We start from the raw sequence: 71,629 nt of genomic DNA on the forward strand, positions 1-71,629 counted from the left end.
AAAAGCCATGCAAGGTCTCTCCTTCTATCCATGTAGGGTTCATTCTCAATAATAGTAATTACCCGAGTGCTTTTCCACCCTGTAAATGAATTGTCCACACAATTGGTATTAAAAAAATTATTTTTTTTAAATTAATAGAAAGATAATATTATTTTTAATTTCAAGTATTTACAAGAAAATTTTTAATTTTTTAATTTTTCTATATTTTTTTAATTTTTTTTAAAAAAAAATTCTAAACAAATTAATATAGATCGTTGGATTAAATTGTTTTGCAATCCTGTTGCCCAGGTTGTGCCTCCTGGGCATAACAAATCCGTGGAACTTTTTATGATTTTTTTTTTTTATATTTAACCCTAAAAGGAGGGATTAATATGGACAATTGGATAATATGGACAATTGGAAATCCAACGGCCCATAGCCTGCTTGTGTAATAGCGATTGGTTTTGAATCCAAATTTTTTTTACCGTTGTAAATCTAACGGTCCAAATCTTTTATCTTCGGAAATCCAACGCATAGAAATAGGCCACATTGCCCCTTTTTTTTCTGCTTTGAGTGCGTTGCAAGAAAGGCCCCCACGTTACTTTTTTGTGCCTCTATCATGCGTGCGTATGCTGCGCACCCCTATCGCAAAAAGAAATATATAAATTAAACATGACTAACGTCAGCATGACATCATGATGACATCAGATCCACTCGAGCGCTAAATTGATTGGGTGGCTAGTTTGGCAAAATTGGGCCCACCAATTGCCTTAATTTTAGAGATGGGATGATGCTTGCTTTTTAAATTTTGGGCAATATTGCCCAATTGCCTTGGCAATTGGGTACAGGGGTGGAACTGCTTTTAGGCAATTTGGGTTTTAGTAAAAATAAAAAAAATAAAAAGAAAAATTTTGAAAACTCACCTATACAAATGAGTTATAAATTGTTAAAATGAGGAAATAAAAAAATAGTAAAATAATAAAAATTTCCCTAATTTACCTTATCCCTTTTGAGTGAAAAACTTTTAGTAAGGCAAATCCTGATGGCAAATTGATACATCAACCATCGAAGTACAAATTTACCTTAAATAATTTGCCTAGTCTCTTGGAGATGTTCGGTAGAGAATACTTGTATTGGTAGGTTCCATCTCTAATAGAAAAACGGTATAATATAGTAAAAAGAAAAGCAAAAGCACAATGTTTATATACAAAAAAGAAATTTTGATACATAGAAAACGAAGCAATCTCATCTGCACGAACAGCTTAATATGATCACTAGATTCAATCCCTAGAAAATCGTCCCTTACAATTAACTAGGCCTTGCTCTTGACACAAACTATACGGTAAATGGAACGTTACTTGACATTCACAAAGTAAAAAATCGAAATTAAAAAAAAAAAAAAAAAAATGAGGAAAAGGATTTGGTTTAGTTGATTACTCATCGTAGAAGGTGTCAACAAACTTGCTCTTGATCCATTTAAAACTGTTGCGGAACGATGACTTGAACTTGCCTTCTGTGGCATACATGTTGTAAGATGCCACCCTCTTCCTTCTCTCCAGCTCTGGATTGCCAGATGTTGAAGACAAGTCATCAGCCTTGCCGTAGCTGACAGGACCATTGAAGCTATATGATTTCGACCGGTCCTCAAATCCAAGTTGGACCTCCTTGTAGTTGCTCGAGTAGCACCCGGAAAATGATTTGCTCTTCTCCATTAAAGAACGGACTTGCTCAGGGAGAGGGAGATCTTACAAGAGTACCTTTTCAAGTTGCAAATACATATGCAGCATGAGAAACTCAAAATATATAACATATGTGCCAAGTGCGGTATGTATGGGCTATGACATGCCTTACTTTGATAATTAAAGAATTGAATATTGTGCGCAGGACAAAATATGGTGGTGGACAATTAAGAATATTACAGGAGCTAATTTCTTACATAATATATTACGGAATATTCCATAATATTACAAGCATCGAGCATTATACATCCATGAAGAAAAACGAAATTTGGATGCCTTAACTTGTATATTGCTTCCGATAAGAAAAAAATTATAGATTCTGTGTTTGTACTGTGCATATAGCTATTCGAAAATCGAAGGTTGCAATTAATAATTCACAAAAAGAAAGCAACAATTACTCTTAGTGGAGAAGTTTGGCAATACCATAGTTGGAGTAGGTACTCTGCTCATGGAGTGAAATGGAATCATGAGAGAGGGCACACTGGTGGACCTCCTCCTACTATTCAATAGATTAAAGCCACTTGTGATGTGTCATTTGGGTATCAATTAATGGTGGGGACAAACAAGTGTGATTGTGGCCTGGTGGAGGTTTGAACCCACAAGACTTTTGGAAAGAAGCTCAATGGCACCATAATTTTCATAGAGGTGGAGAAGCCCACACGGGCCATTTTCATTTTAGAATATTCTCAATTGACTTAGGGTTAAAAAAACACTTTCGATCCTCAAAGGTCGCATGGTCAGTAACAACGAAGTAAATAGCCGCATTTCAATTTTGAGTTTGACATTGAATGGTTTTCTAGAGTTGGTACTAAATTAAACTGACTGGTAAATACAGTATGCAACTTGTAATTGATCCGAAAAGAACATTTTGCTAAAAGAAATGGCTCCGCTGCAGAATAAATTGTAAATAAAGAGGCAGCATATGCGTACCTTATTTTGCCCAGATAAATGATATTCAATGCCGGAAAAAATCAGCACCATCCTCGACATCATCAGTTTTGATGCACCCACTTTGTGCCATAAGTATTCTGTACACTCTCTTGGAACAAACCTCACCTAATCTTCTGTCATCACCAAGTAAACCTTCTGTTGTCAAGTCCTTGAGCAGAAATTCCTTTTCATGAACCTATACATAGAAGTAATTAGAACTGAAAATATTCATTGTTCGACGTAGGGAGTACACTGAGTCAACAAGCTGAAAGGCCACACTCAGGAAAAAATACAAGACAAAACAATGTTGAGTTCTGCCTTGATATTAGCTACGTGCGTACTGAATTGCTGATCGATGTAAGCATGCCTTGTGAAGTATGGGATATATCATATATGTAAACAAATATCAATCTTGTAATGATAACAATTAACTTTGCATACTTAACCTCCAAGTTGTTGTCTCTACAAACTCTATCAAAGCCATTTTTTTCCTTTTTTGTTTTAAGAGACAACAAAAAAAATGATTTTCACAATGACATAGAAATGACCATTCAATAATCGAAAGGGCTTTCCATATGTAAGCCTATGATAAAATTATATTGTACGTTGAAATCTCATGGTTGTATTACAGTTAATTCTCAAGCAATCACAATGAAAAAACGTATTGCTCCGTTGTCATATTTCAGAAACCGAAACCATACAAGGCTCTCAAGGAAACATAATAATCATTCATTTTATAAGAAATACATGCTTGGCTTAAGTGTAGCAATGGCCCCTGAACTTGTAGACGAGTTACATTTTAGTTCCTCAACTAGCTCCAGGAGTCCTACTCTGCCTAATGACATATAACTCCTTCCGTTAATCCTTTAGTTTTTCTTATAAAATATGGGGACAAATGAGTAATTTCACCTCACATTGTAAACCAATCAATACACTAGAGAAAAATCAGTAAACCAATCAATACACTCGAGAAAAATCAGTCAACCCTTAGCTCGAACTTTTCCCTTCCCCATCCCAATCAAGAATAATTATCCTAAAAGGAACGTTCCTGGAATGTTTTGACAAAAGATGTCCCCAGAGACATAAGTAGTCTAACTCTGTCACAAAATTTTCCCTCCATCCTCCTTGCCCAAATTTCTCTCACCTAGTTAAACCTAAAGTTAGCCCAAATCCTTTTAAATCTGTTTGGTAAATGAGAGGATGGTGACTTTTAGTTCCTTTACACAATGTTTCGATTAGGGACTTTACCCTCCATTTGGATGAAGGAAATAAACATGGAATCTCGACAAAACTCAAAAAATTTAACAGACATACCCATTTCCCTCTTTTGATTCATAATCAGATAGATTTAGAAGTTTTGTGTGGAAAGAAAAAAAGAAACTTGGAATTCGAAAGTAATAAATCTCAACTTTAAGATCCATATAAACAATTGTCATTTATAATTCCACAAGGTTAGAGAACCCATACATGCTCCCCACCATCGCTGCAGCCACCAACCCTGCAACTATCATTCGGTCTCGGTCCCCACCACCACCTCTACTACCACCAAACTTCTGTGACCATCATCCGCACTCCCGGGGACGCCGCCACCACCACAGTACTACCACCATTAGTCCATGACCATCACCTACACTCCCACCCCACTCGTTGGCACCACCACCTCTTGTTTTCCTACTACCACCATTACCTGCACTGCCACCACTAAACCCACCAGCACATTTTCCAACTCTCTTTTATTAATTGGCATATTTAATTTTTGTATTTAAGTAAGAAACTTTACAAATTCGAGGAAATTAAATGCCCTACAAGGGACACTACCAATGAACTACTCAAGCACTACAAGCTGTTGAGAAAATCGCGTTTAAGAATGGGAAAAATAGAACAAACTCCGGAAATTGAAAACAAATAACCAAGATAAATAACACCAAGAATTTACGTGGTTCGGCAAAATGTGCCTACGGGACAGCAACAACAATCTTTCATTATATCAATAATGAGTACAACCAATAATCTTGCCAAAGCTCTAGAACTAGGAATTGACGAAAAACTTGAAAGAACTAGAACAAGAAATACACTATCTCTTTTCTTTTCTCTCGCACATACTTTACAATATTCTCTCACTCTAATCCCTTGAGTGGTGTACAATTTATTGTTTTGCTCCCTTCTCAAAACTAGTACAATAGTCCCTTTATATAGACATAATAAAGGTCTTCTTCAATAAGGATTACTAATCCTAATTGGAATCTAGTTATGAATCCTTCTCCAATTGAGAAACTAACTCCAATTGGGAAAACAACTCCAATTGGGAAAACAATTAAATCCTCTAAGACTATAATTCCTTATAGACGTAGGACAACTTATCATGGGTTGGAAAAAACCCAACACAAGCTACTACCAAAACATTAGAAATGCACCACTAAGATACTAAACAAAGGACTTCCAAAACACCTATCAAAGAGTCACTCGAAAGTTCTCTCACATATATTACGTTTAGTCATTTTTATGTCGCTCTGTCTAATTTTGGTAGTGCATTCCTAACAAATTTAGCCTCAATTCTAAGAAACATTAAAGTACCTAACAAATCTAAGGTTTAGAAATTGGAAGTTTCATTATAATGTATTGCATTTGTTAATATCTCGGTTTCCAAACACAGACTAGTGAAATGTAACCCAAGATTACAGATGTTATCTTCCAAACAAGTCCTTAGGGCTCCTATACAACGGAAAGGATGAGCTATGTTCAAACTTTAACTTGTTACTACTGTATTGGTCTACAAATTTTTACAACTTTACTTCTCTGTTAATAGGAAATAAAATCTCATTAAGAGAGCAATAGTGCAAACAATGGACAAGATATCCACTGGAGCAAAGAACTAAATATTTCTAAAACAGCATCAAAATTTTAAAAACAACAGAGAACCAGCTAAGAAACCAAAAACTCAACAAACTCCAATCCAAGTTGAAAAAAAAAATGTTGTAAAGAAATAAGTATCCTTACACTCCAAATAGACCGAAGCACATACATCAAAACACTTAAAGAGAAAGAGGCATATTTCACTTACTGATATATTTGGGTCCATGTAAACACTCAAAAGAGATTTCATGGTAGGGTACTTCTTCCATATAGCAATAGCAAATCGCGGTTGTACCTTAGGGATAGCTACCAAAGCTTTTAACCTGGACGAATTAAAATAATTAGTAACAAAAATAAAATGCTCACAAATAAAATTGATACAAATATGAAAAACATACAAATCAAATTAATCTGTACAGAGAAGGTTTAGTTGATAACTAATAGAAGAAAAAGAGCACGTGAAACTATTTCAAACTGGTGTTTGAGAGCTTTATTTAAATAAGACTTATTCAAAGGCATAAATTCCAGAATCTGGTTTTAGTTTGGAAGTCCATGGTCCAATTCTGTGGGGCAATTGTTGGAGGGCTTGAAGGAAGGCAGATTGTCCCAACCAACTAGACAATTAGGTTGCAGGTACTTCTGTATTCTCTCCACTTTAATCGTACATGGTTCTTGTTGTCCTTTCTGTCCTAGAGTGCTGGGAACAATGAAAGGTCTATTTGACGGTGCTTTTAGAAGCACTAAATGCACTTCCACAAACCAAATGCATCTTTGGCAGCGTTTGATAGTACAGTTAATAAGTGCTTTCAACTACTTCTTGAGGAAGCAATTGAATTTTCAAAACAATAATAATAATTAACAAATCTCTTATGAGCATAAGTGTTTCGTGTAGAAGCACTCCAAAACAGGCCCTACGCAGTTCAGAGTTGAGACCCCTAAAAATAAGCTTCATCTTATCACTGGTTACTACTTTCATCATAGGAAGCCGCAGCTTATTATTTCTTTTCACAATCCATCCTTCTCTGAATCTGCTATCTTTTTATATTCTAATTCTAGTATAATGATCAGTTTATTAATATCATGTTACTCACCATGGGCTCTTTTTAATTGAAGTTCGGTCAATGCAGTCCTTAGGGACAAGGGATCCATTAGCATTTACATCCAGTCGCGTTAACTTCTTTCTGTAAATTCATACAAGATGCAGAATCAGAATATTGATCAGTTAAAATGTGAAAATGCAAAGGCAAAGCGAATTTGCCTATTTAACAAGGAAATGAAAAATGCATCAAGTGATAATACAATCATTTTCTACGTAATTAAGGGCTCGTTTGGATGGTAGTTTAAGAGAGGTAAAGCGCTTCTTAATGAGTAAAAGCACTACATTTTGAAATTGATATTGTGGAATTAATCCTCAACAATTAGTGCGAATTCATTGACAAAATCCACTTGCAAAAGTTCCAGAGAAATTAATATTTCAATGGAATTGAAGAAGGCCACATGAAAAATGGAAAACCATTAGAAGAAATTGAAGAAAGATTGCCTAGATTCACTATGGGTGGTGCAAGACTGGTTATTGGGGAGAAGAGGAAGATATATGGTTGTTTATTTGCTTTTTGATTAATTGTATATATTTTAAGTATATTTATTGGACAAAAAATTACATTGCAATTTGCAGCAGCACATTTGGAAGGGGAGGAAAAAATTGGATCTGTTGCTTTAGTTTTCTGCTGGAGGTTGGTGTTCAAAGTTCAAACAGAGACAAGTTATAAAACATTTGCACACTAAATCAGAAACCTTGATCTTTTCAAAAAAATCAGAAACCTCAAAGATTTACATCGACCTTTCTCATGTTTTTCAAATGAACAGTGCATATCATTATGATATGAGATGAAGTTGATGCACATCTGGTACGCAGGAGAAACAGGAGCTCCTTGGAAAATACTGTCCTTAACTTATCACCATACTTTAGTATCAAAAGCACTTTTGTGCAATGTAGAAGCACCTATTTAGTTGCTTGCCAAACAACACACTGCTTTTTTGTAGAAGCCTAAAAAAAAAGTGCTAGTGAGAAAAAGCGCTTTACAGCACATCCAAACAAGCCCTAAAAATAGAGCGAAAAACAAGTGATAAGTTGGAACATGAGTGAAGCTCTGTGATCCTTGGACAGAATTTTTTTTAGAGGAGATGAGTGTGTATAATTAATGTATAATGCATTTAGAAAATCTTGAGACCAGAAAACTTGTATTTGATGGGAAATAGATTTTAACAGCAAACTGCAACAAGGTTCTGAGTTCAGTAGAAAAGTAAAAGCATCAAATACCTAAATTGGCAAGATGACAGGCTGCATGTTAAACCAACAACATGTTCAGCAAGTTCAGCCTCGTCTGCGCACTGCCTGGAGTGTACTTTATAAAAATTAGTGGTCAATTTTGCCAGCACCTGTTAGAAAGGAAAAGAGGTCAAAATACTATGAATTTAAAGATTCACTGTCAGAAAGTATTAATGTCTTGTAAACCCAAGTCTTAGTATTCCAACCTCCTCAACAGGTGGGCGTCTCCAGCTATTATGAATTGTTGGGTTCTTGTACAGATCTTGTTCCCTAACATTGTAAGAAAGGAAAAAACTCAATGTGATGCAGCATTATGCACGAATCCAAGAAGTAAAAATTATTGTAAGGTGGAGAATAGCTATTGCAACTGCCATGCCATCACAAACAGTAAATTTTATAGATCACAATTAAAAAACAGTAAATTTTATAGATCAAAAATAAAAAAAGACATAAGATCTAACAAAATCTTACAAAATATTGTTGCATGCTTCTCACAAACAAATTTTAAGAATTTCTATGGATAACACAAATGAAGACATGTTAATAAAGCTAAACATTCTATACTTTGTTTAAAAGTACACCAATCTGAATGGAAACACAAAATAAATTAGAGTAACTTTTTTTAACATCACAAGTTGTTTTGTTGATGTGATATTTAACAGGTAATCATAATAAAATGATGATACTCAACAAGGATATAAGCTCTCTCCAGTTGAAAAGAAGAAAGCAAAGCATATCCTTTCTGATAATCTGTTCTTTACTTAACAATTGCTCCTATTTGAATAGAATGCCAATTACTTACTGAAAGGGATAAGAACACTTCAGACGCATAATCAACTATGTTGAGCTACCATCCAATTGATTAGTGAACTCAAGTTTACCACTTTTGTGTTTCTTCTCTTAGAAAAATAAAACAAAAACAGTCCATGTCTGTAACCTTTCATTTAATACGATGTAGAAATCAGCGTCCAAGTTATAATATGGTTTCTGTACTCCACTGAATTTTGCATGTTCTAATGAATTAATAACCAAATAGATAATGAGAAAGAAAAACAAATAAGTATGCTCACAGGGCAGGGCACTGGCCAAGGGAAAGCAACAGTATACAACATTAGTTAATCATCCATTGACTAATTATCTAAATCACATTCACCGTTCATTTTTATTTTCATTTTTCGATACATGAAAATTTCAGTGCAATATCTTTAGCTAGGTAAAATTCTAATACAAGATACAGTACATATTATTAGCAATCTCCCACCTTTTCTTAATGTATGCCATCAACCTGTTTGTAAGACAACACACTGTATAAGATGGATATCGACTTCGAACACTAAGAACATGATCCAAAAGAGATTCATTGATGACAACATTACAAAATTCTTCAGCTTCATACACGAGCAACATGTATTGAATTTCTGTTTCTTTGGGCGAAAGCTGCAATTAGATATTGAGGTTAATAGATGTATAATATTATGCTAATACATGGACGAAGTGGATGCATAAAAAAATAAATTCTAATTCCTTTATTTAGTGCAAAAAATAATATTTTATCATAAACTTTAACAAGAAGTGTAAAGGCATCCTCTGAATAATTAATCTGAGAGGCAGGAAGCTCATGAAATCCTTAAATGATCTTGACCTAGCCACACACATAACCCATGAAGATGCAACACAACAGTAGTCAATCCTTATATCATAGACCTTTGGTAGCGACTCATGAGTCTTCCAGCAATACACAATATAACACCCACAATTATCCTTTAATGATGTGGTTTCTATTTTTATACAATAATTGAATTGGCCTAATTTTATGATCCATTAAGCTACAAAGGCTAATAATGTTGAACCACACAGAAGTTATTCGAAGAAAAATTCCAGCTAGTTTTGCTATTATGAAACCCACTAGAGTCCGAGATGATATGATAACACTACGACTAATACGACAGCTTATTACCTGTGAAAGATGTTCTGGAACAGTCATGGTCCAGACAATTGATCTTTCAATTGGATTTGATGTTATACGATATGTTAACCCTTTTTCAGCAAACCTTGTAAGCAAATTTCCTACAAAAAAGTTTAAAAATGTATCAGCTACCAGATATAAAAGCACAGACAAAGTACTTCAGCAGAAACGAGGAATGACACCAGACCTCCAACTGACCCCAACTCCACCACTTTAGAATCAATCTCAGCCACGATGGATTTTAAGGCAAACTTCCCTTTTTCCCACTTCTGCTTTTCTTTTTGGATTTTTTTCATCTCTGCTGCCTCAGCTTTCAGAGCTTCTTTCTGCAACTTCTCTTTCTGTTTTTCATGGATATCCATCAGCTTATAGTTCTGTTAGAAAAAATCAAGTTCAAATCATAATAACTTACTAGCTTCTTGAGCTTCTTTTCCTCCATTAAGCGTGTCCGTTCCTCTTTTGCCAGCTTCTTTCTTTCTGTTGCTTCTTTTGTTGTATTTTCATTATCAGTAACAACTTTAGTTTTTCTTCTCGGTTTTGTAATGTTGCCCTTCTGATCCATTATATTTTCTTGCTCAGGATAATCAAGTACCTGATCTCGGCATGTCATTACATTGAGGATAAATACCTAATTGAAGGTGTGAAATAGCAGCAAAGAAGTGAAACACCTTCATATAAAATAAGAAATTCAAAAAAGTGAACCTTTTGTTAGGTTTTGGCTCGTCATTTAGTGTCCTCGGGGAAAAAAAAGGTGCACCGATTCTTCTCCTAAAAGGGCTAGGAAAGAATCTTAGTTTCCTTATTCAATTTAGATTAGAGATCCTAGAAGTCTATTTGGACTAGGAAAGGAAGTCTAATTTCCTATTCCACTTAGAATAGGAATTATAATCTGTAAAGGACATGTAAACTGCACCCTATGCCTATAAATAGGGTGCGGCAAGGCTTAAATTTCAAAGAGAAAAACTGTGACAGCCGAGACAAGTGTGAGAGATTAGTTCTAGGGTTTGCAAAAGTTCTGTAATCTCACAACTGGACGTAGGCAAAAGTTCTGCCGAACCGGTATAAGTCTTGTGTGTTTTCTAGTTTTCTCTATTTTGCTAAGTTTTAGTCTATTGCCATTGGTTTCATTAAAGAACAAAGTCTAGTGGGCGTTTTTCAACACCTTTATGGCTGGTCATGGAGATTCTACACACATAATAATTGGATTCAGAGAGCACATCCCACTCAAAAGAAGAGATTTGAAACACATCCAGTCTCTGATTAGAAGATAACTGGACTAATATCTTATAATGTGAATTGTCATCCATTGGAAACTGCATGATTAAACTTTCACCATTCCTATCTGAAATGTCTTCCTCGATCAGTTTTTTTATCCAAATCAGAAATTCATCAAGTTTCTGATTGAAAGATAAATAAGTACTCTAGTAATGTCTCATGTTTATTATTAGGTGTTACTTCATAGAACTTTTCGTCATCTTTCCTAACATGGGACTTTACTCACTTCACTTCCTACAAGCCTTGTACCATTTGGAACCATGTATTGTCTAAATTCTGGAAAATATAATGCCTCACACAGAGATTATACCCAAAAAACAAAAAAAACATGAGTAACAAGAGGCAAGTCTCCGACCAAACAAACATAATTATTAAACAAGAAAGGTGAGGCTGTCAATTGCACAAACAGAAATTATAACATCTGACCTTAATTAGGAACATAAGGCAAAGGTGTTGCTGACTCCACAACCGTTTAATAATCTTTAGGGAATAAAAGTTACCACAATGCATCAGGTCAAAATACCTGATCAATATCATCTTCCAAAGTTGGTTGTGAAGAATTCCCCTCAGACATATGTGCTAGATCATCTCCTGATAAGAATGTAAATAGGTGTCAATATTAGAAGGAAAGCATCTTCCAGAGAGTGGAATTATTTTGTTGAATATTTTCACACTCAAAACCAATAAATAAAGGCCATCCCTCGAGCCTGATCAAAGGAACTCCAGATACAACATTAACATACCAAGAGGACATGTGGACTCGACAAAACTAAACCTCCAATCTAAGTCCTCCACCACACCAAAACCACTAGTGACCAATTCATTCTCTTTCTCCTTTTGCTTTCCACGACCACTTTCAGGTTCATTATCAGATTCCAAACATATCAATCCATTAACACCTGAATGAAAACAAAAGACCAGTGAAGTCAACGTGTATCGGTATGAAAAGGAAAAGTCTAATATTGACAAGCAAATAAAGATTTCAACATTAATACTCAAACCTTCAGCAACCAAAGTGAGGAATCACAAAACAAGCGACATATTTCACAAAATCCACAAAACCCTTTCAACATTAATCCTCACGCAGTTCCTCCAAACTGCCAAAACCCTTTCTCTCTGACACGAAATCCCTAAAATCCAAGTCCACTTGGTCATAAGCTTTTCTGGCCAAAACACTTCTTTCTAACCATCTTTTGAAACAGTTTTATATTGCGCTAAAACTCGAGGATTCACCATCAAGCATTAGGACTTAATTCCAGCATTTTCAGAGAAACAGAACTCAAAACTAATTCCAATTGATCCGAACAGAACAGTAAAACGCACCAATTACTTGAAGCAAAACAGTAAAAAAACTAATTCAAAAATAAAATTATCACAAGAAGCAATGGATAAGGAATTATATTAAACAAAAAGCAAAGTAAGCATTTCCAATAGCAAGAAATCAACCAACCAGAGAAGTTGTGAACGGAGTCTGAAACCCTAGATTGGAAGTCAGAAGGGGCTTTCGTGCATTTCACAATTGCGAGATCAGACATGGGGGTCTCCGGGACGAAGATAGGCGTGGAGGTGGGGCGGGGCTTCTGTGGGGTTGGGTCGTCGTCGAGGACGAGAACCGTAGGGTTTGGGTTCGGGTTCGGGTTTGGGTTTGGATTTAGGTCTGGTTCAGTTCGGCGTTTCTTACAGTGGAACAGTTGGAATGGGGATGAATCTTCTTCGTCGGAGAGGACGATTGGCTCCGACATGGTGATCGGAAATGAACGAAGTGCGGAAACCCAGTCGGAGTCGACTCCCAACGAGACAGTGAGGTCGGGTTTTGGTTACGCCGCCTCTGCTTCAAATAAGCGCGGGATTGTCTTCCTGAAATCAACACAGTTCTTTTTTTTTTTTTTTTTTTTTTTTTTTTTTTGGAGCAAGTCTCAAAATTTGGCTTTCTATTCCACCCCCAAAACACTGCAACTCTTGGGTCAAAATGAGGTTATGTGTTTAAAATTTATAAATTGGACAAATTCCGACTAGAATTTGGGCTAAGATTACTGATGTGTGGCCCACATGTGAGAGTGGAAATCCAGCGTTGAAGCCCAAACGCCCAGAATTTACTAGCGCACGTGTCAGGCGCTGCAGCAGGCCAACCTCACCCACATGGGCTTGTCACCCACTTGTCTATTGTAATAATGATCCCAACGGCTCTTTTTTCTAATCCTACGGCCACAATTTAAATGGGTCATTGGTTATCCAATGGTCCACATCTAATTTATTTAATTTTTAGTTTTATATTTATAAATTTGTTTGAATCCAACAGATGAAATCTAATGTGATCAAATCTAATGGTATAAAAAAGATCTAACAGTCCAAAATTATATCCAATGGCTAAAATTATTTAAAATTTTATTTTACTCAAAATTCACCCAAAAACTCTATATTTACCTCTATATTTATTCAAACATCCACACAAATATCACTTTTCTCCTACAATTCTTGCTATTTTTCTTTCTACCATCTTCCAAAACCATTTCTTCCCATTTCCAAATTTTTCAAGATGGCAAAAGATCATATTAGAGGTTGTAATTGGTCATATGAGGAAGATGTTGCTTTGTGATTGGCATGGATTTGTATTAGCGAAGATGGTATCATTGGCACGAATCAAAATAAAAAGATTTTGTGGGCTAAAATCGTTGATAAGTTCAATGAAAACTCCAAAATCGCCCAAAGGGAAGTTGGTAGTGTTTACGATTAGTGGAAGGTTATCAATAAAGCATGCTCTTTATGGTAGGGAAGCTTTGAGAGAGTCGTGGTTGACATGGCTAGTGGAAGGAGCATCATAGAAGTGATGAGTGTCTTTGTTGATATTTTATTTTGTCATGTACATAATCTTATTTTGCAACTAATTGTATTTCTATATTCCGTGCATAGGGTGACAAAGAAATGGTGATTTACAAGATAAGAAATACACCCAAAAATCAAGCTTTTAAGTTACACCATGTTTGGGACGTCCTCAAGGATTGTCCAAGGTAGGGAGCCAATGGAGACCAACAATTGGGAAAATTATTTGGTAGTGAAGCCGGAAGCACAAATGTTATCAATGGATGTGTTCAGTGACCCCAACTTCTTCTTTTGCAAGACCCCCGGGAAGAGATTAGCAAAAGCAAGCAATGAGAAAAGGGAAGATGCAAGATCCGGTTAGTGCAACAATTTCTTCTGGATTTGCAAAATTGACCGAAAGCCATAGCTTTTGGGGGGAAGAACTGATCCGAATGTGCTTGGCATTTGAGAAGCAAGCAGAAATGGAGTAAGAAAGGTTCAATTTTGATATGATGAGGGAGTACCTCAACAAATACACTCCAAATAGGAAGAAGTTCTTCCATGATAAGCAAAAGGAAATTATGCGAAAGAATGCCACAAGGAGTATCTTTCAAGATGATGATTTATCTCAAGCTTATATTCAAAGTCAACCGCAAAATCCACCACCAAACCAAAGTGGTGAATATTATTATGGTCACTAGTTGTTGTATTAATTTTTTTGTAGTTTAATAATTATTTGTATTAATTTTATGTAGTTTATTAATTATCATTGTATTAATTTTACATAATTTATTCTATTAATTAGGTGTTATTAACTATTGCTTCTATTAATTATGGTTTATTCTTTCAAGATCCGATTTGTGCTATTAATTGTGCTAATTATTGTCTTTATTAATTATGCATTTTTATGGTTTATTCTAGATCTGGTTTTATGACTTATTAATATAACAATTTTTTTTTTTGTTTGCTTATTCTAGGTGTCTTCAATAATTGTTGGACACATTGCTATACACTAGATGCCTTCAATAATTCAAGGGTGCCTTCAATAATTATTAACAACGTACTAGACAAAAGACTTGATGCCACATTGATGTACACATGTACTCACTTAAAAATATTCCCAATGTACTAGCACCCATTGGCTAGCATCTGAAATACAGATGTGAACTTCTAATGAGATGATAGACTTTGTCGGCCTACGACATCTATCTTCCTTGCAAAATAGTGGTCATGATGGACAACTGTGTTCAAGGTGCTTTCAAAAAGCACTCTTCTCATCCGATACCTCCTTCGAAAATCATGAGGAGGATATCTCGGACGTTCGATGAAATAGTCTTTCATTATCCGATCATGATACTCTTCTCCATCACGATAACTACATTCAGCATGGTGCCCATATTGCATAAGTGAGTTTGCAAGTTCGGCTTCTTCATTTTTCATTTCTGCTTCCCTAGCTGCAACATTTGCTTGGTATTGTGTCATCTGCATTGACAACTTACGTCTTATTGTGTCACCCATTGACGAGAAATTGATGATTTTGAGGAAACAAAAACACTATGAAAGTTGGATAATTTTGAGGAAACAGAAACACTATGAAAGATGGATGATTGATGAATATGTTTTGTGATGGTTAGATATTCAACATATGCTTATTAGAGGATGGTTGAAGGTTGTGTTTCATGTGTTTCATATGTATTTGGTATGTGTTTTGTAACAACCCATCCCCAAAAATTATAGTCTTTATAATTTTTAAATGTGAATTTACGAAAATGTCCTTCAAGGCAATGTGTTGGCTTTTGTTGACTAAGGTGTCGTGTCACATAAGACTCATTTTCTTGACATATCCTCATAGTACTCGTCACTACAAACGCATAGACGCAAGCGAAATGTGATTTGGAGTTATAACGAAGAATATATTAACGTTTAAAGTCAGGGGCATTTTAATAAATTGGTTATTTTTCTAGAAAGCTCAAGATTTTTGGAGCTTAATCTGGAAAGCCACGTGTGTGGCCCAGATTTAAAGAAAGAAGAAATGGACGGTTAGGAGAAAAGATAAAGGAGAGAAAAGAGGGGGGAAATTGAACCAGTGAGGAAATGAAAGATGAGAGAGTGACCAATCAGAGAAAAAAGAAAGGAAGGAAATGAGAAAGGAGGAGGAGGAGGGGAACCAAACCAGATTCCCCTTAACCTGCGAACTCGGTTGCAACCCATAAGTTTCTCCGACGAAATTCATCATTTTTTCGATGGATTGAGCCGATCTACCACTGCCAATCATCATATAGACCTTTCTTCTACCATTTCTATATCAAATGTGAGGAGATTAGGTTTGAAATCGAGAAGAAATAAACCCATGGGTGTCATGAGATTCATGGCTGAGATCCACCAAATCTGAAACGTGTTCTTCCAATTACCACCACCATTAGACTCCCCCGGAGGTCTATAACAAAGCCCATGCATTGGCTAGGGCGTTGGAGTTGTTTTGGAGTCGAATCAAGAACACCCAAATTCGAGGGTTTCCGGTGATTCAAGGTTGTTTTTAAAGGTTTCCCGGCCGAATTGGACTTCAGCCCATGTATGAAAATTTATCCCTTCATTGAGATTTACTTGCCTATAAACTTTGGTAATTTTTAGAAACACTTGAATTTTCCAACGAGTCGGGGGCGGCCGACCACCACCTGTGGCGGCGCATGGCCAATGGGCCGCTGATGCTATTTTACACTAAATTGATATCTTGATCTCAGATTTGATATCCATATGATGTGATTTGATTATTGTGAATCTAGTTTGATTAAGGTGTGTTACTTGATAATTATATGAATCGATGATCCGATCGTTGGATCATCACCAAACCTTGATACATTATAGTACGTAATATTTAGAAACTTACAAATTGGGAATCCGATGTATGGATCTTCCCAAATAGGATATGTAAGTTATGTGTTCTATTGATAAGGATTCTGAGATATGGTTTGATAATTGTTCTAGGTATCGATCGGTCGTAACACCTCGATGTTTGTGCAAGAGAGTTGTAGCGCGGACTCCAGGTGAGTGGGCTTTTGGTTTTCTTTATATACATATATATGTTTTCCATTTTCCCAGAAATGGTTTTAAATGGATTTACGCTTTTAAATGCCATGTCAATTGCATTACATTTTAGTATATGCATTAGTATAGATATGCATATTATTGCATGATGATATGCATTTAGTGCATATTGATGATAGTAATTGCAGTGTGAGTGCAATTTAGGTTACCTGCAGACGCCCAGGGAAGCTTCAGGTGAGTGCGTATTGATGATAGTAATTGCAGTGTGTATGGTTATGTTTAGATGCATTTAGCTCATCTCCCGCACCACATGCTCACCTTTGATCCAAGGTATGTGCCAACTTGTCGTACATACCATATTAGGTGGTTCCGACTCATAGGTGACTTATGATACTTCGCACAACCTTCACGTGATTGTAGCACTTGAGTGTACTTTTTACACCCAACTTGTCGTACATACCACATTAGGTGGTTCCAACTCGTGTGCAAGACTAGGTTGATGAGCTATAGATTTAGTTGTACAAGTCACATTAGGTGACTCCAACTGGCATACTATTTTATATTGATTTCACACCTAGCTTTGATGTGAAATATCCTAACACTCAAATTAAAACCCTATGATTGTAGTATATGAAAGTAGGGATCGTTTTAGGCTGGGGATTAGAAGGGATGCTAATCAACACAATTAAGACTAAAAAAACACTAAAATAGACTCTACAGACTCTAAACTAACTTAAAACACTCAAAACAGCAACAAACACTTAAAAAGACTCAATTTTAGACCTAACAAGTGTTTTGGACGAAAATAAACCTTAACTTGACTCAAAAGACTCAAAGAAAACAGATTTTGGCTCAAATAACAAGACTAAATGAAAGGGGGATTGTTTTTAACGAATTTAAAACTTAAAACAAAAACTTTGTAGAAAATACTTTGTAAAAACGAATTTGGGTAAATTAAATGGGTGAAGGGCTAGTTAGAGGGTCATTCTCCACATATGATATATGCATACGAAACAATTTCCAGTTCTTATTCCTTTAGACTATGAATGACAACGCCCCAAGTTAGTTGCATCGCACAACTAACCATCAGATTTTCCTTATTTCATTGAATTAGATGGAATACGCATCTAAACCAAATTATCTTTCTCAAGTTCCCTATATGAAATGCATGATAGAGATACATGTCAAAAAGCATTATGTTCTATGAAAATCATAAGCATTGACAAGGCATTCATCACTATGAAATGCATGAGACTCATACCTAGGATTTACTTAACACGATTGTGACTAGCAACCTCCACTACTTGTGAATATAAGTGAATAACTATTACGTGAAACCCTCTTATACTCTAGCATCAAATTCTTGCATGCAAATTAAGTGTCGACCCCCAACCCACATACATAAACAAGTTTTAATAACTTAGATAAGCAAATCACATTCATGCCTTAAGAAACAATAACTGGACGTAATCAATTCATATAAAACATATAATCATAACTTCGAATTCACCTCTAACTAAAAAGCAGTTAGTTCCACATGTTCGCAAAACAAAGATAACTAAACTTAAACATTAAAAACAAAAATAGAATACACCTAGAAACACTCCAGGTGGCTCCTCCTTCCTTCCTTGCTGCCAATAATGGGGATTTATGTGAATTTAGGCTCTTGAGGTGTGGTGGATGGTGTGGTGTGAATTTGTGGTAGAGGGTGGTGGTTTTTTAGTGTTGTGGCATCAAGTATTTATAGGGTGAAGGGGAGGCACGAATTTGGGCTGAAAATGAGAGGAATTAGGACTCCAAATCACCAAAGAACAAGGATACTTTCGATTAGATTCCAAGGAGGACAAGGAATGGTCCTTGTGGCAGATTCTAGAACTTCTAGAAGGGTTACATATGGCATAAACTTAATGCACGAAAATAGGGCTTCTAGAACTTGATATTTAGGTGATTTAATGTGAAAATGAGTCCTCTTTGAAGTTGGAATTAAGGTAGGAAAAGATTAGGATGGGATAAGATAAGATAAGGTTGGATAAGGTTTGGATAAGATAAGGAAATTTGGATAAGGTTCCTTATTTCTTGCTCTTTCCTTATCTTATGTGCATTTGGACTTCTTTCTCCAGATTTTTAGCCTTTCCTAGCATCTCTTGACTTCAATTTCGTCCATCCACATTGCTCCATAGTTAAGCTATCCAATTCATGCCCAAAACTGCTCCAAATAGCCTCAAAATGCACTTTCTTGCTCCTTTTGCCATTAGGACCTAAAAACATACGAAAATAGCTTAAAAGACTAAAATAGATAGTAATTAAGTAACTAAATGCAAGGAAACAACATAACTAAGTAGCATAAATATGCTCCTATCAAGCTTACATCTTTTAGTGCTGAAATGTTATGACATGGCATATTTTAGTTTTTTACTGGCCTTGTGCATTAGTTTTCATATATATGTAGTATTATTTTCTAGAAACTATACGAGTTTTACAGTGAGGGGATATAACGTTTTCAAAAGGTTTTTATTCGAACGTTATTTTCAAGCCCACTCACCCTTATTTTTCGCCCCTCTAGGTTTAGCTGTTGAAAGTTCCTATCGACGAGGATTCTTGGCAAATGTGGCTACCTCTGAGGGTATGATCCTTACCCACACTACTGTACTTTACTTATGCTCTGATGTCGCGTGTGAAATGAGTTCATTCCCGCTCACAACGCACTCTTGTCTTTAGGCGCTTTTAGGTTTAAATTTATTCACATTTTCCACATCACTATACTTTATGGCTTCGTCACTTTCCAGGTGTCAGCCAACACAGCTCGATTCGTAGTCCTACTGGACATTCCGGGTCAGGGTGTGTCATATTTTGTGTGTTTCATGTGTTTGGTGTGTTATACATCTCTATCATGTGTTTTATATGTGTATCATGTGTTTCATATGTGTTTTGTGGGGTTTTGTGTGTTTCGTGTCTTTCATATGTGTTTCATATGTATATATATGTTTCATTTGAATGGAAAACTTAATAGAGTTAGGTGGAATCACAAATTAATGATTTCAAAAAATTCTTATGACAAATTGCTTAAAATTTAATTCATATACAAATTTAAAAATATATGTAAATTTATATGACACTTCAAAAAAAAAATCTTTATGAAAATATGAAAATACTAGAGAGATTGGATTTAGGGCTAGTTTGGTATTGTTGTGCCTTTTAAAAAAATTGCTTCTGCTATACTGTGAGAATAAACAACTGTAAAATAAAGTTGTTAAGTGTTTTGCAAACCTTTTTTTTTGTAAAAGTGTTTTTAATAAAAAAAAAACAGTGTCTGATTGTTTGGTAAACTTTTATATAAATTGTTTTGAATATGTTAAATGAGTAAAAAAGATATGGTATTTAATGTGATATCATAATTGCCAAGACAATAATGCAGGGGCAAAGATTATAATTTTGTAAAACATGTGGGGTTATATTTGCCATTTGAAAAGTTTATTAAATGAGCATTGATTACTATGCTTTGAATTTGAAAAAAAAAAAAACAAACTTTTTTTTTATAAGCATGGTAGACTTTGCTTCTACTTTTCTATGTTTTTCTACTCTCATTAACAGTAATTTTCTTAAAAAGCATTCTTTTTTTTGTTTTACCAAACGTATTTAAATATTCCAATTTTTTTTAATAAGCTGTTTTTTTTTTTAATTTATAAAAGCACCACAATCACAAACCAACCATTTACCATATCTCTAATAAAAGTAGGACATATTTGTAGTGAGGACCTTACTACTATTGGAGTGATGATTTAGATATGGTCTACAAAATGTAGTCTCTGAACATTATATTTTTCAAATATTGGGTATTCAAACGGATCTTTTGGATTATCTCCAAAGAAGATGTAAAATTAAAAACTAGAGGTCTTGGGTTCAAAACATGTTGCTGGTGTGACTTATGGCCAAGGGAAGGCTAAAATGCTTTTGTGAGTCTTCTTGGCCCTCGGAAATGGTGGATAACCGTGACTTGCCATCAATTATCCCCCTTTTTTAGCATAAAACAAAAAATAAAATAAAATAAAAAAGAAAGAAGAAGAAGTCAAATTTTAAACCCTAAATTTAAATTTGAAGGCTTATGTGGCACTTTGATATTATTTTTAAATTTTGTTCTTTACCCGATGTGTCAAATTTAAACTATATTTATTGCATTATTTATTTTTTATATTTGTAATAAGTATTTTTAGAACAAAAGATAATAATAAAAAAGATAATACTTGGGTACTCACCAGGAAGTACCCAACTAATTGATCATATTATGTGGCCCAATAGAATCATAACACATGTTCATTTTATACTCCTTCAGACTATTGCAATCCTTGTAACCAAACACCAACTCTCACTTTTGAACATATAACCAAACACTCATCTTATTCTTCCCCTTTTCTATGCCATGGTAGAGTGGTCATCCCATCCCTTCCTCTAACCTCTCTTTCATTGACCCTACCCACATCTTGCCTCCAACCTCTTGGTCGGCCCAACCCCAAATCCATCGTATTCTTTTATGTGGAAACCTACCCACATCCCCTTTCAATCTCTCGGTCGGCCTCACCCCAAATCCCTCATATTCTTTCTGTGGAAGCCATGGGAGCAGCTCTTCATGTTGTTGTCGGATTGCACATATGTATTTCCTTATGCTTGCAACTTTTGTGGCCAGAAAATATTCCTCCAAGAATGCTTGCTTCTCCTGATTCCGTGTGTTCATTGATAGCGGAGGTAAATTGTAAAGCCACTCCTTTGCTTTAGCTTCTAATGTAAATGGGAATGCCCTAAACTTAACTTACTCCTCATCCACATTTGTTGGTCTCATACCCGAGCATACCACGTGAAACTCCATGAGATGCTTGTTGGCATCCTCTGTTGAGAAGCCATGGAACTTAGGCAAGTAGTGAATCATGCCGAATTTGAGCTCAAATCCTCCTTCTGCATTTGGATATGTGATGCACAATGGTTGTTGATTTGTATTTGGTGTTGTCAATTCCCTCAAAGTATGGTTATCAGCTATGCCTTCTTGTGGTTCTTCCTCCTCTTCTGAACTCAAATGTGGTGGAGAAGATGGTGGTAGAGACACCGATGCACGCTTTTGCTTGATTTTTCTTTGAAGCTTTCAAAGTGTTTGTTCAAGCTCAGGATCGTAGGAAGCTAGATCAATGCTCTTGGACCTTCAACTATGCATATACTACGAAGAGTACCTAAAAAAAAAACAAAACAAAACAAAACAAAAACACTAATTAAACAAGAAAAGAAAGCAATAGAAAAATAAGTAATTAGAAATAACAATCCCCGGCAACAGTGCCAAAAATTTGATAGTTTTAAAAGTACATCACAAAGTAGCACAGAAATGTCCTATTGATTTTCCTTATTAACACTAAGATTTGTCAATTGTAACATATGAAAAATAAGGGTCTTTCCCGCAGAAAATTGTTTTATCTAACTACTTAAAATGTCACAAAAATTGGGTCGCTGTCCCTATTGACCAGCCACCAAAATATAATTATTAGACCTACATACACTTATCTAAAGTATACAAAATTTTACATGCAGATACTAAACACACATAACTACTTTCACACAAATTTTTGGGATTTTTGGAGTTGATTTTCTATTTAAATTAAATTGAACAAAAACAGGACAAAAACAAATTTTAAATAGTTCACAAATTAAGAAAAACTAGTTGGGGGAATTGCTATCCACCACCAAATAATCATGCAAACATGTTATGTTTCATTCAAATTCCTTTTATTTCTGGATGAAGATGCTCAAGTTGGCTCAATGTTAGAACTCAACCTATTGCTCTTTCTTATGTGGTATGTTAAGAGAATGGCATTTTCAACTTAACTTGGTTCCTAGCATGCAATCTAGAATGGTGTGTTCATAAATTTAACAAGTAGAAATCATTAAGAACGAAAAGAGTTTGAGTCATCACAAGGCATCGTAAGTACTAGCGTTGTCTTACTTATCCTAGAAATTGATTCACATGTTAATCGCAATTAACAAGTACTACTCTAGAACATATGTAGGTCCTCATTCGACAAGGGCAGACACACACATATTCATAGCATTATAATCCTAACTATGCTTACTAAGTATGCATCCTTAGAAGATACATAAAATATTCATCATTGAGACAAGTAGTGAGCCAATTTTCATCTATTCATAAAAGGAATTCAACGAAATGTCATAACACATTCGCAATCATATTCGGGGCTTCAAAACAGCCCCTAACTACTAAAAATTTAGTTACACATTATTCTCAAATTAAACCAAAAGTAAAACATAGGTTTGAGAAGATAAAACCAAAAGAATCGAGTCTTCTTTTCTTTACTTCCTTCCTCAATATTGTTGCCTTCTTCCTCATCTAACTTCTTGCTGTCTTGCTTTCTTCCCTCCCATTTTCGTCAGCTGTACCTTTCCATTTTTTTTCTTTGTTCTATTTTTTCTTTCCTATTCCTTCCACCTCTGCTGCTGCAACCTGCAGCCTTTTTGTTCTTGCTTGCTGCCCTAGTTTCTTCTCTATAACTCACCCCACTAATAGCAATTTAGTGATGACAATAAGTGAGAGAAAATGGTGAAACAATTGTAACTCTTTAGGTAGCCTTTATGCTAATTACTCCCTCTTAATCCTCATCTTTAATTCCATTTTCTCTGATATTTGAATAGGCATTAGCTGGCTTGTTCTTGGCTGCATCAGTTTTGGCTGCTAGATTTATTGGGTTTATTGCTTTCATTGCAGTTATAAACTGCTCAGTCTCTTGTGAACCTTTCAGTATTAAAACGGCCATAACTTCTTCTAGCAAAATGATATTAACAATCTGCAAAATGCTCCAGAAAATAGACATCTGTAGATTTCCAAGAGTATAAGGCTCATTCTCTAATTCATTCTGAGCTGTTCATAACTTGCTTCCAAAGTCAGCTGATCTGCACAGGCAGTTTTGAAGAATTTGTTACTTAAAATCCCACTTGTGCTATTTTTCTTTTCTTTGCTTGACAAATCCTACAAAACACAAAAACAAAGTAAATAGCTAAAAAAATATAAGGAACTAACTAAGAAAAGACAAGTAAATTTGATGTAAAATATATATAAATATGAGCTTATCAGTATGACTAATAGGTAAGTTAGTTGTCTAGCAGATACTGCAACCACGCACACTGTTTTGCGTGACCCACCTATTACAAGCCCATCCAACCTGATTGAAGGATACGGTAAGACACATCTAATGTTGTTCAATGGTACAATTTTGACCATTGATGAGGCTCTTTATTCTCCACATTTCGGAAGAACGTTGTTGAGCTTTAAGGACATTAGAGATAACAATTACCATGTTGAAACCCACATAGAAAACAGAGTTGAATTTCTGTGCATAACTTCCTACGAATATAGCCAGAAGCGTATTCTAGAGAAGATTGAGCATATCCCAAGGGGTCTGTATACTACGACCGTACACCGCATAGAAAGCCATTATGTAGATGGCCCTACCTCTGGGACCGTGCACAAAATTACACTTTGGCATGATCGTTTGGGACATCCTAAACGAATAACGATGCACTGTATCATCAAATCATCATAAGGGCATCCACTAACCCAAAGTTTAGGTTCGATTAAATGAACTGCATGTCCAACATATTCTATGGGAAAACTTATTACTAAGCCTTCTTATGACAATATTCCTTCGAATCCTCCCATTTTTCTACAACGGATTTAGGAGGACATTTGTGGACCAATTCACCCTCTATGCGAACCATTTAGATATTTTATGGTTTGGTTAACGCTTCCACATGTTGGTCACACATGTGCTTGTTGTCCATAAGGAATGCTGCATTCTCCAAATTGTTGACTTAGGTTATCAAGCTCAGGGCTCACCACTCTGATCATTCGATCAAATCTATTCGATTGGATAATGCTAGATAATTCACATCTAAAACTTTTGATGACTATTGCATGTCATTTGGGGTTGAAGTTAAACATCTAGTACCCTATGTTCACTCCTAAAATGGCCTGGCAGAGGCATTCATTAAGCGCTTATAAATGATTGCTCGATTGTTGGTCATACGTACCAAGCTCCTGATCGCTGTTTGGGGACATGTCGCATTTGCACTTTTTTTGTTGTGCAGTCTATGTGCTGATTTCACCACCCTTACATACAAAAATGGGGCATCAGTGAAGGATGGGAATCTATGTCGGATATGATTCTCTTTCAATTATTTGTTACTTAGAACCTTGACAGGCAATCTGTTTACCGCTCGTTTTGCGGATTGTCCCTTCTATGAAACAATATTCTCATCGTTAGTAGGAGATAAAAATGTCAACGTTCCTGAAGAACAACGCGAATTATCGTGGACGACTCCCACTTTGTCTTATTTAAATCCCCGTACCGCTCAATCTGAAACTGAAGTGCAGCGTATATTAGATCTCCAAAGCATAGCTCAGAGCATGCCAGATGCTTTCACCGATCTAGTGTACGTGACAAGATCACATATTCCAGTTGTGAATGCGCCTGCAAAAATAGATGTACCAAATGTATGACGAATCCTCCTCTCCAGAATCATGAGATTTTGGTCTATCATGCTAGCTTAAATTATGTGTGGTGTAGAAATGAAATGATCGTCGACGATGCATTAGCATATGCAGTAACTATCGAGATAATATTGAGTCATGTCATTAAACCTTGTTCCGTTGATGAATGTTGACGTAGAACTGATTCGTCAAACTGGAAACAAGCAAACGAAGTTGAACTTGATTTGCTTGCGAAACGTAAGGTGTTTGAACCTGTAGCTCTTACTCCTTCACATGTGAAACTTGTTGGCTACAAGTGGGCTTTCGTTCGGAAGCATAATGAAAAGAATGAAATTGTATGTTACGAAGCTCGTTTTGTTGCGCAAGGCTTCTCACGACACCCCAGGATTGACTATGACAAAACTTATTCACTCGTTATAGATGTGATTACTTTTCGCTACCTTATCAGTTTGGTAGTTTCCGAAAAACTGAGTATACAACTGATAGACGTAGTAACTGCGTATCTTTGTGGGGATCTTGATACGGAAATCTATATAAAAGTTCCCGAAAGACTTACATTAACTGGATCAAATATTTCCAAACCCTGGAACACGCTCTCAATTCAGCTGAGGCGTTCACTTTACGGATTGAAGCAATCCGGAAGAATGTGTTATAACCGTCTGAGTGAGTATTTGACTAGTCAGGGATATGTGAACAACAAACTATGCCATTATGTGTTAATTAAGAAGTCACATTCTGATTTTGTGATAGTTGCAATATATGTCGATGACATCAACCTTATCGGAACTCCTGAAAAGCTCGCGAGAATTGCAGGGCACCTAAAGTCGAAATTTGAGATGAAAGATCTAGGAAAAACTCGATATTGTCTCGGTCTCGAGATAGAGCACCATTAAGATGGATTCTTAGTACATCAAACAAACTACACCCATAAGGTGTTGCGCCGCTTTAACGAGGATAAAGCGAAGCCTTCAAGTACTCCTATGTTCGTTTAATCGCTAGATGTAAAACGAGATCCCATCCTTCCGAAGAATGATGATGAAGAGATTTTGGAGCCTGAAGTTCCTTATCTAAGTGTGATAGAAGCTTTATTGTACTTAGCTCAATGCACTAGACCAGACATCTCCTTCACTGTTAATCTTTTGGCAAGACCTTAATTGCCACTTCATCTAACCATGCTGAAATTATTACCTTACATGAAGCAACTCGGGAATATTTTTGGTTAAGAGCAGTTGTGGGCCATATTTGAAGCTCCTGTGATCTTTACCCCGCCGTAGATGTCCCTATGACGATTTTTGAAAACAACGTAGGATGCGTCAAATAACATAAGAAAGGTTACATCAAAGGAGACAATACCAAGCACATTGCGTCGAAGTTCTTCTTCTCACATCAACAACAAGAGCATTAGAAGATTGAAGTCACGCAAATCCACTCACAAGATAATCTGGCCGACCTCTTCACCAAATCACTACTGAATGTGATGTTTCAGAAGCTTGTTCAAGGAATTGGTATGCATAAACTTTCTGAGTTATGTAACATTGCTATTTCTCTTTGGAATTGTGTCAAACTCAGGGGGAGTATCCTGAATAATACTTGCTTGATCTTAATGTACTCTTTTTCCCTACAATTAGAAGCATTTTTCCCATTGGGTTTTTCTACCTAACTAGGTTTTAACGAGGCACCCACCTTGGGCTGGTTATATCCCTGATGACGTCCTGTAGACGTTTCTTTTGACTTTTGCATTTCTCACGCATTTTTCCTTAGACTATGGATTTTGTCCCTACTCGGGTTTTTGCCATAGCCTTAGGGTTGTTTAGTGAGACTTACTACATTATGCAAGTTCCTACCTTATTGAGAATAAGCATTGTTCCATATAATCAGTGCTGACGAGTCGACTTCCTCAACTTCTGCATGATGCTGAAATCTACCTTGAGTATTTACACACTCAAGGAGGAGTGTTGTGAACTTTCCTAGTTTAAGTGTGATTGTGTAAATCCTAGATTAGATTTGATTTTAGTTATTCTTTCCTATATGGACTTGTATTCCTTAAGGATGAATGATTTCTTCTCACTTTTTACTATTATAAATAAAGACACTATGTAGGAGGGAGAACATATCCTCAATACACAATTCCCTTACGATTTTACGAACACATCTCTCCTCTCTCTCTACACTTGATGCCAGCCCTCTTCTCCTTGTCAGATAAAATAGGCTACAACATACTCATATTTATTTTACAGTGCTCCGTCTAATAGCTGAAGGATTTAGATCCCTAGGATCTCACATCATATCCATTTATCATATATTGTATAACTATAAATCATTTTGAATTTTTTTATTTAAAATTAAACAAAAATAGTACCGGATAAAAACTAGCCGCAAAATACACCATAAATAGATAGATTGCGAAGATCTTAGGATGAGAGGATCCGGGATCCTCATCCGTGGAACAAAATTATAGGTGGAAGGAATTCAATTGACATCAAATCAAATTGGTTGTGCATGAGATTCGAACATAATGATCTCTACTAATTAATAAAACACTCATTGTCAACCAAAACCCTATGAAATTACCGTTTAACCCTCTAATTAAAACAAAACATGAATAAGAAATATGGGGCAGAAATGTAATTTCACATAACCAAATTTTGCTGTTTTTTTTTCAAAGCCTCACCTATGTGTAATCCTAACGTATCTCTAATTAAAAATAATAATAATAACTTCCCACTCCTGCATTCTCTATCACTTTCTTCTTCTCTCTTTCTATTTCAAAACCAAAAATAAAAAAATTTCTCACACACAAAATGTGCCCATATGCTAGTTCCTAGGGCTAGTTCGGTATGGGATACCGAACCGAAAACCTCATCCCGATTCCCAAACCGAAGTTTTCGGGATTCCCAATTTCAAGACTGATCCCAAACCAAATTTTCGGGAATCTCAAATTTCTAGAATCCCGAAATAGTTTCGGGATTTCAGGACAAATCGGGAATCTCGAAATAGTTTTGGGTTTTTGGGCTATTGGGTTGAATTTTCTTTACAGAGTTGGGGTATGAATATGCAAGGTTTATCTAAATCCTATTAAAAAAGCAAGATTGAGAGAGATAAGTAGCAGGACTACAGGAGAAGAAAACGCAAGGAATTGTATGACTTTATAAGTTTATAACATAGTTGGCTACAAGACTTTCTGAAGACCTAAAGATCTAATCCAAGTTCACATTACTACTAGGTTCTATGCAATTTTTTTTTTCCAAACACAACCACACGAACAGGTACCATATGATGTTACCTGTTACTAGAATTTATAAGGCCAAAGGGCGCAATTCCACCTTGTTCCAATTGTAAAGCTTGACAAATAATTTATACAAAAAGAGTTCATGCTGAAACAAATACAGATAATCAATTCACAAATTATATTGCAGTACACACGTTAATGTTCTGTATATTTTGGTGCAACTGCAGGTTGTGAAAATTTGCCAAAGATTAACACTTCAAAGATAAGAGTACATTTCCAAAAAATCTAAATTTAATGGATTAAACTAAAAATCAACCAACACTTTCCTTTTCCATTATGCAAAATTGCAAATTATGCAGATAATTGAATTACTTCAAAGATTAACACTTTAAAGATGAGAGTACATCTAAACTAAAAATCAATACAGAAATTGAATTACTTCAGACATCTAAACTAAAAATCAACCAACGCTTTTAATAAAATCAAGAACCATGCCTAATCAAGACTAGATTTCACAAATTCTAATCTAAATTTCACAAACCCTAAATTAATTCCAAAATTTACCTGATTTGGGGGAGAATCGGTGTGCAAGGCACTGGAATCTGGATGAAGAAGTTGAGGAAGAGAGATCAAAGAGCTGAGCGGCATCGGTGGCCGTAGCTCTGCCTTTGTGCCATGAAGGAAGGCTCATTCAAACAGTCAGGGTCTGAGGGATGAGAAGTTGAGAGATAGAGAGAGATCAGAGGGTCTGTTTGATGTGGGTGTGGTCGGATTCTAAGGTGACGAGGTTGTCTGAGGTGAGGTCGAGGAGGGTGGTGAGGTTGTTTGAGCGAGGTGAGGTCGAGTCGAAGTTGAGAGACGGAGAAAGAGTGATTGAGTTGTGATTTCTCTGAGGGTTTGATCCTTGTGTTGTACAGTTGAGATTAAATCTCAACTGAATCCGACGACTATTAAAATTCTGAATATATATTTAAAAATTAAATAATATGATTTTTTTTATTTCGATTCGGTTCGGAATTATCGAAATCCTGAAAACTTGAGACCAATTCCGGTAGTGAAATTTCGGAATCGATTTGGTGTTGGGTACTAAAATTTTTAGAATTTTCGGTTTGGTATTTTTTCAGTTTGATTTCGGAAATTTTTTGGTTCGGTTTGGGAATTTTGGTATTTTTTTTCCAGCCCTAAGGTACCGTTTGGTACGTAGGACGGGACAGAATGAAATGGGACGAGGTGTTCCGTCCCACGTTTGGTGCGCCTAAAACGGGTGGAACATGTTGTTCCACGGGACGAGTTTTGGGTGAATTTTGGTGCCGCCTCTCCCTCTGGAACGACTAGTTCTATATCTGTGGAACACAAAATTATAATATTTTAAGACAAAAATACCACTTATCTTTTTCAATATTTACACCATCCAAAAAACAAACCCTAAAATTCAATCTTCTTTGTTCCATTTTCTCTGCTTGCCGCTACTTTTTCCCGTAACCTTCCTCCTCATCCTCTTCCATAACAGCTGCATCTCCAGGTTCGATCTTGATCTTCTCACATAGCCGCTGCATCTCTAGGTTCGATCTCGATCTTCTCCCATAGCCGCTACATTTCCATGTTCGTTTTCTTGATTTTTCCATGGAAAAATTTCAATTTTCTGAGAAATTTTCAATCGGAGTCAGAGCAGCAACTACACGTCAGAGGACGAAGGCACCGCGGCTACCACGCCGTCCGAATCGGTGACACTTTCAAGAGCGAAGGGTATGTCGTTCAGACCAAGCTTGGCTAGGGCCATTTCTCCACCATCTGGCTTGCCTGGGGCACCCAACACTCCGTACTCCTCTCTCCCTCTCTCTTCTCTTTTTACAACATTGCGTTTTATTGCTTTTTGATCTGAGGTTGTAGATATTAGTCGTTTGAGAATGTGGGGGAAAGTAATTGAAATTTTAATCTTGTTCTTGGTTTTTTTAATCTTTGACATGCTTAGTTTTAAGTAAATTAATGGATGATTAATGACAAATGTGTTTTGTTTTTGTTGGGTGGGTGTTGAATTGCACAAAAATGCCAGAGATTTGTTGCTCTGAAAGTGCAAAAGAGTGCTGACCACTACACCGAGGCGGCCATAAATGAGATAACCATCTTGAAACATATTGCAGAGGGAGACCCAAATGATAAAAAATGCATGGTGAAGCTTCTAGACCATTTTAAGCATTCGGGTTCGAATGGGCAACATGTTTGTATGGTTTTTGAGTACTTGGGTGATAATATGTTGACGCTGATTAAGTATAGTGATTACCGGGGAGTGCCACTACATAAGGTTAAGGAGATTTGTTATCATGTTTTGGTTGGATTGGATTATTTGCACAAACATCTGTCGATTATATACACTGATTTGAAGCTAGAGAATATCTTGTTGATGTCAATGATAGACCTGCTGAAGGATCCGACAAAGTCAAGAGCATCTCTTATTCTTCCAGGTGGTAAAGACAATAATGCATCGGAGTCGGGGTATGCAAAAGCGTTAAACGGGGATATAAGGCGGAACCAGAAGAAAAATATTAGAAGAAAGGTGAAGCATGCAGCTCAAAAGTGTGTGGATAGAGATGAAGCTGATGCTGATGTAGAAACATCCACTGAGGTAGAGGCATCTCCTAACACAAGATTGAATGTGCGTTCTGTCGAAGACCAGTCTACTAGTTCTGTTAATGTAAATAGATCATCATATGTTGGTGGGCTAAATGGCTCACATCCAGGAAGTTAGGGTAGTAAGAGAGGCAATCGCACTGCAAGGCAAAAGTTGTTGGCATCAATTGACCTGAAGTGCAAATTGGTTGATTTTGGGAATGCATGTTTTTACCCATCATGATAGCGTTAGCAAAGATGACACTAGAGATGATGAATACGATGATTGATGCTCTCTTTAGAATTGTGACAACTTAGTATGGCTCTACAGACACATCAGCATGAAGGTTACACATCAGCAAGGCAATTAGTTTGTTGAGATTGTATGAAGGCTGTTAGTCTGTTGGGATTTGTAGGGATATAAGGAAGTTGGTTAGTAGCTTATGAGTGAAGTGTTGAATTCCTTCCTAGTGCTAAAATATGTTTAGTATAATGGCACAAGTAAGGGTGTCGAATCCACAGGGACTAATTGGACCTATACAACCACTTGTTTTGCAAGAACCCTATTAGAGAATAAAACTAATCAATTTAGATAGATTTGTTGTTGTAGCTTGAAAACACACGAAAATGAAATAAACACAAGTAAATGAATCAACCAATAATAAAATGGGATAGCACCAATGGAGATGAAGCTAGGGATTCGGTTTCACCATTGTTAAACCAAGTCCACGTTTGCTAAGTCAGTTTATACTCAGCCATCTACCTATTTCTTGAGTTTGTTTCACTTAGATATGATCGACCATATGATGTGTGGATTTGATCAAATGTTCCTAATCATGAGCCTAATTGTGATGTGCAACTTCGATTCCTAATCAAGAATGTGTCACGCACAAGAAACTTTCATAAAACCAAAGGAAACACTCGGCAGGATGTTTGCCAAACATTCCCTTCATTCATTCACATATCCACCAAGAATATGCATGATGTGTACTTTAATCTTGGCTAAACAACCTGTGGTTAATTCAAATGGTGATCAAACATTCAAATCAACACACAAAGTCACAATTAAATCAGAGAATGAAACAAGAAATAGATGGATCAACTGAGCATTCTGAATTAACTACATGGCAATCTTGCAAGGCTACATCGAATCCCTAGAAAGAGATTAGTTACGCTTCATGTTTACAGAATGTTTGACATAAAAATATATAACATGAGTGAACATAGAATTAAGGAGAAGGAACCCTTGAAGCAAAACTGATGTCGAAATCCCTTAAGAGTGGCCTTCGGTGTTGGTTCTCCAAGTATGTTGTAAATGAAGGTGGAGCGGCTAAGGTTGAATGGTTTCTGCAAATGGGAGAGGATATGGACAGAGGTGGAGCGGCTAGGGTGTGTGAATCATGGAAATCCCCCCCTAAAAGAAGTGATTTTGCATGGTTTTATAGGGAGAGAATGGGAGGGAATATGGCTGCCATCAGGAAGAGTGGAGTTGCTATGCAAATGTGAGCTGGAAAGGCAAAGGAATGCACGACAAGATGTGCTGGAATTGCATGTGAGTGCATGTTTTGGTGCTGGAAGTGCAAAAGGGAGCTGGACATGCATGTGAGTGCACGGCAAGATGTGCTGGAAGTGCCCAATCTGACTCCAATGTTTTTGCCTTGTTTAGGACCACCCAATATGGCCGAATTGCACCACTTTCGTTCCCCATCTTTTCCTGAGATTCCAGCAGCCAAATTAGTCCTAGATTCCTCATTTGGATTTCAAATTAACTCCCCAGAATCCTCTCCACGTTTGGAATAATGCTCAGCTACCAAAAGGAGTATTTTTACTTCATTTGCCTTCCAATTGATCCTATTACACACTTGGCTGCACACTAACACCAAATAATGTAAAATGCAACCAGTTTACTCCACAAACATCACAAAGACGCCAAATATGGAAGATATAAATGCATGCAAAATGTGAATTATCATGAAGCAAAGAATACTTGTATGAATAACAAACACCTCTCTCTGTGTAATTCATTCATTGTTCAAGGAATACAATCTTTAGTCATTCACTTTCTCTCTCTAAATTCTCTGCCATTGTTTTTCGTTTTGCTTCTTCAGCCATGTCTTCAGTCAAGAAATGGCATAATATATCTTTAGCCATGTACTACTGTAAAAAATATAGATAACATATATGTGTTCAAATATGAACAAGTTAAAAAAAAAAAAATTAAAACAATAATAATAAAAAAAAAAGTGTCACGTCCCGTCCCACATATAAACATAGTACTAAACAACAGACAGAACAAGGGTAAAATTGATCATTCAATCTTTTAATTCCGTTCAGTCCAACGAGTACCAAACGCAGAATGGAACAACTGTCCCATTCTGTCCTGCACGTACCAAACATAACACGAAACCTTCATTCTGTCCTGTCCTATCCTGTCTCATTCCTTTCCGTTCCGTCTCGTCTCGTCTCGTCTCGTCTCGTCTCGTCTCAAACGGTACTAAGTTCCAATAAAAAAAAGGTAAGTGGTCGCGAGGCGCGCCCACCAGAACTCAATGGCAAAAATTCCTACCAAACTCATCCCTCTTTTGACACCTACCACATCACTGTGCGCTGCATCGCACCAATCCCAACACCAAAAGCAGCAGCGTCTTTCCGGCGACGTCCCTCAAACACTCCGATGGATTCTCCCCAAAACGTTTTGGTAAATAAATCTTCTCAGCAATTACCAATATCTCTGCACTGCGCCTCTGCTTTTCTCTTCCATTTGCCTGCCGGCACGACCCAGATTAAGATATAAAACCCAAAAAATTGGTTTATATTTTTCTGAATTTCTGTAATTTCTATCAGCAACTAAAAGAAGATGTAGAACTTGAAATAATTGGGATGATCTATTTTTTGCTATTTATCTTGTTCTGTTATTCTGATTGGCTGCCAGGAAAATATATAAGGTTATAAATGGTCAAACTGTTTCATATTTTTCAGCATTTTTGTCTTAAATAACTAATTAGATTCTTGAACTAATTTTATATTCGATTCAGAGAAATTTTACCTTCAATAGTGTGAATATTGTCGAATTTCTGCAATTTTTTTTAATTTTGTTTTTTTGGGAATTTTAGCTTGCTTCTGATGGCCTGCAAGTGGGAGTTGACGGCGTGAGGAGGAGTTCGACCGTCATTTGTGCTCCGATAATGGCGGAATCCGTCGATAAAATGGTGATTGATATGGGCAAGGCCAAAGCCCTTGGTGCTGACCTTGTGGAGGTTAGGTTGGATCATTTAAAAGACTTCAATTGCAATGAAGATCTCAAGATCCTTATTAAAGAATCCCCTTTGCCAACACTTGTCACGTATAGGTATTTTACCATGAATTTCTTATATGATTGAGATTGTTTGCGGCACGCCCTTATTTTAAGGGTTAGAATTGGTTGGATTTAGGGATGGTTGTTATATTGTTGTATTAAACACGAGTTTAAGTCGACATCGCCATAATGACGATTTATCACTCGGATGGATACAACAATTATTCTCATTAAATTTCATTGCATTATCTTTCAAGTGTTTATGTTAATTGATTTTATTTTCTTGTTGGTGAACCTTTCAGTTTATCTTCTTATGAAGTGTTTCTTTGCTCGTTATTAACAGTTTTTGGACTGTTATGACCTTATGAATCTCGCAGTGAGATAATATCTGACAAGACTGATATTATGTACTTTTGTAGACCAAAGTGGGAAGGTGGTCAGTATGATGGTGATGAAAAATATCGACTGGATGCACTTCGATTAGCAATGGAGCTCGGTGCTGATTTCATTGATGTTGAGCTTCAGGTTGATCTCTTACAAGTGTATAACTTGAAAACTTTTTTCTTTGGTATGATGGAATCATAAGATGTGTAACATGATCTCATTCATTTTGTCCTTCATAGTTGCTAGATACAATGATAGTAAGGAGAACTTATTAAGGTCTTTCTCTTCCCATTTTCTTTTTAAACTTTTCGGTCCTTGTTTGTTAGGATGATTCAAAAGTTAGAGTCAAATGGAAAGGAAGTGATGTTGTTTAGTTCCTCCTAAGTCTACACTACCGAATAATTGTTTGAGAGCTGTTTATGGATTGCCAGATGTGTATAAGAACTCTAAACTTGTGCAATGAAATGAACTATCGATGAAGAAGCATGTGAATACATTCTTTTGTGTTTCAAATCTAAACAATGTATCCTTACTACTGCCATCGTCGCAAAGATATTGGAAACATCATTTATCTTTCCTTTTCCATTTTAAATTTGTCACACTAGGATGTTAAACCTGAATTAGAATTTTTTGTCTTTTTTTTGGGTTACATTGGAAGGGATCAAATGTTTGACCTATTCTAATCCGAACCCTTTCCCAATCCTCCCTCACACCACTTGGACTAACCCCAAGGGGTTAATCCTGAATTACCTTGTTCTTATGTTATTAACTTTTTTTCAAGGTTGCTCATGAATTCATTGACTCCATATATGGGAAGAAGCCTGAAAAGTTTAAAGTTATTGTCTCTTCTCACAACTATCAAGAAACTCCATCAGTTGAGGCTCTTGGAAATCTTGTTGCAAAAATACAAGCCACTGGAGCTGACATAGTTAAGATTGCAACCAGTGCTTTGGATATCACGGATGTAGCACGCATTTTTCACGTAACTGTGCATTCTCAAGTAAGCAGTGTAGGTGATATGCTTTTGCATTGCACCTTCAAATTTTGGCCCATTGTTTATTCCCATAGTGAGCTGAATTTAAGTCACTGTTTTTAGTATTTAAGTAATTACAATGTGAGGGAAGTCTAAGGGGGTTCTAGGAGATTATTAATGCTATATGGGTAGTTGTTATGGAGAAGTTATCAATACAGAAAACTTAAAGGGCCTATCTGGAAAGATCTGGGGGAATTTAGTAATGTACTATAAAGGTTATTACCTAGTTTTGGCGGGGGCAGACCAGTTTAGATGAATTTTACCAGTAAAATCAGTTTCTCCTAAGGCTTCTCTTGGATTCCCTTTAGAAATCTGGGTTCCAACGGTAATTGAAGTGATTCTGTTTACATCACTATCTCTCTTAATCTGTGAACTCACTACAGGCTCGCGCCAAATGTCTTCTCCTTAGTCATTTAATTTTTTTTTTTTTAATTCTCTGTATGATAAAAACAAAATTGACCCCTTCATGGAATTTCAGGTCCCGACGATAGGACTTGTAATGGGTGAGAAGGGGTTGATTTCACGGATCCTTTGCGCAAAATTTGGTGGTTTTCTTACTTTTGGTTCGCTTGACTCAGGAATTGTTTCAGCTCCTGGTCAACCAACTATCAAGAATATTTTACATCTATACAATTTTAGGCAAATAGGGCCTGACACAAAAGTGTTTGGCATTATTGGGAAGCCTGTCAGCCACAGCAAATCACCTATGTTGTACAACGAAGCATTCAAGTCAGTATGTTTCAATGGAGTTTATGTACATTTGTTGGTAGATGACATTGCAAAGTTTCTCCATACTTACTCCTCAAAGGATTTTGCTGGTTTCAGGTTCATTTTTCTATTTCTCATCCCTAGTGTCAAAAATTTATACATCATGATCACATCTTATAGTCTTCATTTCTAACACAGCGTTACAATTCCGCACAAGGAAGCTGCACTTGAGTGTTGTGATGAAGTTGATCCAGTTGCAAAGGTAGTGAAGAAACCATTCATATTACGGTGCTCACAATCTCCATTTGAGTAGTTAGCTTACCTCTGAGTCATGCTATCCATAAATAATTGGCTTTTATCTTTATTAAAATATTCAGGCCATAGGAGCTATTAATTGTATCATACGGAGACCAACTGATGGGAAGTTATTTGGATTCAATACGGACTATGTAGGGGCTATCTCAGCTATTGAAGACGGACTGAAAGGTTACTATTATGTTGTACTAGCTAAGTTTTTTCTTCTTTCTTTGTTCTGGCAAGAATCTTCTTTTAAGGTTTTCTGGCTTCCCACTTTTACTTTACAGGTTCACATAATAGTGTCAGTTTAACTGGTTCACCTTTAGCTGGTAGGCTGTTTGTTGTTATTGGTGCTGGAGGTGCTGGAAAGGCACTTGCTTATGGTGCAAAACAGAAGGGCGCAAGGATTGCAATTGCCAATCGCACTTATGGTTGGTTCTACGTTTACTTTCTTTTCTTCCATCTTTTATTAGCTCATAAACTACCTGCTTTTCTGATCTATTTTCTCAGCATTTCATTAACAGTTTTCATTTTTCTTATGCGTCAATTTATATTATCCATGCTCATTATTGCTCTTTTACATTGTCTATTAGAACAGTAAAAACTCCATTTATACAGCATTTCAGCATCCTTATCTTTCTTTTATTGAAAATCAAAATTGAGATCATAAGTAAAGATGGTTGAAGGGACATTTCATTCTTTGGAAAAAGCAACTAAGGATATTAAAAATAAATAGATTCTGAAGATAATTTGGTTTAAAGGAGCTTGTGTATATGTCTCCGTAGTGTTTAATCTTTCACCCTTAGCGCAGAACGCAATGTTCCTTTATTTTTCTGTGTGCCATATTCTCATAGCCTACCTGGACTTACTATGCTATTTGGTTCAGCGCTCGGTATGTTTGCCTAGGAGGTTAATTTAGGAGAGAAAAGCTCGACGCTTACTTCCGGAATGGTAGTATTGTTAAGGTCTCTGGTGATTAGGTGATTGCCAGGGTTTACATAAGGTGATTGCTAGAGTGCATTCATGTGGGTGTAAAGATTTGATCCGTTTTCTTGAGAAATTTCATTATGTAAGCCGGTGGTGTCATCTGCAACATTTTCGTTCACTTTGTAGTTTCATGCAGTGATAAATTTTGAGAAGACGGTGTCATATATTTTAAGTAACCAATCTCTTAGAACTAAAAGCTCATATTTAACATGACACCATGGAGCAGATCAAACTTGCATCCTTTCCCATCTTCTCCTGAGAAAAATATCAATGAGTTTTGCATCAGTAGTATGAGATATGAAGCTTTACCCAACCGTTGAAGTGTATTTTATTTTATTGTTGTATAGATTCATGCTCCCATGCTTTTTGATGTTCTAGACATGTGCTGCATGCGAAATCTTTGCTTGACATTTCTGTACTTCGGATTGGTATATCATGTTGGCTACAGAATTTGTTTCTTTGTTTCTTATCCTCTCTTCTGCATTTTCATTTTTCCTTAACCTTATATAAAATAACATCACTCTGATTTTTTGTTCTTATGATTGATTTTTTATTTTGTTAAAGATCGAGCCAGAGAACTTGCAGACACAATTGGAGGGGATGCTTTGTCTCTTGCTGATTTAGATAATTTCCACCCAGAGGATGGCATGATTCTTGCAAATACAACATCTATTGGCATGCAACCAAAAGTTGATGAGACACCAATTTCTAAGGTTTGCTGCCCTCCCATTTTGCTGAATTATTTATTATAGGTTGTCGTATTAAAATACTTGACTGTATTTGAACATGCCTACAATGATCTGAGCTAAAAGATTTGAAGGCAACCAGAGCGAAAAATCAAATGTGGAAAAACAATATTAAAAATTTACCATCTGATGAAGTAAAAGGAGACAGACTCGATAGATTTGAACTAAGGAAACTGACTAGTTAGGTCCTTGGGTTTCATCAGTTTGAAGTTTTTTTATTTTTTTATTTTTTTATTTTTTTGGCCAAATGTACCTGGAAACCCATACATCTATGATGGCTTGGAACATCAAACCTGGGACGTCTTGCTACCAATCCAACCATATTCTTATATGGATTTTTTTATAACTGACAAAATATCACCAAATGTTATTTAGGTCACTTTTATAGAAAAAGATTTAGTGGATTTCTGTTTTTGCAGCATGCTCTGAGATCTTACTCGTTGGTTTTTGATGCCGTCTACACCCCCAAAATGACCCGACTCTTGAAAGATGCAAAAGAGTCCGGGGCCATAGTTGTTAGTGGGTTGGAGATGTTCATTGGACAGGCATATGAACAGTTTGAGAGGTTCACTGGGTTGCCTGGTAAGATTAACTTATACCACTTCATAATTCACTATCAATTTAGTATAGGATTCACATTCTATTACCAATATGGTATCAATTTAATTTTCTTTTAATTGCAGCCCCAGTGGAACTCTTTCGGAGAGTAATGGATGGTAGCTCTTGAGGTTCGTTGGGCGAATGATTAGTTTTATATTTTTAATATTTTTACATACATAGATATTATTTCACCCATGTATCTCAATTAGAACTCCTCAATTGATGCTGTTTAAGAAATGTATTATAGATGCTGTTGAGCAAGTTTGTGCACATCCACATTTTCGGCCACCTTTTGTCAGTTAAAATGCGCTTTTTTGTTTCTTGATAGTGTTTGTACCGGAGCATTTCTGGTTTCATGCAACGGTGACGGTTGCTTTCTGCGTTCTCTTTGTTGTACCCAACATCTCCACCAGGCATAAGGAAAGGAAGGCGCCATGTCAGTTCGTTTATGGATCTGTCTTCTGGTCGACGTTTATGGATCTTTCAATTTCAGTTCAAGAGAGTAAGCACATTGCATACCGAACATCCTTTGTTGTTCGTTGTCCTAGTTTAAGCCATGCTGTCTTCTCACATGACGAGTTGGATTGCATCCGAAAGAATGTACTACTGCAATTAGTTAAAGCAAACACTCAAAATGCACTTACTGCGAGGTAGAAATTGTTTTTTATGGAGAAACACAATTATTACCCGTTTTTGTTCGCGGCTTAAATTGTGGGATTTCTTCAGTGCCTCGAAGTATAAGATACTACCGAGTGTTTTAGCTGTTAATTTTTTTTTTAAATATACAAAAATAAAAATCCAAACGGTTAAAACACTCAGAGTATAAGATACTCTTGAACTTGATAATTTTGTTTTTAAATTGTTGAGTATGATGACAATCATGAAATAGAGTCGGGCTACAGTGCGTCCGTACTACCATCACCACGATCACCGTAACTCGTGCACCTCTTCCAAACCAGAACCAAGAAGATTCACAACACCTACGGGTTATTTTTTTTCTTTCTTTTTTTTTTTTTTTTTGGGTCGAAATATGGAATTATATTAGTCAATCAAATTCGAAACATTTGCATCTTCTCCTAAGATATTAAAAAAAAATTGTAGTTCTAATTAATCCCAGCCAAAACTTTTGACATGCTTATGAACGTAGAACGCCACCATATGGCTGCATGATTATACTGACGAGAATGTAGATAAACTTCACCAACTGAAAAGAAGGCATCATAGCCCAAACTCCATTGACACGTCCGCTTGAAGTTGAACCTCCTTATTGAGCATTTGAATCAGCCCCTTCGAATCGGTTTCCACCTCTACATCTCTAGCCGCTGACGAATCGCGGCCGCCTCAGCCATAATAGGTGATAAATACCTTATCCGCACCCTTTCCTCCCGCCATCTTTGGAATTCCAGCAAAGTCACGTAGCGCCCACCCACTCCTCCTAACCTTGATTCTTTCCTCCAAGCCGCATCACAATTCAATTTTAAGCTTCCAGAATCCGGCTTTCGCCATCCATTCACAGCACCCTCGGCCTGAAATTTGTCCCCTGCGTCCACCTGTCTCATCCTTTGATCTCCCGCTCCGTCCTCCTCAGCCATAGCCGCATTAAATACCGTAACCTGGCGCTGCCACAAATCGATCACGATGCAAGGCAAAATTCGATTATCATTAAACCAAGCTTCATTCCTACATTTCCAGTTACACCATAGACCAAACGCAATCTGTTGAAGCACCGAATCCTCACTCATCCCTTGTTTCCTCCATCCCGCCATAAACTCTTGTGAGCCAAGTGATCCCATATCAATCCGCAATGAATTTCCAAACCAAAAGGCTCGGAGTTTGATTGTTGGAATGATCCGACGGTGGGAACCAAAACTAGTATTTATATGTTTGGCTGAGTGAACTTGTCATTGAACTTGTGTACTATGTTTAGTGCCCGAGTGTTTATATATATCATTGCTTATGTTCGATGCCTTTTAACCGGACGCATTTTTCTTCTTCAAAGTTTTCATTACAGGGGAATAACTGTAAGATTGTTCGATGGTAGGTGTTAGACTGGAACCGTTGGTTCCAAATTCTTCTCCGCAAGGTAATCAGATTTTATTCCATTGGCTTTAAAACGAGTTGACTCAACGAAACTAGCACGGCAACATAAACAGTAGCAAGAACAAAAGCTATCAGCCAGTTCCACATATCTAGCTACCACAACTAACATAAATATAATTTAATCCAGGATCAACTCGGTCTTGTGCATTTTCTCGGGGTAGTCTGTCATGTGTTATTAACACTACGAACACGACCCCTTTTCACGACAGCACGTCCTACCCACCCTCCGTATTAAAACAGATGCAGACTAGTACACCGCCATGGCCAACTTCCGCGCCCTTGCGTACATGGTACTGGTACGGGCAATGTATATCCATGTGACCGAACTTCAAACAAACACTACATTCATAGGGACAGTGAGAGCCAGAATCATCCTTGTCATTTTTGCCGTGAAGAGTCTCGTGGTCGACGTACGCGTTACAAACTACACAGTACGTGACAACAGGATCCTTGAGAATAATCAATTCTCCCTTTTTTGGTAGCTTCGGGGTTTGCAATTCCGGCGTATCTGGTAGTCCCCTTATCATCTGGTATTCCGCCATCGAGGCCATCTGAGCATTGATAATTGAATCATGGAAAATAGAGACATGGCCCTCTCCGAAATTGAATTATTCGTCGTCAATAGCATTGTAATCTGGCAAGTAGGAGTCGATATCGTCGTAATCTGGAAAGTCGCCGTTGTCGAATGGGAGCAGGCGGCCTTGGCTGGTTCCTGGTTCCAGGTTGCCGCCGAGATCAAAGTTGTTCTCAAAGTAGGGCAGGGGACCGTGGGTGGTCAGCTTCATGGGTTCAAGTTTCATCGATACAAGGCCCGTTCCTGGTTCCTCCCTCATGGAAGCGGTTTGACAATATGTAAATATTGATGTTTGTAATTACTACAGAATTCCTGTATAATAAGGATTGACCTAACCCTACATATATACATATATATATATATATACATAAATATATATATAGTACTGTTGTTTACACATCAATACAAGGGAGTCTAAATTCCTTTTTGGTCTCCACCTCTCTTCTATGTCGTCCTTGTAGCTTCTAGGGTTTACTAATTTGAGTAGCTTTAGTGAAAAACTAACCCTCATGTATAGCCGTCCACCCTTTTTCATTGGGCTTGTTCATTTTGTTTTAAGTTGTCATGCAACTTAAAGCTTATTGGGCTTTATGGACCAAGGCACATTGGGTCGTGAAACCCGAAACTAATTTAAAACTCATTTTGAACTTATTCGTTTGATTAATTAACAAGTTAATTAATCTCAACCATACTCAATTAAAATGTTTAATTATGCTTATCCATTTAAGTTATATTTCTTAAATATCTTTACATGATGTATGATCTATTAGGTTCTAATTAGCGAGACAATGAGCGATTGTAACTCTTACTAATCGATTGTGAATTAAAATTTACTACTAATTCTCCCTATAAAAGCTGCCACAAGCCATAAGTAACACTTAGCAGTATGTCATGACTACCCAAGCTAAGTAAAAGTGGTGTAAAACCTATTCAATTACAATTGCTTTGCAATACGGTCCTTGTCTAATTCAATACTCTTTATTGCATGGTTTCAGTTGATAGTCATTCATGTCTCCAATGTGATTACTATCCATATGATTCTTGTAAATGCGATATGGAGCATTCTTCCTAAATCATATTCACATGCTTTGACCAAAGACTCCCGAATCATGTTACATTATATTCTCCTTCCATGATTGAAGGCTAGAGATCCCTTGTTGTAATGATCCCAACAATGCTAGAAGCATGAAGGCGTAGCCACAAAGCAACTGTGGTGTCTCAGGTCAAATGACTACTTTACATTATTGCAACTTACGAGTTTTTTCATAACATGTGTATAAGAACTCGTTGTTGATCATTGTTTAGTGAACTCAATAACCTTTTGATCACCTATGCATTTGTCTTAGTGTCTAACACTGATGACTTGAGACAAGTCATACTGACAATTGAGTTGACATAACACATACTAGCCTTAGCGGATTGTTTGCCCAATTGACAATCCTATGACTATGAACTTTTAGGAATGAACATAAGAGAAATGTCTCAACTTATCACAATTATTTAGTCTTTGAGCCATTGATTCGACTGAGGTACTTCCTAAGACGCTAATCCTTTCGAGGTATCTATCTAACTACCTTAGATTACTTGTCTCTTACGTTATTTACATTCCCTGAATTCATTTATTGATTTACATTTAACGAGTGGCTTTCAGGGCATACTTATAACATGTGGTGGTGGTGGAGTGTTTGGTTTCTCTCCTTAAACTTCACTACCTTAGTTCACTTTTTAGGATGAATACAACGAGAGAAGTACTCTTCCTTCTTCCTTTTGTTTACCTTTCTTTCTCCTTTTTCTTTCTCTTAGAGACATTCATGCAAGAGAGAGAGCCGATAGAGAGCTTTGCATGCAATTGATGAGTCAATGTTGAGTCTGTTGAGAAATGGAAAGAGTTGGCTTCTTGGAAAGTTTTCCTTTGAATTTTAAAGTAAAAAATAAAAATCCAAATCCCACTCACCCTACCCAAAACTGGCCATAGGGTTTCTTGGACCTTTTGGGCTTTCTCTCAATATAAGTCACCAAATGACTTAATGTGGTTAAGTGGGATCGAGTCCGCTGAGCCTAGATCAACCCAAAATAATTTCGAAGCCCAATTTAGAAATTAAACCGCTATGATAATTAATTAAATAATTTAATTAATTATTTCCTCCTTTTGATTAATCACATTAGTCATTCCAATACTTTGTAATCATCTCATACAAGGAATCGGGTCTACGATCATTAAGTTCTAATTGACGAGGCCGTGTGACGATTCAAACTCTTTGACCATTTTGACATATTGAAAACAAGCTTTTAATCCACCTTATTGTGAACAATTCATTATTGACTTTTCAAGGCTTCACTAACTATGAGTGACACCTAGCTCTACATCATAGTCCCCAAGTCGATGTAAAATATAAGGAAAACTATTCAATTGCAACTTACGATGCAGTACAAGCCCTCTTTAACAATACTCTCAATCACATTGCTAGGGTATGGATAGTCTATGTCAACTCCAAATGTGATCCTTTTACATATACATGATTCTATTGTTCAGCTATCAAGAATTTATCTTGATCATGCTTAGTACCCCAATTGAGGATTCCTTGTTCATGTCGTAGAGTATTCTACTTTCATTTATAAAAAGCTAGAGATCCCTTGTTATACATTTACATGCCACTTTGGATAAAAGGATGACCAGACGTAGCACCTTAATAGCCCTAGGGCATACATGTAACAAGACAACCATGATGTATTAGATCAAAGGATTAATCTGCATGATTGCAACTTAGAATTGCTTGACATGTAACTCTCTATACAATAAATCTAAGTTGATTGCGCTCTGTGAACTTAATCTCCATTAAGCACCTACACAATTGTCTTAGCCTAACTCAGGTAATGGCCTGAGACTGTCCTTGCACTTTTTATCCTAACCTTGTCCATGCATAGTACAAGTCTTATTGAATTATAAGATACCGACTCAAAGAATCCAATGACTAAGAACAATGTTTAAGATAAACACATATGAAGAGGGTCTCTTTAGCCAATATTCTCGAGAACTACTTAGAAAAAACCACATGCGAAGTAAAACAAGATCCGTACATGCCCAATAATAAAGAAACCCTTACAAAACATTAAACCCACCAATGCATTACAGCTAACAGTAATGACTCAACCACCATGAGCGGAGCTCCATCATGGACACAACTCATAAGCCACGCCGGCCCATCCTCGATTCAAAATGGAATCCCTGATCACGCAGACTGTAACTAGCAATTCAATGTGCAACTCTATTTATAACACGCGAAATATGTTCAGAGAGACTAGAGGGTAAAAGACCAGGAGTGAACTTCACTAACCAACACACCCACCGCAGTAAAGCTCACCTTCACTAGTCACCAATTGGACGATATTTAAGGAACTTGATCCGATGATGAGAGAAACAAAATAGGTAGGTATAACAAACGTTAAACATACCTTCAAAGCGTATTATTTCGTTCCAAGGACGAACAACAAGCATTGAGCTCACATTGAGGCAAACCCCGCCAAACCCCTATAGTCATCCTAACAATTACGCCAACACCATAGGTTCAATCATTTTTAGCCAGCGACAGTCAACAATTGGTTTTAAAAACTCAAATCTTAGTGACTTCCACTTTAGCTTAAAAAATCCATCACCACTATTCACTAAATATTGTTCTTTTCTTTAGATTCATTAAATATTGTTCTTTGTTTTTCCATCCTTGCAATAAAAAAATAAAAAAAATCTTTTTGTGCACTACTTTTGGTTTTTTAATCCACTTTAATTGACTCACATTTTGTCTGTATTAGAGCATCTCCAAGCCTACTCTAACTTCAAACTCTAAAATGTGATTTTAAAATGATATATTCTCACAATAGTCCAACTGTAAAAGTTTTCTACTCCAACCATACTCTATATTTGAAACTTTAGAAACAAAATATTCCTTAATATTCTATTCTTTTGGGGAAAAAAATAAATTATATACTTAAATTTTAATTTATTATGCACATGACTCCTTTCATATTTCATCTTCTACTAACTTCATATAATTAACTACTAAAATTCCAAGTTTATTTTTATAGAAGTCAATATTAGACTTGCATTAAAGATCTCAACGAAATATTTGTAATGGTGTAAATTTTAAATAAAAAAAAATATGTGAAATTAAAATTATGACATAATAATTGTTATTAGTTAAAATGAGAAAGGGATATGAAAAGAAATAAAATTTCTTTAGTATAGCAAATAGGGGTAGTATAAGCATTATATAAAAAAGAACATACTCCAAATTCATACTCTTAAAAAGAGTAGGAATGAAGAAGTTTGTGCATCAAATAATGTTTTGAACAGGGTTAAAAATGCCCTTAGACTGAGTCCGGCAAAAGGAGCCAAACCCAAAAAAGGGCCATCGAAAGCTAAGACCTAAATCTAAGAAATTTGGGTTTGGACCCAAATTTAGATTTAGATTTGGCTAACCTAAACCTTGAGTGAGCCTCACTTATTTATTTATTAAATATGGCTGAATATCATAGTTAGTGGCCAACAGCTGGGCCCTGCATGGCAAGGACCCCAGAAGTGCAACACTAATTGTGGCTTTTAATTTGGGCCTTCGATTTTTGGAGGGTTGGTTATCAATGCATATCAAACTCGATTTTTGGGCAATCCTTTGAAATTGATTTAACAGTCCATATTTGTTTTGTCAAATCCAACAATAAAAGAATAATCCAACGACTAAAATTTAAATCCAATACTCAAAATAATAAAATTATTATTATTATTATTATTTTATATAATAGATCCACTTTAAAACATTATCCCAAACTCTAAAAATGCACATTCATTTGTTCAAAATTATCCCAAACTCTATAAATACTTATTCATTTGTTCATTCATCTACACAAAATCAATTGCTTCCTCATATAGTTTTCATATTCTTCTTTCTCCCTCAATTTTGTTTGAAGATGTCTTTAGGACAAAATGCAAGAGGTCCAAATGGGAAGAAAAAGAAGATGAAGCTTTATGTGAAGCTTGAGTTGCAATTTCTGAAGGTGGTGCTACGAACACCAATCAACCTCTAGTCTACAATACTCATAAGTTGAATCAGCAAGGCACCAAGTGGCAGCATCCAGAAGACGGCGGTAAGCCTCTGCTATGGTGAGAAACCTCCGTGTCTGATTACATCCTTCTTTTGGGCAAAGTACTTGCCATGAATACCAACATCATTCAAGACAAAAGAGTTATTGCCTCATTCAGAAACGCATATGGAAATAGGTGGTATTGAAAGTTGAGTTGATGTAGAAGTAGTCCTTCATAAGTTCTCCATGCTTATTTTCTCTATCATGATTGACTACTTGATGACTAGTGAACCAATTAACTACAATATATCAGTATGTTAGCTTGATCAGCCAACATTGAAGTTATTGTAGCAATGACATGCCTAACCTCTTGTTGATGCCTTTCCTCATCACAATCGTCCTCCAACAACATTTTCATTGCCAAACTACGTCTCGAAGTCATTGAAATAAGAAAGTGTGTCACTTTGAATAGATATGAAAGGTGTTTGGGTTAATATTTAACTTTGGACTTCAAGGGAAGAAAGCCCAAAAGAGCTTAATAAAGGAGATTTTGCCCGAGGCCCAGAGTCAAGCCCAGATACCTATCTCGAGACAATATGGCGACTCCCTATTTAATGCAAAGGTTAGGTGATTACAAGAGAAGTGACAACCGACGGAAATCCACCTACTCTAGGCGTAAAAGCACTTTCTGAATGGCAAAACATGTAAAATTGTTGATGACTCACTACCCTTCAGTTGTTTTTGGGTAAGAGCAGAAATAGTACAGTCGGGTTAATTCGTCTATAAAAAGAGGAAGAGGGCCCATAGACAAGGACACTCAACCAATCAAACAAACAAACATAGAACTTGCCTATCAGCCAAGCAAATACCCAGAAAGCTGTGCTTTGTCCAGATTTTGTACCCTTTTAGCCTTAGACTCCCCTTAAAAAGCTATCTTTTATGTAGTGTAAAAGCTCTGCTACCTTTCCTAAATGTTGTAGTATTGATTCTCTTGTGGAAACTTGTTCACAACTCATCATGCTTTATTACTCAACCCCCTGTAACTATAAAGAGAAGAGACCACAAGACGTTTAAACCTTACCCGACAAGGTGAAATCTTGCCTAACTCTCTTTGTTTTGTCTTTAAGTTAATAGATTTGGTGTTATGATATATTCCCCAATATATATTCAAGTCATTTCCAGTCTTTTGATGAACAAAAGTTCCATTAGTTCTCAGATATGGTTCACTTAGTGGTTTTACTATCATAAGAAGACTAAATGTGAATCAAACTGATGAATTGATCAGATATGGACCTCCACCCTTTAAGCATACAAGATAACCAACTAAAAGTCCTTGATCTCAAGGTATGGAAAAGAACTTAATGTAGACTTAACCCATCTACGACAATCCTTTGATAACAAGAAGTCAGAATAACTTATGGCGCAAGTAATTGGCTTAAATACACTTGTTCAACATCTGCCAAATTGAGATGGTAGTGGCATGCCTAAGCACTTAGTTAATTTTGATTGTGAGCCTCAAGGTCTACACCTAAGTCCCCACAAAGGCACCTTTCAGAACTAACTTTGTCCTCTTCTTGCAGCATCTCAACAAGCAGGAGCTTGACAACCAACCAAAGTGCCAACGCCTTGGGGAGCTGTGTGCTCGAGCCAGGGACCCTTCCTAGCTAGATTTCCTGCCCGAACAAAAGGTGATATGTGTTCAAATTCCCTTTATATAGAGAATGGAGGAGTGAAAATTTATTGTTGTTTGGTTATTGTTTAGGGTAGTTTGACCGGTGGATAGTGAAGTTTGGTTGGTTGAGTGGTGTGATTTGTTTGGCTTTCAAAATTTTGGTAGAATTTAAAATAATTTTAGGTTAAGGAATTTGTAAAATTAAATAAAGATTACATAACTCAAAGTTAAAAAGAAAAATTCTTACCAAAAAAATTAGGGTTAAAATCATTCCGCAACAATTAATACATTTTATGTCTTCAAGATTAAGTCTGGAGGGTTGGGTCACATTCATTGTTCATAGAGCTAAATTATGTCTTTTAGTGGACTAAATATTTGGTTTAGAGCAAGATTCTAAAAAACGCTAGGTGCTTGTTGGGCGGCGGGTTGGGGCATAGCCCCTAGGTGGACTAGGCGGATTTAATTAAACTTATTATATAACATATAAATAAGTGCTTACTTACACTCTAAAAAATAAAAATATACTTTTATTGAGAATTTAGGAAAGTTAAAGCTTAAAACTTAAGCCATATTGCCATCATCACTGAAAAATGCAGCAAAAAATAAGAAAAACAAAAAATCAAATTTGAAAATTCACTACGTAAGTAGGTTATTCAGAAAAACCTTTAACTTAATTAAAAAAAGTTACAAACAATGGAACCGCCTAGCCTCCACCTAACTCTCGCCTAGCCACCGCCTAGCCAGCCTAGCCACCGCCTAGCCTGCCTAACTAGCCTAGCTCGCCTAGGCGGCCACCTAGCCCCTACCTGATTTTCTCCACATTTCGTCCTAAATTGCATCGGTCCTCCATCGCCTAGGTCAAATTTTAGAACATTGGTTTTGAGTGCAACGGTTAAACCAACTCCATTGCAAGGACTCAAACCCAAATATATGTGTTTAAACCCAAACAAATGCCACCTAAACTAAAAAATATTGGGTTGGTCCCAAATCAAAACCTAAATTTGGTTTCAGATTTAGCTAACCCAATAATCTTGATGAAGCCCATTTTTTTTTTTTAAATGCAGTTGAAGGTTTGGAGTTAGTGGCAGACAATTGGGCCCCACGTTGCAGGGACCCTAGCTGTCCAACAGTCATTGTCGGTTTGAATTTGGGCCTTCCAATTTTTGGACTGTTAGTTATCAACGATCCAGATAAAACTCATTTTTTCTTTTTTCTTGGACAATCCTTTGAATTGATCTAACGGTCCCATATTTATTTTTGTCAAATCCAACGGTAAAATAAAGATCCAACGACTGAAATATAAATCTAGTGGTCAAAATAATAAAATACATATTTGGAGTGTGTATTGAAATTTGGTGCGTTGATGTGTATATTGAAGTTTGGTTGGGTAAGTGGTTGGTTTGTGTGATTTGTTCGATTTTGAAAATTTTGTCTGCATTAATTTTTTTGTTGTTGTTAAAACATGCGTAAAATTAATTAAGATAGCATAACTCAAAGTTACAAAAAAATCCCATCAAAAATATATTACAGTTAAAATCATTATACAACAATTAATATTTTTTAAGTTCTGAAATTAGGTATGTAAGGTTAAGTCTTTTTTTTTTTAGTAAACCTAAATATTGAGCTTGGGTCCAAAAATTGGAGTTGGCTTTAAGGTTAGTACAAGTCCTCGTTTGGCAACTCATATTGTATTGACTATTTCAGTCAGATAGGATAATTAGTCATCAGATAGTACTGACTAAATTAGTTAGGCGTTTAGTGTTATACTGGATTAAAATATTAACTGGTTAGTGCTATGTTTGATATTGTGCCGATCACATACTGTAATTATAAAACTAATTTGAGATAGAAACTTCGGTGCCTCAACTTTGATTAATTTCACCTAAAACAAAAACTTTGTCATGATTGCCCAGACCTTTTGCTTCTCACACAGAAAAGTCAAAAATTCTCCATCTTCCTCTCAACACCTTTGCTTTTCACCCAGCCAAATCCAAACCAACCTCATCAACCTCCACTCATATACAACCAAAAATTACAATTGCTCAATCTTTACCAAGATTTGAAACTCAAAACTCAAAGCAGATCTGAAAGAGGAAATCCTTTTAGCCATATCTCTTGCCGGATCGTTGCTGTTGGTTCACAAGAACACCATGGATGGCAGATGAGAAAGAACACAGTTAGAGAGATGAGTAGGAATGTGTTTGATTCATAGCCGACGTCGATGTGTGAGGACATTTAAGAGAGTAGATCTCGGGATGGGAGAAGTCGGGGTTAGGCTGATGGTGAGGGAGAGGATGGTGCTCTCGTCGTCACTTGCGAGGTAGGGTGGGTAGCTGAGCATTCGCATTTTGATGTGTAGGAGACGGAGTGGAGAAGGAAATAGAGAGAACGAGAGACAGGGAGGAAGCTAGAGAGAGCGTATTGTTGGCCCGACTAATTATACTAGTACTATTTAGTACATAATCACACCAAACATCCGGGACCGTATTATTTATCCTATCCGATTCCTTATATGGGCAACCAAACGAGGAGTAGTATAAGGAGTATATATGTACACATGACGCACCTCTTCTGATATGTACACACGGTGAGACAAGTTTAGCACATGAAGTACCTTTATGGTATGATATGATTTGCTACCTACCCAGCAGCAACAGTAAAGAGTCATGGGATTCATGAGGAGAGGAACAACCCATACAATAATTAGCAGAGCCCATTTGTCCAAAACAAGGACAATGAAACAATACGACACTCGAATCATGTAGTGCCACGTATCTATTAAACTACAAAAGAGTAAGAGTGTTCAAATCTCCCTCTTCTTACGCTGTTAAAAAAGAACTAGTAAAAAAGATTATGTTTTTGAAATTTAAGAGTAAAAATAATCAATGTTTATTATGTCATTGTGATGTTATTATTTATCATCATTGAGTTATCAATATGTAATTAATATATCGTGGTTATTAAAAATTGATCATTTCCGCAACTAAATCACAAACACGAGTCGTTCCTCTTAATTGCAGTTTAAACAAGCAATCTCTCTTTAAAGAAGCGACGTGGACCGCCCAACCACTATCCATTCTGAGACAGACTACCTGCATACATTTCAAAACATTGATTGACGGTGAATCTCTCTCTCTCTCTCTCTCTCACCAACCTTGACGGACCAGGCATTTGGAAGAGGAAGAAGTCTCTCTCTCTCTCTCTCTCTCTCTCTCTCTCTCTCTCTCTCATCGGCCTTGACGGACCAGGCATTTGGAAGAGGAAGGAGGAGCAGCAAAAGCAGCTGCACATTTGGCCCAACAAAACAATGCAATCTCATCACATTACGGTAACACTACCTTGGATCCTCCACTCATTTTTCATCTCCCAACTTCTTTTAACTAGAAAAGTTAAAAAGTACAGCACCAGAATCTTCCTCCTTTACTTTTGAGTAGTTTTACTCAGCTGCCAAAAGGGTGGAGGTTTACTGACTGACTATGTTTAACTTAACAAAAAGTTTCCTGAATTTTCTTAGTTAACATCCTATCAGATATAGAGATCGAATGGAAAATGAAGATATATAGGAATCGTATTTTGTGTTGTTATTGATGGTTGAGAGTATGAATTCCAAGTCAGGGAAAAAAATGAGCTTGCATGTGCTTATAAGTAGTTGGTTTTATGATGGATCTTACTGACAGTCTTCTATTTCGGTTGAATTTTGATCAGCTTGATTCTTCTTCTTCTGTTGCTGGTTCTGATGGACTGGAAGTGAAATGTAACGGGATGAGGGCGAGGAACTCGACCTTACTTTGTGTTCCGATAATGGCTGAGACTGTCGATCAGATGGTGATCGATATGGGCGAGGCAAAAGCCGTTGGTGCTGACCTTGTGGAGATTCGATTGGATTGTTTGAAGGTTTTCAATCACAATCAAGATCTCAAGCGTCTAGTGAAGGAGTGCCCTTTGCCGACAGTTTTCAGTTATAGGTGAGACATTTCCTGCCTTTTACAACATTTTCCATAAGAGTTGGACTACTTGAATCGAATAATTGAGGAATGTCACTAGTGTTGGGCTACTCTCCAATATTGCCAATCGGTTTTATGGTGAAACCTCAACTTTCTTCAACTAGTTTCGCAAAGTTCTTTTCAGCTGTATACTCTTTTTCGATCTTAATTAATTTCTTGAAAGCTTGCTTTGTGTTCTCCCCTAAGAATTTCCCAGTTGTCTGGTACTATCAGCTGACATTTATGAACTTTTGTAGGCCAATATGGGAAGGTGGCCAGTATGATGGTGATGAAAAAACTCGACTGGATGCACTTCGATTAGCGATAGAGCTCGGAGCTGATTACATTGATGTCGAGCTTCAGGTTGCTCTCTTACAAATGTACACTTTTAAGTCATTTATGTTATTTGCCACGGTTGGATCATCATAAGTTTAACGTAATGGCAATAGGGAAATTCTAATGGACCCATTTTCCATTTGATACTTTTCTGTTTTTTCGTTTATTGGGATGAATTGTACTTTTAAAATGCATGTGAAAAACACTTAACAGATTTAAACTAGGTGAACACAGGTAAAAACCATCAAAACAACACCACATTTAAACTAGGTGAACACTGGTAAAAACCATCAAAACAACAATAATAAAGTCTTATTTCACTAAGTGGGGTCGGCTATATGAATTCTAGAACACCATTGCGCTCAGTTTTGCGTCAAGTCTTCTGTTAGCTCCAAGTACTCCATGTCTTTTCTTAAAGTCTCTTTCCAAAGTCTTCCTATTTCCCTTTTGCCCTAAGCCTCTATCTCATAATCTCATTTTCTAATCGGAGCATTTGTAGGTCTTCGGTTCACATCCAAACCACCTTAACCGATTTTCTCTCATCTTATCTTCAATTGCCGCCACTCCTACTTTACCTCGGATATCCTCGTTCTTTTTCCTGTCCTTTCTCATGTGCCCACACATCCAACGACGCATTCTCATGTTCGCTACACTCATCTTTTGCACGTGGTGATGCTTGACCGCCCAACATTCCGTGCCATAAAGTATTGCTGGCCTTATTGTCGTCCGATAAAATTTTCTCTTGAGCTTTAGTGGCATGCGACGATCACACAACACATCCGATGCACTTTTCCATTTAACATATCTAGCTTGTATTATATGGTTGAGATCTCCATCCAATTCTCCGTTCTTTTGGAAGATAGATCAAAGATAGCGAAAACGTTCACTCTTTGGTGTTTCCTGATCTCCAATGTTCACCTATATCTTATTTGGACCCCTATTCCCACTGAACATGCACTCCATGTACTCTTTCTTTGACCTACTTAGGCGAAGACCTTTAAATTCCATGTACTCTGTCTTTGACCTACTTAGGTGAAGACCATTAGATTCCATGTACTCTGTCTTTGACCTACTTAGGCGATGACCTTTAGATTCGAACACCTCCCACTAAAGCTTAAGCTTCACATTTACTCCCTCATGCGTTTCATCTATCAATACTATATCATCTGCGGAAAGCATCTACAGAGGGGTATCATCTGAAATGTGTCCCGTTAACTCATCCATTACCAATGCAAAAAGGTAAGGACTCAAAGCTGAGCAACGGTGTAACCCTATGGTTATGGAAAACTTTCAGTTTGTCCTTCATGAGTTCTTACTGCAATCCTTGCTCCACCGTACATGCAATTCGTACACCTTTCTTCACTAGAATCCTCCAAAGAATTTCTCTTGGGACTTTGCCCTATGTTATTTCCCAAGTCTATAAAGACCATGTGCAAATCCTTTTGCATATCTCTATATTGTTCCCTTGATCTTCGTAAGCGATAGATTATCTCCATAGTCGAGCGACCTAGCATGAACCCGAATTGATTGTTTGAGACTGGGTCTCTTGCCTCAATCTATGCACAATTATTCTTTCCCAAAGCTTATTATATGACTCATTAACTTAATACCCCTATAGTTCATGAAATTTTGTATGTCGCCCCTATTCTTGTAGATAGGCACGAGATTGATTTTTCGCTACTCATTTGGCATCTTCTTCATTTTCAAAATCTTATTGAAAAGGTTTGTGAGCCATGCTATACCCGTCTCTTCCAAGACCTTTCACACTCAATAAGTATATTGTTGGGACCCACTGCTTTTCTATGCTTTGTCTTTTTTTAGAGTTACAACCACTTCCTCTTTCCTGATTTGGCAGCAGAAAGTAATTTCTACACTCTTCCAAGTTACTCAACTCACCCAAAGAAGTATTCCTTTCGTGCTCGTCATTGAATAGATTATGAAAATAAGCTCTCCATCTGTCTTTAACCGTGTTCTCCGTAGCTAGAACATTTCCTTCTCATCCTTCATACACCCTACTGGGTTCAAGTCTCTTGTCTTCCTTTCCCTTGCTCTAGCCGTTTATAGATATCCAACTCCCCTTCTTTCCCCTTCTTTGGTATCTAATCGCTTATACATATCGTCAAAAGCAGCTAGCTTCACTTCTCTCAGGGCTTTATTCGTCTCTTTCTTCGCTATCTTATACCTCTGACACTTTTCATCAATTGTATCCTTGTATAAGGCTTTACAACATTCCTTCTTTGTCGAAATTTTTTCATGTACCTTCTCCTTCCACCACCAAAATTACTTTTGATGTGGAGCAAATGCTTTGGACACTTCAAGGTCTTGTTCTTTCTTCGATGTATTTTGATATGTGCATCCATCACCAACATGCGATGTTGGTTAGCTAGGCTCTCTCCCGGTATAACTTTACAATTCTTACAAGTTATATGATCATCAAAGAGATTAAATATTTATTGTTCGTATCTCATGGCTGAAAAAGAGGCTTACTGCAAGTGTTTTGTTCTTGAAAACAACTGATGTCGTTTTTGTGCACACTGCTAGTTATAACTCAGCTGGTTCTTTGAAATAATATTGATGAAGAAGGGCTGCACATTCACCTCCACCTAAAATGTAGATAAGCTACTCTTATCAGTACCATCATCACAAACATACTAGGAAATTTGCTTCTTTGCATTTCCAATTTAAAATTTTCATAAAGATTACCTATTACTAATCTAATCACTTCTTTTTGAAGGTTGCTCGTGAATTCATCGACTCTATAAATGGAAAGAAGCCAGAAACTTTAAAAGTCATTGTTTCTTCTCACAACTTTCAAGATACCCCATCTGTGGAGGCTCTTGGCAATCTTGTAGCAGGAATACAATCTAGTGGAGCTGACATAGTGAAGATTGCAACCACTTCCCTGGATATAACAGATGTAGCACGCACTTTTCAAATAACCGTTCATTCTCAAGTAAGGTGTATGTGTGTGCATATATAATTATTCGTTTATGTAGATCAAGGAGACTGCAGATTCTTGAGAACTTGTCTAGTTTTGTGTTATGAATTTGCTGTACTGAGTAGATACTAGATATCAGGCTGTTTAGAGATAAATTCCCTGTTTCTGTATTCCTTTAGCTTAAATAATTAAGGTATCTGTTTCTTATCCAAATGAAAATTTACTCCTTCCTGGAATTTCAGGTTCCGTTTATAGGACTTGTACTGGGCGAGAGGGGTTTGATTTCACGGATACTTTCTGCAAAATTTGGCGGTTATCTTACTTATGGTACGTTGGAGTCTGGAATAGTTTCTGCTCCTACTCAACCTACAGTCAAGGATCTATTACATTTATACAATTTCAGACAGATAGGGCCCGACACAAAAGTGTTTGGCGTCATCAGCAAGCCTGTCAGTCACAGCAAATCACCAAAGTTGTACAATGAAGTATTCAACTCAGTCGGTTTCAACGGTGTTTATGCACATTTGTTGGTAGATGATATTGCAAAATTTTTCCAGACATACTCATGCATGGATTTTGCTGGATTCAGGTTCAATTTTATGTTGAGTATTTTAGTGTCTAATTAGTAGAATATCCATATACATTTTGTTGTCGGACATTTTCCTTCAATATCACAGCTTCTTATCTTCCATTCTGACGCAGCGTTGGTATTCCTCACAAGGAAGCTGCAGTTAAGTGCTGTGATGAGGTTGATCCAGTTGCAAAGGTAATCATCATACTAAGATGCTGGCAGTTTATTTTGGAGGAGTTGGCTGACCTCTTTTCAATTGCGTATATATCAACTTTCTTCTCGACTTGTACTACTTGTACTTGATTGAATTGAATCTCTTGATCGAAAATATTCAGTCAATCGGAGCTATTAACTGCATTATAAGGAGACCAACTGACGGGAAGCTATATGGATTCAATACGGACTATGTTGGTGCTATTTCTGCTATTGAGGAAGGACTGAAAGGTTAGGTTTCCTCTATATTTTGTAGCAGCTAGCTCTACTCTCTCTTCCATGTTTGTGATTGTAACAACCTTTCGGTAGGTTTACACATATCTCTTTTTACAGGTTCGCCTAATGCTGGCAGTGTAACTGGTTCCCCTTTAGCTGGTAGGCTGTTTGTTGTCATCGGTGCTGGTGGTGCAAGCAAGGCACTTGCTTATGGTGCAAAGCAGAAGGGAGCAAGGATTCTAATTGCCAATCGCACATATGGTTTACTTCTGTCTTTGTTTTTATCTTCCATAAACTATTTGTTTTCGTGTTCTCTTCTGTGCTTGCTTTCAGACCATTTCATTCACTGGCATATTCATGTATTCTTCCTCTTTGATGGTTTGCACACACTATTGCTCTACAATCTACATTCGTAAGCCTCTAAATAATTATTCGTCACTTAGGTTATAAATGTATTATAGAAAGAAATGTTGAGATTAATTATTCGTTCTTGATATATATCGATTTATTTATATATTTACTTTGCTCATGAAGATCGAGCCAGAGAACTTGCAGACACCGTCGGTGGTGACGCGGTATCTCTTGCTGATCTAGGCAATATCCCTCCAGAGGATGGCATGATTCTTGCAAACACAACATCGATTGGAATGCAACCGAACGTTGGCGACACACCCCTTTCCAAGGTTTGTGCTTCTCACATTTCTGTTGCTGCATTACCGATACGATCATTAAATGTTTGTACATGTGATCTTATCTTGGGGATCTTTTAACTGGAATACTGTGCGGCCGAGTACTGTCATGTTAGAAGAGGAGCCTAACACAAGTTTTTCTTAAAACGATCATCGACGGACACTAGAAATCATGATTCGAGTGGACTTCCTTTTCTATTTTTGCAGCATGCTCTGAAATATTATTCATTGGTTTTCGATGCCATTTACACCCCAAAAATGACGAGACTGTTGAGGGAAGCAGAAGAATGTGGTGTCACAATTGTGAGTGGGTTGGAGATGTTCATTGGACAGGCATATGAACAGTTTGAGAAGTTCACTGGATTGCCAGGTAACAATAATTTATGTTGAAGGAAAATTTAAAATTCTACCAACAACATGGTATCTATTTAATTGACTCTTACTATAAAAAAAAAAAAATTGTCAATTGCAGCTCCAAAGAAACTATTTAGAAAAGTCATGGAAAATCACTCCTGAGGTTAGTTGTGTTAATTATTTTTTCTCGTTTTACCGTTTTCATGTAAATGGTTCTGAATTTTATGCTTTTCTACATTTCTCAGTTTTTTTTCTTCTTAAGAAGGGTTAATAGAAAAGTTAATTTATGCCCAAAATGCAAACCTACATTAGGTCTAGTCCATGGGTTGCAGCTTGTAGAGGTAAGGAGATTTTTTTTCTTTAGTAAACTGGGAACACTATTCGGTCACAATATAAGTGGATGGATACTTGAAAAGAAATAATTTTTCTTAAATTAAATTATGACACTTGGTGTACTGATCCGTGTACCGGTAGACTGATAAATCTCTCAGAGCTAAATCCTTTGTATTTTGCCGCATATGTTCACATTCTTTTTTTATTTGATGACTCGAATTTATGTATTCAATAATGCTATTGATACCAGAAAAAAAAAATCTAAACCCTAGCCCCCTAGCCTTACGCATCAAACTCGGATATTTGAGCAGTGGTTGTTGTTCAGAGTTAAGGTGGGGACTTTAGTTTTTCATTTGGGTTATGCGCATGACAAAGACTATGAGGAGGACGCTTGGCGTTTGTTGGAGGTGACTCACAGTAGTGCTTTTATACGGACGGTTGCAACATCATCAAATGGTGCGCGGTCTTTTCTTCGTAATGGCTTTTTTCTTCTTTTTTTTTGTGGTTCTACGATTTCCACGGTTCAGTCCTCGCGAGTGTTACGAGGTTAGATGTGGATCCCCCATTGTTGAGGAATTGTATTGTATTGTATTGTTGGTGCTTTTGTAATTGTGATATTGTGGTGTTCATATTGGCACGTGTGGCCTCTTTGGTTGTTTGACGTGCATATCCTATATACATTCATGGTTGTTTCTTAATAAATATTTAAGTTATGCGCACATCTTGTTACTTTTGTTTGTTGGTTACGTAATTTTGTCTAGAGCTGTGTGACGCAGCGGATGTATGACAAAGAAAATCAAAGAAAGTTCCGACGCTAGAATCTACTAGCAAATAAGCTCCCGGAATCCGTGAGGAAATAAAAAAAAAATTCTAAAAGTTTAATTGATAATAATATAATTGATTACAAACCTAAAGCCCAGATGAACTATTTATAATGTAACCTAACTCTACAAAACCTTATGAATGCAAATGGGAGAGAAAGTAAACAAATAATAAAATAAAAAAATGTAAGATCCTAAAATATTAAAATTTCATTTTGGGATGGTAAATGCTGGAATTCAGCCAAATTCTTATTGAGATTGTTGTTTAACAACAAATCTTGTATATCTCATTGTTTTAATAGAGTCCATTTATCACAGTCTAAAGTTGACACAGAAATAAAAATTGCATTAATATGAACAGTCTGAAAAATTCGAAACATTCACTTTCAGAAACAAATAATCTATTAACCCTTAAATTTGTAATTCTTCAACTACTTTTCTTCATTCATCGCGACTTTATTCTTTTAATTTTATAACAAAAATAACTCAATTTTTGTCCTACTCCGTTGCCGGCCTTCAACACAAACATGTCACCCCTCCTCTTCTCTCCTTCTTTTAGATCATGCTTTTTTTTTTTTTCCCCCTTCAGTAAACCATCATCACATGGTTTTCCTAAGAAAAAAAGGTTCCGACTTTTTTGCTATTCCTTTTACCATTACATAAAGTGTGGCCTTTTCGTTCATTATATTTTTGTTTCAATTCGTTTCCTCCTACGAACTAATTATGCACAGTTTGAACGACAAAAATAAAACACCAGCACATATTTTGTAGAAACAATTAACTACTGTGTGAGAATTGATGTTTTTCTTTTTTAACAAACTATAGATAATTGTTTCTGCACAAAATATTGATTACTATTTGTGGAGCCTAAAATAATCCTAAAAATTCTAGAGGCGACACGTGGATTTTTATTCAAGAAAGACAAGATTGCCCTCAATAAATGGGCATACTTCTTAGATGCTCCTACGCGCAGCTCACATCCCTGGAGGACTCAGTAGCTGAACACAACTGCCTACAGCTCACTTGCCTTTGGCAAAGAATTAAAGATAATGATTAATTACCCAAATCCTATCTTTAATACATTCCCAATTGAAGATTGACTAAGTAAGTAATCCTAATTTAAATCAATTAGGGATAATTACTCCATTATCTCAAGATATTATTTCCTTTTAAATATCTTGGGAATATTTAGAGAATATCTTGGGAATATTTAGAGAATATCTCTCCATTAAACACTATATGGCCGTCCCTATCCCTATAAATACCCCATAGTCTACCAAATTTTCAGAGCTTTGGCAATCCTAAAAAGGCCCTAAACACTTTACTCTCTCAGAGAAACTAACTTAGGTATCGAAGATCCGTTGACCTAACCTCCCCTCCCAACCTCGTGGGCGCATGAGGCTTAGGTCTCCGATCAAAGATAATAGGTCTTGCTTTAAATTAGGAACATGTAAGACATTTCTAAGAGCAAAATCATGATGAGTAGTACGAAGAGTAGAGGAACCAGAATGAAGAATCGGCAAACATTTGCCATCACCAATGTAGACTTGGTCGGGTCCTGTGTAGGGTTCTAAACTTTGCAAGTTTGCAGTCGAATTTGTCGTATGGGAGTTGGCACCAGAGTCAAGAAGCCAAGTTGGAGTAGGAGATGATTGACTAGTGTTAGCACACATTGCATATTGATAAGATCTTGAGCCAAATTAAGGATTCATGCGATGAAGACATTTAGCAGCCTTATGATTATTTTGACGACATATTTGGCAGGTAAGTCGACGACCAAAAAATTGAGAACCAAATCAACCACCACGATTTGTGTGCTGATAATTGTTGCGAAAGGAATTCTGACACTGGTTATTAAGCCCGGAGTTGGAGTAATTTTGACGCTGATTGGTGAACTGAGACTTGCAATCTTGACCACAATCGTGAGGTTAATTGAAATTGGTGAAATTCTAAGCAAACGCCTGAGAATTAGGGTTTTGAGGCAGGAGAAGAAAAATGCCAGCAGATGATCCAAGATCAGAGTGAAAAGCCTGAAAAGAACCTGAGGCAGTTGAGGTCTTGCAATTTGCAAGTTGAATTTCTTTGCTCAGTAGCAAACCATGTAGTTCATCAATGGTTGTCGATCCAAGACAGAAGTGGATTGCATCAACAAAAGATTCATACTCCGATGGAAGGCCATGAAATGTAACAGATATGAGCTCAGAGAGTGCAATAGGAGCTCTAGCTCTTGCAAGCTCATTAGCGATCTCCTCAATCTGTTGAAGATATGTAGCTACAGTGGAGGTGCCTTTCATAATTGTGCGAAGTCTTGAACGGAGTTCATGGATGTGAGACTGCGAGGCGAATTTAGGTGAAGCGACCATAGATCCATCAATGATGCCAGTGAGGTTGTAGCGACAAAAGATCGGAGCAAATAATGCACTCCATGTGAGGTAATTGGTTGTGGTGAGCATGATTGGCACCATGGAACCAATGTTATTGATCGTAATCGATGCAGTTGAAGAAGTGCCAGAGAGATTAGGGCACGAATTTGGAATTGGAGGCTGATGAATCTAAGAATCTGAATCAGAGGAAGGAGAATCAACGGTCGCCATGGTTGCGATTTAGGGTTTCAGTGAGAGAAAAGGGGAAGCAGCAGAAGAAGAAGAAAACGGATAGGTCGTTTGACAATGGCGAAAGATACCATGATAGGAAAATTTTCTTCTCATTGATTACCAAATAAGATTACAGAGTTTAGTATTTATACAATATATCATCACACAGATGATTAACAGCTCACCAACTATAACAAACAACAAATCCTAACTGTCCAAATAACAAACCTTAACAAACTATAGAAATATTTACAAACTAATATGTCACATCCCGGCCCAGGGCGGATCACTTCCCGGGCCCGCTCCACCACCGTAGCACGATATTGTCCGCTTTGGGCTTACCATTCTCTCACGGTTTTGTTTTTGGGAACTCACGAGCAACTTCCCAGTGGGTCACCCATCATGGGATTGCTCTAGCCCCCTTCTCGCTTAACTTTGGAGTTCCTACGGAACCCGAAGCCAATGAGCTCCCAAAAGGCCTCATGCTAGGTAGAGTGGGAATATCCATATAAGGATCACACCCCTGGGCGATGTGGGAATATTCCTGATGGGGTTAACTGATGCCATTAGTGTGCTAGGCACGTGCATGCGCGTGGCCGGCGCGTGGGGGCACGTGCGACGGTGAAAATTTTTTCTAAAAATATGGGGATGTTCTTCAGGTTGAGTAGATCACATTGGTGTATTCATTCACCCCATTTGAGCATTGTATGAGAAGTTATTTCTTAAGGTTGGTTATGTGTTTTAAAATTAACGTTTTTATAGTTGTTTCGCATATGGGTGAGACCTATCCCGAGGACAAGCGCGGTCACTCGAGGCAAGAGGGTTACGACCCTTCTACATACCAGTGAGTGGGCTTTTGGTTTTCCGTATATACTTATATACTTATGTTTTTCCCAGAAATTGATATGAAACATTATACGTTTATATGCCATGCTATAGTTTGCCATTTATTTACGCATCATGAGTTGCATATGTTTATATATGTTTGGTACTGCGGACGCACATGTAAGTGCCAAGTGAGTTATGATTTATGTTTACGTTCAATAGTGATTTGAGATGCTTAGAGAGCTCATAACCTGCACCCCCGGTGTTAGTGCTCCCGCCCAGAGTAGGGCACAGTCCTTCACGTGATGTTCACCTCTCGCACCACACGCTCATCTTGGATCCAAGTTAGGTGCACAGTCCTGTCGTACAGACCACTTTAGGTGGTTCCGACTCGTAGGTGACCTACGATTATTCGCCCAGCCTTCACGTGATCGTAGCACTTGAGCGTATTTATATTACACCCAGTCCTGTCGTACAGACCACTTTAGGTGGTTCCGACTCGTGTGCAGGTATAGTTAGTGAGATGGAGATTTGAGCTCTAGATTCAGCTGTACAGGTCACGTTAGGTGACTCCGGCTGACAAATTACATGACATTGATTTGATATTACTGAGCACTTGCATTCTATTTAGAGACATTTGACATGGCATATTTCTGAGCATGACTTATATATATTTATATTCTACTTTTCTGAGAAGTATACAGGTTTTACGGCGATGGGTTAGAACTTGTTTATGAAATGGTTTTTTAAAAACTTTGTTTTTGCCCACTCACACTTTTTGTTTTGCGCCCCTCCAGGTTCTAGTTGGCTAGCACTTTTGGTGGCTTCCCTGAGGATTTCCCCGACATATCTGACAGATTGTTACCAATGTAGGACCACCTTCTGGTGTGCTTTTGTAGTGTCGTTTTCTCCTGGACTGCATTAGGTCTTCGTGCTCTGAATTTTGTTTCACACTTACGCTTGCACATGTATGTTATTACTTTGTGTAAAGCTGGATTTTATTTATTCGTACTATTTTTATTATTATTTTATTAGCTTCCGCACTGTGCACATGGTTACGTCACTTCCACATGACGACCAGCATGCCCTGATCTCGGTCGGGGTGTGTCAGTTTAGTATCCCCGCTCGGGGCGGATCATTTCCCTGGCCCGCTCCACCACCGTAGCACGATATTGTCTGCTTTGGGCTTACCATTCCCTCACGATTTTGTTTTTGGGAACTCACGAGCAACTTCTCAGTAGGTCACCCATCATGGGATTGCTCTAGCCCCCTTCTCGCTTAACTTTGGAGTTCCTACGGAACCCGAAGCCAATGAGCTCCCAAAAGGCCTCGTGCTAGGTAGAGTGGGAATATCCATATAAGGATCACACCCTTGGACGATGTGAAATGTCACAAATACTTCTAAATCTTATCTTTTACACTATGATCCTTAATAAAGTACACAAATAAAATTAAAAGCTAAATTAAACAAACTAAAAAAGAATTGGGGATTTGAATGAATTTACTTAACTAGAATTGAAACCAAAATTAACAATTAAACAAAGAAGCAGCAAACAATTAAACTTTAGGTGATTGATGGATGAAAGGCTTGCTAAATGATTCTTCTCTACACAGGATACATATGCATACAAATTGATTTTTAGTTATCTTTCTATAAATTGTGAATGACAATGCTCCAATTAACCGTGAATAACACTAATTGACTCCCAGTTTTTCCTAAGCTCATTGAATTGGACAAAGCGTTGCACAACTCAAATAATTCCTCTCAAGTTTTCTAACTATGAACAACATGATAGAAATACATATCAAAGGTCATTAAGTTCTGTGAAAATCATAAGCATTGACAAATCAATTGTAACTATGAATAGCATGATTCTCTTGCAAAGATTTAACTTAACTTAATCAACGTTCATTGATTTTTACTACTTGTTAATACAAGTTCATAAAGATTAGGTGAAATTCACTTACATTGTAGGTCCAAATCTTTGCATGCAAACTAAGTATGCATCCTTAATAAACATACAAGAATAAGTTCTCTATAAACAGGATAAGTAAATCACATTCACGTTTTATGAAATAATAATTGAATGTAATCAATTCATATAAAACATATGTTCATAGCTTCGAATTTACCTCTAACTAAAAAGAACTTAGTTACACATGTTCATCATAATTGAAAAGAAAGTTGTAATAAACATTGAAACTAATGAAGAAAAGAAAGAACTTTGGACTTTTGCGTGTTCAATGGATGATTTGAATGACTTCTGGATGAATTGTTATGACCAAAAGTTGTAGGAATTATGATGAAATGTTTAAGTTATTGAAGGACTGCAAGGAAACAGTTGGAGAATGTTTCAAAATGATTAGGACTCTTCTTTGCAGCTAGAGATAATATAAGATAATAACTGCCTTATATCTAGGTAGTGTTTGACTCCAACTAGAACTCTTTCTCCTCATGCAATCCTTGTCTTTCAAGTCTCAACTTCAAATCCTCTAGATTTCGGCACATGTTTAACACCATTTAAACTCCAAAAACGTCTAGCCCTTGTGTAGTCCACACATGCTATCCAATCCAAGTCCAAAATTGCTGCTATTTGCTCTATTTAACTTCCAATTGTCAACTTTATCAAATGGATCTATAATAAAAAGACAATAACATAAAACACTACAACAAATGAAAACTAACTAAGTAAATGCAAATAAATAAGATAACAAGGTTGCACAAATATACTTCTATAGAAAACAATTACCTTTTGTAGTGAATAGTAACTGCCATTGTATTGCCCTTGCCCAACGGGCAGGGTGTTTTGGTGTTTTGATTTTTCTATTTCTTTGTATAAGTTTACATTTTTCTTATGCAACTAATTTCATGGGTAAATTTGTTTTTTAAAATAGTTTCTTATGTGCAAGTGAATTAAAATTTAATGGGTGTTAGTAAAATTTTACAAATATGAAGGGGTCTTGTGAAAATATGATAAAGATTTAGTGTAATTGACTCATCCCTCTCTCTGTTTCTGTATCCACCGCCACCAGCCTCCACAAATGGAGCTTTGGCAGCGATGAGGACGCACGCACAGCGGCGCCGGAATTGGAAGCGGGTTTGAGCGAATTGGGTAACTAGCACATATTCTATCTTTTCCTGATTAAGTGTGAGCAGACAAAGTGGCAAAGTTGTTGTGACTTTGAACCATCCCAGCACCATCTGTCGCCTTAAAGCTAGCTTTCCAGGTGTTTAATCATCCTCATTTCCTTCAATTTATTGGATTATTATGTTTGTTATACATCTTTTCGGAAATTAATTTTAATGGTTAATCATGCTTTAATTTCTGTAAGATGTCTTTCTGTTTTTTCTGTTGGTAATTGGTTTAGCTATGACTAGTTAGTTTTGAGTAGTTGTGGATGTTCGTACATTGTTTTTGACTGAAACATTTATGGAATAAAGTTAGTAATTTGTTCCGTCATCCAACCTGTAGTCGTTATCAGTATTGAAAGGTTTATTGTTCTTTCATTGTTAACACAAGAATGCAGTTAGCCAAGTGAGATTAGGTTCTGAGTCTTCTGACCCGGGGTTTAGGGTTTACGTTTTATATTTCCCCCCATGGATGACTCAGGCCCCAAACCTAGTTGCTTCTCCAGCCCCAGTCCAGTTTTGGATCTTTTCTTCATCTTCAGTCTTCACGTTTACGTTTTGTTCAGCCTTAACAAACAAATTGCACAATCCCACATCACGTTTACTATGTTTTCAATTTAATTGTTTAATCAAAGCTCCACATGTCAGTAATGTACAAGACAATGATTTTAACGTGTAAAACTCGAATCTCCACCAGTCAGGATGCAACCGACTAGACTTGGACTCTCTAATCGACTTGGTTCTTCCCCAAATCTTATGCCAGCACGATTTTTGTCTACATGATTAGTATATGCCTCACGTACATTCTGAGTAAACTCTAATGTACTCTTGCCAGTCTTGAGTCTTGGCTATCACGACTCACGAATCACTTACTTGTCTGTCAAACATATCTGGTTGTGATCGTTTTTCTTGCTAATTTTTTCCCCTGTATGTCAGCTCAAAATTTAGAGCAAAAACTCATGCTAGTCACCTTAAACAGTCACCCTTTGAAGAAATATGTTAAGAAAGTCATGCAATCTAAACAACCTAACAAGGAAATGCTTGTTAACCATTTACCCTTCCTGTGTGAGAGTTGGAATTTCCAAATTTGTCTCCAAATACCTGCAACAATTTTGACGTTTTTTTTTTGTTTGCCAGGTGGTATAACAACCATGATGCTCTTCTTCATAGTGATTCTTTTGAGTCTTAAGACTTGATGTAGACAGCACTAAAATTACAATACATGGCATGTTTTGGGTACTTAACACTCTCTGTTATTGGACTGGTATTTTTCCTTAAATTCTCAACCTCACTTCGACCAAAAAAGGCCTAATCCAGAGTCCCAGAGTGTTTAAATCTGGTATATTTTAATATGGGATAGAGAATGTTCTTGTGTTTAGGCTGCGTGACAACTTTGTTGAGAAGTTTATTTCAAGATACATTCTGTCATAACTAATTGTGAATGAAAAACTAATGCACTTATACAGGGTTCAAATAAAATGGACTTATATGTTTTAATTATTACTTCGTATTTTGGGGAAAGCCTCGTTGTAGAATATGGTGTTTCTGTTTCTCTTAATAAAATGAAAGTTTTACTAGGATGGTTGTAAACCTACAAGTACAAATGTGAATGAGGAGAAAATAGAGTGATTCCTGCATTTAGGATTTGAATCTTATATTATGAATCTGTACGGGGGTATCTTTCTTTATTGCCTAAGCTTGTGCTGTGCCATGAATTTTTGCACCAGTTGCTCTATTCCCTACGGCCTGCATTCGACTTCTCAGATTTATTGCTATATTGTGGTAGTCTTTCTGTAATCAATCTTTATCTTATTTATCTCACACTTTTTGTTTGCTACTGGCAGCATTTTCCTACACAAAACGGTTTTGTAGATTAATGGGCTTGTCTTAGAACTCCTAAAGTAGAATGATATGCACTCAAAATTTGTTTCATACAACGTCAAAGATAGTAGCCCTTGCAAGATCTGGCCAAATAACATGTGCTCGCAAAATTTTCAACGAAATGCCTTTCAGAGACTCTATTGCTTGGAATGCAATGCTTACTAGCTATACGCAACTGGATTTTCATAACGAATCTCTCTCGCTTTTCCAGTGCATGAGAATCTCTGACACTAGGCCAGATCACTTTACCCTCACTGCAACTTTAAGTGCGTGTGCTGGTGCATATGAGCTTCAGTGTGGAACCCAAATTCACACGCTAGTTACTGTTTTGGGTTACCGGTCTTACTTGCCAGTTAATAATGCGCTTATTGATATGTATGGGAAGTGTTCGAATCCCTTGAGTGCTAGGAAAGTTTTTGAAGAAATGAAACATAGGAATGAGGTGTCTTGGTGTTCGTTTTTATTTGCACAGACAAACTCTGCTCAGTTCGACGTTGCCCATGAAGTGTTTTCTATGATGCCAAAAAGGGTTGAGATAGCTTGGAATATTATGATTGCCGGTTATGCACGAAATGGAGAAGTGGAGTCTTGTTTGACTTTGTTGAAAGAGATGACAGAGAGTATGCGTCAGCCAGATCAATGGACTTTCAGTGCTCTCATGAATGCTTGTGCTGAAGCATTAGAATTTTGGTGTGGTTGCATGGTACATGCTCTTGTCATTAAAAGTGGTTGGAGCTCTGCTGCAGAGGTCAAGAACTCGGTTTTAAGTTTTTATGCTGAAGTAGGCTGCCATGAAAATGCAATAAAGATTTTTGAATCCATTGGAACTCTAACACAAGTGTCCTGGAATGCCATGATTGATACCTACATGAAACTGGGGAATACTCACGAAGCACTTCTTGTATTTCAGCGGGCCCCTGAAAAGAATATTGTTTCCTGGACATCTATGATCGCTGGATTTGCAAAAAATGGACCTGGAGAAGAAGCTGGTAGCTTCTTTGTGGATATGGTGAGAAGTGGAGTGCAACCAGATGACTTCACATTTGGAGCTGTCCTTCATGCATGTTCAAGCTTGGCAGTACTTGGACATGGTAAGATGGTCCATGGTTGCATACTTCGATACGGCTTCCATGCTTATGTCTTTATTGGGAATGGCTTAGTTAACATGTATGCTAAATGTGGGGATTTAGAAGGGTCAGTCCGTATATTCCGTAATATTCCTGACAAGGATCTAGTATCTTGGAATGCTATGTTATTTGCATTTGGATTGCATGGGCAAGCTATCCAAGCTGTACAGGTTTTTGAAGAGATGGTGGAAAACGGAGTAAAACCGGATAATGTGACCTTCATTGGCCTGCTGATGAGTTGCAGCCATGCTGGGCTTATAGAGGAAAGTCATGTGCTTTTTGAAACAATGAGATCAGTTTATGGCCTTTCCCCCGAAATGGATCATGTGACATGCATGGTGGATATGCTTGGCAGAGGTGGTTACTTAGCGGAAGCAAAAGAACTGGTTGATAAGTACTCGGAAGTAGGTGGTGGTGAGACGAGCTCATGGGAAGCTCTGCTCGGGGCATGTTCTGCGCAGGGGGACATAGGATTTGGAAAAAGTTTGGGCGAAAGTCTGAAGATACTAGAGCCGCATAAAGAGGCGAGTTATGTGTCACTATCAAATTTGTATTGTGCGAGCGGGCAATGGAAGGAAGCAGAAATGGTTAGGAAGATGATGGTTGATCAAGGGGTGAAGAAAATGCCCGGTTGTAGTTGGATACAAGTGAGAAACAAGGTAAAGGCTTTTGTAGCCGGGAAGCATTCGTATTCGTGTATGAACGATGAGTTATGTAATGTATTAACTTTCATTGATTTTGAAATGAGGAATCCATGCTGCTGTGTTGGTGTTCAAATTTGAAACAAATATGAGTTTTACTCCAAATTCAAAATTTGTAAATGTAACTGATTCCCTACACTATTAGATTTGAGGTCTCCCATTGCGCTTGTGGCCCAATGAGCTTACCTTCCTTCAGGATTTGGGCTCACCACTCTGCCTTTAGCATCACGTGTCATGCATGAGAGTTTTGCTGTCAATGTTGGGTTTCATCTAGTGCCAAGTTTTAACATGTACAATTTGAAGTTTAAGTGGTGATTAGTTCTAACATGATTACTTAATGAATTAAATCAAATCCTCTTTGAGTTCTTGGAGGACAATGTGGTTATAGGTAATGCTAGAGAGACTAAATTTGTAAACAAAATTTTAGAAACTAAAGGACATGGAAGTTGATGATTGGTTTATTACTCAAGCGTTGATAAACGTGCTTATTCTTATTAGTAACACATCATTTAGTTCGCAAATTTAGTCTCCCTAGCATTACTTGTGGTTATTCATCAAAAGGTTCCACATGACATGGGCGCCACGTAACCGTCTGTCATGATTATTCAAGTCAATGTAGGATTACATTGGAGAACACACCCGGTTGGAATTACAATTTAATTAGATCATTTTCTAACTCAATAATCTTAACCACATTATTAAAAGTTTATGTCAAACCCGTAACATGATTTCCCTAGTTTATGGGACTTAACTGAGACATATAAGAATTCATGTGGTATACTCACATGCCTCTATGAACAAATCAAGGACCGCAACAAGGAAAGAGTGGTCGTGTTGTATCATCAAATAGTCAATGTCATATCCAAAAGGCAACGTCGGTATCTCATGTCAAAAGATTATTAGCGGTATTGCAATTCTTAAAGTTTATTGCTTGACATGTATTCACAATTTCGCACAAGAACTCTAGATTGATCGTTCTCAATTGAACAAACATAGAAGCATGCCGTTGCCGACCTTTGAAATTATAAGGCCCATTTGATAATCTTACACAAGTCATTTTAGCGACTCACACTCTCTCCCTCCTATAGGGCCGGCTTCACGTAGAAGGATGGGCCTTTGGGCCTTTTGTCATTTTAGTTATCATGTATTTAAATGAAGCCCAATGCGTGTTGGCCCAATGGGCCCGGATAACCCAAACCGTATTGTAAGGCCTAAAAGTAACATCTAATCGTTAACATGATTAATTAAGACTTTCTAATTAATTTCACCTCTATTTAAATCATCTAATTTATTATTTTCATCTTATGTACTTATCTCAATATACTAGCGTATCAATGTGCGATCCATTATGTTCCAATTAACGAGGAGTGGGTGATGAGTAATTAAGGCTTTTGTGGTGCACGAGCAATTAGCCTGTACCATTTGTAATTTAAGTTCGCTTATTCTCATCTTTTTGTAATATTATCCCTACATATCTTAAGCTTAATCTGATTTCCCTATAACCATAACCGATCTTGTCTACTAGAACCGATCCTATATATTAAAGTATAACTTTTTTAATAAAGAAGTTTTTTTGATTAAAAAGAAAATTCATCATTATATGATTTTATTTATATTAGAATTAATTGAGTAGAATCTATACTTAATATATTAATTTTTCACTTTTCTCTAGCAATAAAAAAATTTGTGTGTTACTTTCTTCCACTTTTCTCTAGCAATTAAAACCTAACTCGTGTATTGCCTTCTTCCACAAACACAAGTGTGTAAACGTCAACATTTTGGTGAAATAAATGTTCACCGACACATTAGATTTTGAGATGTCAGAGCTTACTTGCCATGAACCATGTGTTTCACAAATTGTACATATGACGTGTGACTCATCAAACCTGAACGAGTCACTAAGGACGTCACGCGACGGCATTTGGCAGAAAATAGTTAATGAATTATCTTTATTAATTCTTTAATTAATTTTAATTTAAATCAAACATATTAATTTATTTGAATTAATTGATGAAGTCAAATCACGGTTCTTTTGTTAATGAATCAAGTCCACAATCAAGAACTAATCTCGCTGTCAGCAAGACGTGGAGAACTTATAAATTCGAGGCTCCAAAACAAAGAAGGTTAGAGATTCTTCCACACACTCAGATGCTAAAGC

The 71,629-nt window shown here is 36.9% G+C and overlaps 4 protein-coding genes and 1 pseudogene across 14 annotated transcripts; 4 read left to right on the forward strand and 1 right to left on the reverse strand.

Annotated features, from left to right (window-relative positions):
• Positions 1-1,150: 1,150 nt before the first annotated feature.
• On the reverse strand, positions 1,151-13,037 carry LOC137747421 (crossover junction endonuclease EME1B). Of its 3 annotated transcripts, XM_068487525.2 has the most exons (13): positions 12,522-13,037; positions 11,815-11,970; positions 11,595-11,662; positions 10,209-10,388; positions 9,984-10,137; positions 9,788-9,897; positions 9,092-9,267; positions 8,037-8,100; positions 7,822-7,940; positions 6,593-6,682; positions 5,710-5,824; positions 2,649-2,844; positions 1,151-1,736 (listed from the first exon to the last, which is right to left on the reverse strand). In XM_068487525.2, exons 1-12 carry the CDS (start codon positions 12,811-12,813, stop codon positions 2,674-2,676), a joined length of 1,695 nt encoding a protein of 564 aa, XP_068343626.2. In that variant the 5' UTR covers positions 12,814-13,037; the 3' UTR covers positions 1,151-1,736; positions 2,649-2,673. The 3 variants fall into 3 exon arrangements, with proteins under 3 accessions (XP_068343626.2, XP_088542508.1, XP_088542507.1); XM_088686382.1 differs by lacking the exons at positions 1,151-1,736; positions 2,649-2,844 and adding an exon at positions 3,225-3,483; XM_088686381.1 differs by lacking the exons at positions 1,151-1,736; positions 2,649-2,844 and adding an exon at positions 4,116-4,349.
• Positions 13,038-14,090: 1,053 nt separating this feature from the next.
• On the forward strand, positions 14,091-31,661 carry LOC137725426 (uncharacterized; annotated as a pseudogene).
• A 1,988-nt stretch (positions 31,662-33,649) lies between these two features.
• Positions 33,650-40,108, forward strand: LOC137734700 (bifunctional 3-dehydroquinate dehydratase/shikimate dehydrogenase, chloroplastic). Of its 3 annotated transcripts, none has more exons than XM_068473972.2 (12): positions 33,650-33,988; positions 34,404-34,639; positions 35,005-35,110; positions 35,751-35,969; positions 36,481-36,827; positions 36,909-36,972; positions 37,088-37,196; positions 37,295-37,438; positions 38,559-38,707; positions 39,160-39,322; positions 39,424-39,468; positions 39,669-40,108. In XM_068473972.2, exons 1-11 carry the CDS (start codon positions 33,965-33,967, stop codon positions 39,465-39,467), a joined length of 1,605 nt encoding a protein of 534 aa, XP_068330073.1. In that variant the 5' UTR covers positions 33,650-33,964; the 3' UTR covers position 39,468; positions 39,669-40,108. The 3 variants fall into 3 exon arrangements, with proteins under 3 accessions (XP_068330073.1, XP_068330081.1, XP_068330066.1); XM_068473965.2 differs by having other exon boundaries at positions 33,823-33,988; positions 35,751-35,978; XM_068473980.2 differs by lacking the exon at positions 35,751-35,969 and having other exon boundaries at positions 33,821-33,988.
• A 10,470-nt stretch (positions 40,109-50,578) lies between these two features.
• Positions 50,579-59,111, forward strand: LOC137714249 (bifunctional 3-dehydroquinate dehydratase/shikimate dehydrogenase, chloroplastic). 6 transcript variants are annotated; one of them, XR_015956794.1, is made up of 15 exons: positions 50,579-51,552; positions 51,780-51,880; positions 51,927-52,087; positions 52,465-52,724; positions 53,000-53,105; positions 55,813-56,031; positions 56,259-56,605; positions 56,719-56,782; positions 56,923-57,031; positions 57,134-57,277; positions 57,551-57,699; positions 57,913-58,075; positions 58,178-58,222; positions 58,643-58,848; positions 58,920-59,111. XR_015956794.1 is itself a non-coding variant. In XM_088685947.1 (14 exons), exons 3-14 carry the CDS (start codon positions 52,067-52,069, stop codon positions 58,662-58,664), a joined length of 1,647 nt encoding a protein of 548 aa, XP_088542073.1. In that variant the 5' UTR covers positions 50,579-51,552; positions 51,780-51,880; positions 51,927-52,066; the 3' UTR covers positions 58,665-58,766. The 6 variants fall into 6 exon arrangements, 3 of the variants coding, with proteins under 3 accessions (XP_088542073.1, XP_068309609.2, XP_088542072.1); XM_088685947.1 differs by lacking the exon at positions 58,920-59,111 and having other exon boundaries at positions 58,178-58,217; positions 58,640-58,766; XR_015956796.1 differs by lacking the exons at positions 50,579-51,552; positions 51,780-51,880 and having other exon boundaries at positions 51,892-52,087; positions 58,704-58,848.
• A 6,407-nt stretch (positions 59,112-65,518) lies between these two features.
• Positions 65,519-69,619, forward strand: LOC137748314 (Tetratricopeptide repeat (TPR)-like superfamily protein). 2 transcript variants are annotated; one of them, XM_088686930.1, is made up of 2 exons: positions 65,519-65,860; positions 66,900-69,619. In XM_088686930.1, the coding sequence occupies exon 2, from the start codon at positions 67,669-67,671 to the stop codon at positions 69,550-69,552; it is 1,884 nt and encodes a 627-aa protein (XP_088543056.1). In that variant the 5' UTR covers positions 65,519-65,860; positions 66,900-67,668; the 3' UTR covers positions 69,553-69,619. The 2 variants fall into 2 exon arrangements, with proteins under 2 accessions (XP_088543056.1, XP_068344558.2); XM_068488457.2 differs by having other exon boundaries at positions 65,520-65,860; positions 67,607-69,619.
• The last annotated feature ends 2,010 nt before the right edge of the window (positions 69,620-71,629 follow it).

Source organism: Pyrus communis, chromosome 15 (assembly GCF_041283825.1).
Source record: "Pyrus communis isolate YQ-2024b chromosome 15, ASM4128382v1, whole genome shotgun sequence".
NCBI classification, from domain to species: domain Eukaryota; kingdom Viridiplantae; phylum Streptophyta; class Magnoliopsida; order Rosales; family Rosaceae; genus Pyrus; species Pyrus communis.

Bases quoted from the DNA above. Each gene is read 5' to 3' on its own strand.
- LOC137748314 (XM_088686930.1), top strand. From the start codon at position 67,669: ATGATATGCACTCAAAATTTGTTTCATACAACGTCAAAGATAGTAGCC.
- LOC137714249 (XM_088685947.1), top strand. From the start codon at position 52,067: ATGCAATCTCATCACATTACG. The intron at 56,032-56,258 runs GTAAGGTGTATG...CTGGAATTTCAG, and splicing joins AAATAACCGTTCATTCTCAA to GTTCCGTTTATAGGACTTGT. The intron at 57,278-57,550 runs GTTTACTTCTGT...TTGCTCATGAAG, and splicing joins AATTGCCAATCGCACATATG to ATCGAGCCAGAGAACTTGCA.
- LOC137734700 (XM_068473965.2), top strand. From the start codon at position 33,965: ATGGATTCTCCCCAAAACGTTTTG. The intron at 35,111-35,750 runs GTTGATCTCTTA...CTTTTTTTCAAG, and splicing joins TCATTGATGTTGAGCTTCAG to GTTGCTCATGAATTCATTGA. The intron at 39,323-39,423 runs GTAAGATTAACT...TTTTAATTGCAG, and splicing joins GAGGTTCACTGGGTTGCCTG to CCCCAGTGGAACTCTTTCGG.
- LOC137747421 (XM_068487525.2), bottom strand. From the start codon at position 12,813: ATGTCGGAGCCAATCGTCCTCTCCGACGAAGAAGATTCATCCCCATTC. The intron at 5,825-6,592 runs GTGAGTAACATG...TAATTCGTCCAG, and splicing joins TCAATTAAAAAGAGCCCATG to GTTAAAAGCTTTGGTAGCTA. The intron at 2,845-5,709 runs GTAAGTGAAATA...TTCTATGTATAG, and splicing joins ACATGGACCCAAATATATCA to GTTCATGAAAAGGAATTTCT.